This window comes from Spinacia oleracea, chromosome 5 (genome assembly GCF_020520425.1).
Source record: "Spinacia oleracea cultivar Varoflay chromosome 5, BTI_SOV_V1, whole genome shotgun sequence".
Taxonomy (NCBI): domain Eukaryota; kingdom Viridiplantae; phylum Streptophyta; class Magnoliopsida; order Caryophyllales; family Amaranthaceae; genus Spinacia; species Spinacia oleracea.
In genome coordinates, this window is record NC_079491.1 from 66,086,425 (window position 1) to 66,158,513 (window position 72,089).

At 39.3% G+C, this 72,089-nt stretch overlaps 2 long non-coding RNA genes across 4 annotated transcripts; one reads left to right on the forward strand and one right to left on the reverse strand.

Moving 5' to 3' along the window:
• Nucleotides 1–2,426: 2,426 nt before the first annotated feature.
• LOC130460600 (uncharacterized) lies at nt 2,427–8,636 on the forward strand. The gene is made up of 3 exons (XR_008920456.1): nt 2,427–2,666; nt 2,791–2,962; nt 8,348–8,636. It is a non-coding gene; the product is annotated as an uncharacterized lncRNA (long non-coding RNA).
• Nucleotides 8,637–15,010: 6,374 nt separating this feature from the next.
• Nucleotides 15,011–21,505, reverse strand: LOC110775173 (uncharacterized). 3 transcript variants are annotated; one of them, XR_008921384.1, is made up of 4 exons: nt 20,582–21,505; nt 19,640–19,799; nt 19,384–19,556; nt 15,011–15,247 (listed from the first exon to the last, which is right to left on the reverse strand). It is a non-coding gene; the product is annotated as an uncharacterized lncRNA (long non-coding RNA). The 3 variants fall into 3 exon arrangements; XR_008921385.1 differs by having other exon boundaries at nt 19,640–19,796; nt 20,505–21,505; XR_002529670.2 differs by having other exon boundaries at nt 20,505–21,505.
• Between the last annotated feature and the right edge of the window lie 50,584 nt (nt 21,506–72,089).

Sequence of the window (72,089 nt, forward strand, 5' to 3'; positions counted from 1 at the left end):
GTATATATTGTTGAATTTTGTACTTAGTTTATTTTGTTCGTCTGTGTGTGCATCAATTTTGCGGAAAAAATAGGCCATTTTTCAGTTTTCAGTATTTGCCTTGGTCGGAGGTATACCGACTCACCTAAATAGAAAAGAAACATGAAAATACATAACAGGAAATGATGCGCTTTAAGTTTTAGGGTCCACGGTGCTTATCAGAATTTGAGTCAAAGTAAACTTTCTTATTCGAAAATCGAGTTTGAGTACAAAGTTTTTTCGGAATGGAATCCTGGCTGTCCTAGAATAGCTGACTTTATAACATAGTTTATGCAAGATAGGAACTTCAATAAAGCTTGAAAATCGAAATCTACATGACTGGAAGAGTTTGCGCGAACTGTCTTGCCAGCGCTGGAAAATTCCAGCGCTTGACTTGGCAGCGCTGAAATATTACAGCGCTTGAATTTGAGCGTTGGTTTCTTTTTTCAGTGGAATTACCGATTCATATATCCATTTTAGTGAAACCCGAATGCTTTCTTGGCGTGGCCATAAATAGGGAATGCGACGTTCATAGTTTTTTACCCTTGCATGCATTATCTAATTTCTTGAGTATTCTTAATTCTATTGTCTCCCCCCTTTTTGTGTTTCTGCCATGTCGACTCCCGTTCCCCATATGTCTTTGAAACTAGTTGTTAGCAAATGGCTTCGTTCTCTTACCCCAACTGATAAGATGTTACTAAAAGAATATGCTTTAGATGCCTTGTTAGGATTACAGTAAATGAATTTGATTTTAGTTTCATCTATGCTGCCTTGGGTTTTTGGGATTCTGATCACCATGTATTTACTTTTCGTAATAATCAGATTGTTCCCCTGCCTGAGGAATTTGTTGCTATCTTAGGTCATCCTATTACTGCGCTTTCTGCGACCCCAAGTACTGCTGATGAGGGGAAAAGGATGATGGGGGAGTTCCTGGGTTTGTCTGAAAGTAAGGTCAATGAGATGCTGGTCGGGGATGCCGTCGACCTTTCTGTGATCATTAGTTACTTTAGGGTCTCTACCGTCAATATAATTGAACAGAAATGTAGTATTAGGGCCTTGTGTTTTTGCCTGCTAAACTGCTACTTATTCCATAACAATGACAGTATGCTGGGAGACCTGAGACTTATGTCAATTGTCAGTTTGATTGAGAGTCGGTAATCCATGATGCCCATGGTGGTTGCCGAGACTATTCTTTGGGCGGATGCTTTGAAAAAGGATGTGAAGTGTGGAGCTGTCTAGGGTAGCCCCTTGTTGTTGCAGGTAATCAGTCATAAAATCGTTTATTTTTACAATTGTTTTATTTTTTGAATCTGGACTAGAATCGTGTGATTTTTGCTTCGACCAATGGTAGCGCTGGAAATTCCAGCGCTCTAATGTTCAGCGTTGGAATATTCCAGCGCTGGAATTTTCGGTTGCTGCGATTGTTTTGCCTCTTTTTTTTTGTTCGATTCGTTTTTATTTTGATGCGAACTTTGGGCGACTGATTACTTTTTCTCTTTGTTATTCTTTTTGATCTGGCTGATGGAACGACTTAGAATTCTAGAAGCTCCATCTGATCTTAGGACCTATTGTCCTCGGGATCTTGGCAGTAGGAAGTATCTACACCAAGGAGAGAATGAAGCCGAGTGGACTTCGTATCTTACTCATGGTCTCTATTCCGTCAAGTGGGTGATCCCGTGGTGGGGTCTGCAGTCTATGACAGGTGGGACGGGACGCGCTGTTTTTACGTTACTTGCAGGGCTAGTGCGTCCCACCTATTTGTTCCCGTACCTCGTTATGAGGCAGTATGGTCATCGACAGGTTATCCCCTTTACGGATACCACTCCACCTAATATCAGCTCTTTTTCTCGTCAGCGTCTCTTGGGGTGGGCATAAGGTTATGATTGATTTCCCCGTTGGAATGTTACTACAGAGGGAAATATTGCATTATCTGAAAATTACAAGCTTTAGATGAGTTCAGATGATGTTGCAGAGAGAGCCCAAGCTCGTAGTGTTGAACCTGCTGAGATACTACAATCACGGAATATGCCCAAGTATGATCGGGAAGCTGTGTTGAGGCCTCGAGATGCCGCCACTCACTAGTAGAAAAAACCCCTGTTGCAGCCCCCTTGTTGCAGCGTACATGTATAAATACGCTTCAACAACCAGTCGGTCAACGCGGGTCAAACCCTTTAAAGGGTTATCGCAGCGTACATTTTAGTTGTTCGCAGCAAATGTGTTTGTTGCAGCGTACAAAATAAAAGCCCGCAGCAACAACCCTTTTTGTTGCAGCGTACAATTTAAAAGCCCCCTGCAATAACCGGATAAAAAAATTTCAAAACAATTTAAGCCGCATCTCAAAATTTTTTCTCGCTGTCCTTTCTTCTTCACGTGCCTTTCCCTACGTCGTCTCCTAAAGACAAACCCTAAGCCGGTCCTTTCTTCTTCGCGTGCCTTTCCCTGCGTCATCTCAAATTTCGAACACTCTTTCTCTTCGTTCCTCTGCATCGCCGGCCACCACCTCCTTCATGCCGACGCTGCTGGGTGGTTGCGATGGTTATTGCGTTGTTGTGGTTGATGGTGTTGTCCTGCCTCCGTGCTCGGCTTTCCTCTGCTTGTCGCCGCCAATAATGGTGGCCTACCAACACAACATCATTTGTAACTAATTGGTAAATTGATTTCAATTTTTCCCTCAATTGTTTTAATAAGTTCTTGATTTAAAATCCCAAAACCCTAACTAATCGATTCAATGTTCTTTTCCCCCTTGCTTGCGCCGCCCGTTCTGGTTGTTAGGTGACTACTAGCTAGCGCCGTCCAATTAGGGTGGGGGATTAGATCTTGCAAGAAAGGCTTCGTCGGAGATTCCAATTTTATGCCCGCCAGGGAACTCGGGGTCGCCTCTCTCTTCGTTTGAGCCGCCGCTACCGCCTTCTTTGCCGCCCTTAACGCCTCCGGCATCCACAGTGTGAGTTTGTTTATCTCGTTTCTTTCTTTTTGGAGTAAAATGTTGGATTTTTAGGTCAAATTTCATCAATTTGGGAATTCTGAAATTTGTTTTTAGTGAAAAATTGATAGTTTGCCAATTGGGTTTTTGATTTACATTGAGAATGATGATTTGGGTTGATTAATTGAAGGGTTTTAGTTTATTGTTTCAGCTATTTTTAATTTATTCTTATTAATTTTGTATTCAGGTTTAGTATGCTCGTTGATTGTTGTTTTTGGAAGAATTTGAATGCAAAGTTGTGAGATTTTTGTATTTAGTTTGTTGCATTGTCAACTTAGTTCTCATAGCTCAAGTGATCTTAGAAGAACATGGGTTGAATGTAGTCTAGGGGATGACAAGTGACAACCACAATTTAGTATTTGAATAATCAACTAGTCTCTATATCGTGATTTGGGACTCTTGAATCTGATTTTAGTCAACTCACAATTGAAGTACTATCCAACCTGAAAAATTGATGTACTGATAGAATGATAGATATACGTGTTCCTTATAGTTCTATGAATAACAAGAATTATATGGGTCAAGTTCAACGCAAAGTACATTTTTTTCTTCAATTTCTATACAGAAAATGCCTTATTTTTTTTAATGAAGGCTTGTCAATGTATAGCTTTGCTTCTAATTTGTGGTTTGCTTCAATGTATAACTGAACATAAAGGAAGGGGTTTAAATATAATCATACTACTATGGTGCTTTATGTTCAGTTGTATACTATCTGTAGTTCTGTACGGTTTACAGTTCTTTCATTGAGTTAATCTAGTAGCTCGATCATAATAATTGGCAGAGACTATAGTATAATGCTAGGGATATTTGTATTTTGGTATTGATGTTTTATACATTTGCAACATGAGAGGTGACATGAATTCAATAATGATTTTACATGCTGTAAGACATCTAACCCGGTTTTCCCCAAATGATTATTACATGATTCATATGATTATTTTTAACTTTTCAAGACTCAATCCGATCTATTATGCACATTTGAGACTTGTTTGGTCGTTATAGGTCATATTTAGGCTAAAATGAGACATTTTCGCTCCTAAGATTGAACTAAAGAATCTAATGACTCATTTGAAACCTTTTACATGATTAATATGCTTAGTTTTAAGTTTCTAAGACTTATTCTAATCTATTTATGCACATTTAATACTTGTTTTATCGTTGTAGGTCATATTTAGGATAAAATAAGGCATTTTCGCTCCCAACTTTAAAATAAAGAACCTAAGGACTTATTTTAAACTTATTACATGTTTAATATGCTTAGTTTTAAGTTTCTAAGACTTATTCTAACTACTTTTACACATTTAAGGCTTGTTTGGTCGTTATAGGACATATTTAGGCTAAAATAACATTTTCGCTCCAAACTATGAACTAAAGAACCTAAGGACTCATTTTAAACTTACTAAATGTTTTATATGCTTAGTTTTGACTTTCTAGAACTCATTCCAATCCATTTATGCATATTTAAGGCTCATTGTGTCGTTATAGGTCATATTTAGGCTAAAGTGCCATTTTCGCTCCCAACTTTGAACTTAAGAACCTAATGACTCATTTTAAACTTATTATATGATTAATATGTTTAGTTTTAAGTTTCTAAGACTTATTCTAATCTGTTTATGAACATTTAATGCTTGTTTGATAGTTATAGGTCATATTTAGGCTAAAATGAGGCATTTTCGCTCCTAACTTTAAAATAAAGAACCTAAGCACTCATTTTAAACTTAATACATGTTTAATATGCATAATTTTAACTTTATAAGACTCGTTCCAATCCATTTATGCATATTTAAGGCTCATTGTGTCGTTATAGGTCATATTTAGGCTAAAGTGCCATTTTCGCTCCCAACTTTGAACTTAAGAACCTAATGACTCATTTTAAACTTATTATATGATTAATATGCTTAGTTTTAAGTTTCTAAGACTTATTCTAATCTGTTTATGCACATTTAATGCTTGTTTGATAGTTATAGGTCATATTTAGGCTAAAATGAGGCATTTTCGCTCCTAACTTTAAAATAAAGAACCTAAGCACTCATTTTAAACTTAATACATGTTTAATATGCATAATTTTAACTTTATAAGACTCGTTCCAATCCATTTATGCATATTTAAGGCTCATTGTGTCGTTATAGGTCATATTTAGGCTAAAGTGCCATTTTCGCTCCCAACTTTGAACTTAAGAACCTAATGACTCATTTTAAACTTATTATATGATTAATATGTTTAGTTTTAAGTTTCTAAGACTTATTCTAATCTGTTTATGCACATTTAATGCTTGTTTGATAGTTATAGGTCATATTTAGGCTAAAATGAGGCATTTTCGCTCCTAACTTTAAAATAAAGAACCTAAGCACTCATTTTAAACTTAATACATGTTTAATATGCATAATTTTAACTTTATAAGACTCGTTCCAATCTATTTATGCACCTTTAAGGCTCATTAGGTCGTTGTAGGTCATATTTAGGCTAAAATGACATTTTCGCTCCCAACTTTGAACTTAAGAACCTAATGACTCATTTTAAACTTATTATATGATTAATATGCTTAGTTTTAAGTTTCTAAGACTTATTCTAATTTGTTTATGCACATTTAATGCTTGTTTGATAGTTATAGGTCATATTTAGGCTAAAATGAGGCATTTTCGCTCCTAACTTTGAACTAAAGAACCTAAGGACTCATTTTAAACTTATTACATGATTAATATGCTTAGTTTTAAGTTTCTAAGACTTATTCTAATCTATTTATGCACATTTAATGTTTGTTTTATCGTTATAGGTCATATTTAGGCTAAAATGAGGCATTTGCGCTCCTAACTTTGAACTAAAGAACCTAAGGACTCATTTTAAACTTATTACATGATTAATATGCTTAGTTTTAAGTTTCTAAGACTTATTCTAACTACTTATACACATTTAAGGCTTGTTTGGTCGTTATAGGACATATTTAGGCTAAAATAACATTTTCGCTCCAAACTTTGAACTAAAGAACCTAAGGACTCATTTTAAACTTACTAAATGTTTTATATTCTTAGTTTTGACTTTCTAGAACTCATTCCAATCCATTTATGCATATTTAAGGCTCATTGTGTAGTTATAGGTCATATTTAGGCTAAAGTGCCATTTTCGCTCCCAACTTTGAACTTAAGAACCTAATGACTCATTTTAAACTTATTATATGATTAATATGCTTAGTTTTAAGTTTCTAAGACTTATTCTAATCTGTTTATGCACATTTAATGCTTGTTTGATAGTTATAGGTCATATTTAGGCTAAAATGAGGCATTTTCGCTCCTAACTTTAAAATAAAGAACCTAAGCACTCATTTTAAACTTAATACATGTTTAATATGCATAATTATAACTTTATAAGACTCGTTCCAATCTATTTATGCACCTTTAAGGCTCATTAGGTCGTTGTAGGTCATATTTAGGCTAAAATGACATTTTCGCTCCCAACTATGAACCAAAGAACCTAAGGACTCATTTTAAACTTACTAAATGTTTTATATGCTTATTTTTAACTTTCTAGTACTCATTCCAATCCATTTATGCACATTTAAGGCTCATTGTGTCGTTATAGGTCATATTTAGGCTAAAATGACATTTTCGCTACAAATTTGAACTTAAGAACCTAATGACTCATTTTAAACTTATTATATGATAAATATGCTTAGTTTTAAGTTTCTAAGACTTATTCTAATCTGTTTATGCACATTTAATGCTTGTTTGATAGTTATAGGTCATATTTAGGCTAAAATGAGGCATTTTCGCTCCTAACTTTAAAATAAAGAACCTAAGCACTCATTTTAAACTTAATACATGTTTAATATGCATAATTATAACTTTATAAGACTCGTTCCAATCTATTTATGCACCTTTAAGGCTCATTAGGTCGTTGTAGGTCATATTTAGGCTAAAATGACATTTTCGCTCCCAACTATGAACCAAAGAACCTAAGGACTCATTTTAAACTTACTAAATGTTTTATATGCTTATTTTTAACTTTCTAGTACTCATTCCAATCCATTTATGCACATTTAAGGCTCATTGTGTCGTTATAGGTCATATTTAGGCTAAAATGACATTTTCGCTACAAATTTGAACTTAAGAACCTAATGACTCATTTTAAACTTATTATATGATAAATATGCTTAGTTTTAAGTTTCTAAGACTTATTCTAATCTGTTTATGCACATTTAATGCTTGTTTGATAGTTATAGGTCATATTTAGGCTAAAATGAGGCATTTTCGCTCATAACTTTAAAATAAAGAACATAAGCACTCATTTTTAACTTAATACATGTTTAATATGCATAATTATAACTTTATAAGACTCGTTCCAATCTATTTATGCACCTTTAAGGCTCATTAGGTCGTTGTAGGTCATATTTAGGCTAAAATGACATTTTCGCTCCCAACTATGAACCAAAGAACCTAAGGACTCATTTTAAACTTACTAAATGTTTTATATGCTTATTTTTAACTTTCTAGTACTCATTCCAATCCATTTATGCACATTTAAGGCTCATTGTGTCGTTATAGGTCATATTTAGGCTAAAATGACATTTTCGCTCCCAACTTTGAACTTAAGAACCTAATGACTCATTTTAAACTTATTATATGATAAATATGCTTAGTTTAAGTTTCTAAGACTTATTCTAATATGTTTATGCACATTTAATGCTTGTTTGATAGTTATAGGTCATATTTAGGCTAAAATGAGGCATTTTCGCTCCTAACTTTAAAATAAAGAACCTAAGCACGCATTTTAAACTTAATACATGTTTAATATGCATAATTTTAACTTTATAAGACTCGTTCCATTCCATTTATGCATATTTAAGGCTCATTGTGTCGTTTTAGGTCATATTTAGGCTAAAATGACATTTTCGCTCCCAACTTTGAACTTAAGAACCTAAGGACTCATTTTTAAATTATTATATGATTAATAAGCTTAGTTTTGAGTTTCTAGCACTTATTCTAATCTACTTATACCCATTTAATGCTTGTTTGATCGTTATAGGTCATATCTAGGCTAAAATAAGGCATTTTCGCTCCCAACTTTAAAATAAAGAACCTAAGGACTCATTTAAAACTTATTACATGTTTAATATGCATAATTTTAACGATCTAAGACTCGTTCCAATCTATTTATGCACCTATAGACTCATTGGGTCGTTATAGGTCATATTTAGGCTAAAATGACATTTTCGCTCCCAACTTTGAACTAAAGAACCTAAGGACTCATTTTAGACTATTAGGACATTGTCATTAGTTTCTTGAATGTTAAAATGTGATATTTAATTTGTATTTAATCTAATGTTTAATTTAAATTTCTGTTTTTGTAAAGGTCTACACTCCGAGGATTGCGCCTTATGCGAGGAATTTGATGTGGTTCGTGAGCAATGGGCTAAGTTTTTTACCAACAAGTATTTATTATTGGCTTTAGCGCGCTTGATCGAGTTGGTTTAGTTGTTATAGAATAAATTTTATATTAAAATGTATGTTTATGTTGAAATTGGAACATATATTTAAATGTAATATGTGCACTTTGGTTTTGGGATATATAGTATACAAAACTCCAGTTGTTGTTTTTATATTTGTTATACAGGTTGCGTTATTCTATTATTGTTTTGACAGGTTTCTATATTTAGTGCAAGGCACTCTAGGTATCCCTAAACAAAATTAGAATTTTCCCGCCAAAAGTGCTTTTTTGCAGCGTACATATATGTTGTACGCTGCAACAAGGGAAAAAAATTTCGCAAAAATTCAGACTTGTTGCAGCGTACAAATAAATGTACGCTGCAAAAAATTGAGTAATTCAGACTTGTTGCAGCGTACAAATAAATGTACGCTGCAAAAAGTTGGGTCTGTTGCAGCGGGCTTTTATATGTACGCTGCAACAAGTCCAAAATTTTGCCAATTTTTTGGCACTTGTTGCAGCGTACATCTAAAAGCCCGCTGCAACAAATCACTTTTTGCAGCGAACATGTACGCTGCAACAAGTTCAGACTTGTTGCAGGCCCCCCAGTTGCAGCATACGATGTACGCTGCAACAGGGGTCTAAAAGCCCGCTGCAATAAGGGTTTTTTCTACTAGTGACTAGAACCCAGAGGAGGATGTCGGATAGGAAACGCAGGGCCGAGCATCCCTATGTTGATCATCGGTCTAGGCCTAATCTAACTGGGCGTGTTACGACTGCGCCCGTGAAGAATGTTGAAGTGGCCCCTAGTAAGGTTCGTCGTCATGATAAAAGTAAGAAGTCGGCGCGGACCAGGAAAAGATCCACCCCTATAAGTGCAAGAGTTGAAGCCCCCAGTATTATTGCCCCTGTTTCTGTAGATATTCCTGTTGAGGCCGTGATTGATGCAAGTGTTGATAAGGTAAGTGAGGCTTTAGCATCTATGGATGTTGATGTGGGAGCGATGAAGGACTTAGCTATGGTATCCCAAGTGCATGCGGATTTCAAGAAGGCGTTGCTTGATGATTCTGATGAATTTGAGTGAATGCTCTAGGATAGCCCGGGGTGGCTTGTGCTCGTTTTTATTTGCATAATGTCTTTACTTTTTTTTTCCCTTTTGTTGGTGTGTTTGTTTTATTATTTTGGACTCGCGATGCGAGTGTTCGTTATTTCTACATTCAAAAAAGTGTATTTTATTTTAGCAATCTGTATATTCTTGCAAATTATTTGGATCGAATCAGTTTTTAGATTGCTTACGTATCCGCCTCAAGCCAACTTAGTTAACTTAGTTTAGAATCAGGTTGCGCGTAGTTTCTAGTTAAGGGTCAAACGAAATAAATCTGAGTGAGAAAATATTTTGCATTGTGAATCCCTTATATAAGTTAAGTTTGAACGAGAAAATCGGTACGGATTTATGCGTTTAGGTACCCCCAAGTGTTCGGAATATTTTATGTGAATGTGCAGAAATAATTCGAACACTTTGTTTGGAGCGGTGAAAAGTTCCAGCGCTTGGATTTAGAGCGCTAGATTATTCCAGCGTTTTAATTTGGTGCGCTGGAATTTTCCAGCGCTTGAAGGTTTCTGCGCGTACTTTCGTTTTGTTTTCTGTGTATTGTGTGTTTTTTGCAAGATTTGGTCGTGCACTAAAGGGTTCTAAACCATGTTTAAGCATGCTTGGCGACGTTTCGGGGTCTAGTACGTGAAACGCTTAATGATTTAGCATTTTGTTCTGCATTCGTGACTCAAGACGGTTTTTGTGAGTGATGCTCACATGGTCGAAATATAGATATTTATGTGTAAGTGATCGGTGATTGCGTGATCCATATTTCTTCAGGATCATTTGTATTTATTTATTTTTCCGGTTGCCCATTTCTACCAATTGGATGTTTGGTTTATAATTCATTATCTTAAGTCACTTACGGATTCACTGAGTGAGTTTCCATTTATTGGGCCTAGAGTGGGCCCTTATTTTGTTCACAAAGTTCTCTAATTTATCGGACTGATAGTGTAGAGCATTTAACGGTGTCGCTAACTTTATTAAAAAGGAAATTAAAATTCTGAAAACACATTGGGAAAAGTAAAGAGTATGTCTAACTAAAGCTTCCCGAGAAACATCGTCTGCGATTTATTGGAATTAACTTAAACAGTCTAGGTGTTAGCTACTGCAGATTTAAGATTCAGATTGGACCCTGAGGTTCTAGTGCGGTGGCGGGTTTGTTGGCGAAGGATTGTGGTTCTTGTCTGATCGTCATCTCAAAGTTTATTCCCTTGGATCTAGTCCACTTGATAGTCCGGTGCCAGCCCTCTTTGTTTCCTGTTCAGAGTCAGGGTGATCATATCGGGTTCTTCTTTGAACGGCTTTAGCTCGTCGAATAGTGATTGCAAGGCTTGATCTTCTATGGATAGCTCATATTCAGGCCTGTCTAGGGCGAGGTACAGTACCTTGCCCGAGAGGTTGCATTCATGGAAAATCTCTAAGCCAGGTTTCTGGATGCCATTACTAACAAATGGTTCCGGAAAGCTGTAACATGGGTATTCCTCACCTTCTCGTACGAACATACCGTTCAAGGTTAGATGGTACGGTTCCAGAGTGGGCTTCTCTTGGGCACTCCGGTTTTTGGATCGTATCCTTTCTATGTGCATTTGGCTTCTGCATAAGTCAGGCTCTCCCTGTCGTGGTTTGTAGCCTAAACCAAACAATGGGGAGAACATGGGTAAGGGGAGATAAGTCATGTCTCTTCCCCTTATGCCCAGGGGCATCCTTGGAAAGTATCCGTGGGATAGCATCATTTTTGGTATAATTTGTGATGTTCGTGGATCCAAGAATGTTGGATCATATGCCTCAACATATGGATTGCCTAAGAAAAAGTTGAATCTGATTGTTAGGAAAACCACAAACATACACGGGCAATTAAGCGTCGTGATTAAAAGGTGGTAACATAGGATCAAAACCATACGTGATGCATGGGAAATTGTTATTAGTTTCCAAGTTCTCATTCAAAAGATGAACCTCCACATCTCGGTGAACTGGTTGGAGTATTCCAAAAGGGAATCATCATTTTCAATTCTACATTATTGAAATGAATTCATTATTGCCTAAGAAGCAATAAAAAGGAATTGGTTATATTGGGATTTCTTCAATGAACCCGGGTAGATCACTTGTCTGCTATTTGAATTGTTTTCTATTTTAATATATGAGAATCATTCTAAAATACTAGATCATTCTATAAACATATTCATAGATCTTTTCATCTTATATCGAAAAAGCTTTTGATAGAAAAGATGCTAAGAATAGCAAAGTATGATAAACTAAACCCCTGCAACAAATGAGATACAACACTCAAATGCAGAAATGGAATCAAGTTTGATTTCCCTTAATGTTGCAAGTATTGGGTGAAAGGCCCATATCTGTAAGACATTAAATGTTTTAGTTTTTGGTTAGAGGCTCATGAATTGGAAAGCATTTTGTTTAAACATTCATCATTTATGAAATTATATTTCATATTTCATTTAATCATGGTTTGGTATTAAATGATGAAGTCCAAGTGATTTAAAATCATTAAAATGGGATATCAAGAATGGATTACTTGATAAAGAAACGCCCATAAGTGAACTTGAATATTGAATCACAAAAGGTTCCCTAATCAAAGTCATTGAATGGTTGAACGAACAATGACTAATGAAGATTAGATTGCAAGTTGATTTATAGTTCAGTTTCTTGAACTAGATGGGACATGGATGTCAGAAATCATTTGCATAGATACTTATTGGAATTCGTATCGGATTGACCATAAGAACACTTTAAGATATTAAATTCATGTCATAAGTCGTTCTCATTAATGGTGATTAGAACCTATTCCTCAAAACCTGAGTGGTTATGGATGCTTGTTTGAGAATTAGTTCGTTTTGATTCTCGCTAAACGTCGCACCGTAAAAGGAGACTATAAAAGCAGTATTCAGGCTTGCTATGAATCAAATTAAGTTTTTCATAATTTACAAGAAGGGATTGTCCTCCTATCTTTGATAAGATATGATGTTGTTTTTGTAAAAGGCCTCTCGAAGAATTAGATACTGTGAAAATGCATGGTCGTGCTCAGAATGGTTAAGGCTAACCTTCTGTGAAAGTATAACAGTTGAACTCAGTAAGACCTAACAAGGATGGCTTGGATCTTACCTTATGTTCAGTAAGTAACACTTAGAAATAAAGGAATCGGAATGCACACTTGTCTAAAGGACAAGTGGGAGAATGAAGGAAATATGTCTTTCACCTAAGGTGCATTGGTCCAATACCAAGGTTCGGATAAATTTTGAATAATTAAATCAATAAGATCAAGTGATCGGAACAACTAGGTGGAGCAATGTTTCCGATCAGTGAGTTCTAATCACTTTTAGGCTCATAGCTTACTCTTGGTTGAACCTAAAAGGTCACACCAATAACATAAAACAGATGTCTGGATTAAAGGAATCAAAAACATATTTAATGGATTTTCGGGAAATTAGTTCGGAAAACATAAATATACGATAAGACGTTGGAAAAGAATCGTATATTGTATTGAGTATATTCTTAAGCTAGGAGAAACATGTAATCGTATAGTATGACATTTGATTGTCAAGTGTTATATGATAAATAATCGATGTAAGGCATTTGACCCAAATACGAGAAGACAACGTTGTCGGGCCAACGAGCCAAGCGCGCAAGGGCCCGGGTTAATTAGTGATCTTTGGAATCCTCGCTTCAGTTGACAGTAGATAAATTTTGCCAGAAAAAAAAACCAAGCATGATACATACATGGGTTAAGTTAACTCCATTGAATGCATTGATCTTGATATGTTCCAAATACCCCTCAAATCCTAAAGCTTACCAGATTACAACTTTCTATATCCCACCCATTAAGGAAGGAAAAAGCAAACAATCTTCCCCTTGCTGATTTAGTTGAAGAAGATCACAACACCTGCACCATCACAACCATCTTTAAACTTTTTTAGTAGGTACAACCTTAGTCAACATATCATACTAGTTGTCATTAGTAATGAACTTTTTCTAACTCTAACATTTTCCCTTCTTCTAACACATCTCAAATCCAATGGTATTGTACATCAATATGTTTTGATCGAGAGTGGTAGGATGAATTCTTAGATAAATGCGCACTCTGATTATCACATCAAAGAACATTACTTGTGGCCTAACTCTAGTAGAAAAATTTCCATCCATAAGATTTCTTTGCAAGCTTTAGTTGCTGCAATGTATCACTACAAGAAAATTTACATATATATAGAGGCAACACCTTGAGGAATCAATTATTTATAGCCTCTAAATGTGCTTTTTAGCATTACTTGATTATAGTTACCAATAAAAGTCATTTTTAGCATCAATGAAAATTAGGTTGTCCCTAAAAACACTTTTTAGCATTAATGAAATTATGGTTGCCTCTAAAACTTCTTTTTAGCATCAATGAAATCTAGATTGCCCCGAAAAGCACTTTTTTAGCATTAATGAAATAATGGTAGCTTCTAAAAACATCTTTTAGCATTAATGAAATTAAAGTAACCCCTAAAAGTACTTTTTTAGCATTAATGAAACAATGGTTGCCTTTAAAACTCCTTGTTAGCATCAATGAAATTTAGTTTGCCCCTAAAAATACTTTTTAGAATTAATGAAATAATAGTTGTCTCTAAAAGCTTCTTTTTAGCATTAGTAAAATTTGTGTGCCCCTAAAACGTTTCTTTTTTATATCGGTAAAATTATGATTGCCTCTTATTGTTCTTTTTAGCATTACTAAAATTGATGTTGCCCCTAAAATTTTATTGTTAGCATTAGTAATATTATAGTTGCCTCTAAAATATTGTTTTAGCATTTCAGAAATTTAGACTACCCCAAAATGTTTATTTTTTGCATTAGTGAAATTTAGGTAGCCACTAAAAGTCTTTTCAACAATTATTTCAATTTAGACTGCCCTAAAAGTTGTGTTTTGCACTAGTAAAGTATATATTACCATAATAACTATCTTCTAAATATTATGTTGTCAAAAGTCTATATATAAAGTCAAGACTTGAAATTGTTTTGTCCCTCACATTCTAGCTTTAAAACAATTAATAAAACTATTACATCCTATTACATATCATTAAATTATATAAGAGGATAAATATAAATATAAACCAAGTTGTGACCTCTTGTGACCTGTTATACCCAAACGATTTACAACCATTGACCTGTGACCAATTTAAACCGATCCACACTAGAGGAAAAAACTTGATAAGTTGCTCTTAAAAGTGGCTTATAAGTTGCCCTTCGTAAGTGCCACCAATGGGGGGGTCACTTTTGTAAAATTACCAAAAGTTGCCCTTAACAATGGCAACTTATAATCTTATAACGTGCCCTTGTTGCAAACAAGGACACCTTATAAGTTGCACATAAGTTTCTCTTGTTGCAAACAAGGGCAACTTTTGAGTTTTTTTTTTTTTTTTTAAAAAAAAATCTGCAATATAATTCCTAATATTCTGCAATATAATTTCTGATTTTGCAATATAATTTCTGTTTCATCAAACATCGGCTTGACATTCTCAAAAATGATATAAATTTCAAATTTCCAATAATATTACCGAATTAATTCAAATGTAATTAATTAAATCGATAAATAACAAAATAATGTAAGAGTCACGAATAACTACAAGCCTGCTCTATTTATTACACTGAGGGTAGTTCACAATCGTTGAAGTAAATAGCCCACTTGTCTCGAACTTCATCCAACTCCTTTTTGGTAAGGGCCCCTCCCTTGGAGTTTTGAAAACCTTTAGAAGAACAACGTACATGCAAACCAATAAATTAAATTAAGTTTCATATGCGAAAACAAAAATTATATTGGTCGCGAAAACAATTATATTGGCCAAAAATGACATTTTTGAACCCAACTACCACATTCTAACCCTTTTTCATGATTTATATGATTAGTCAGATGATTATAAGACTCATTTCAAGTTCGTTATGCATGTCTATTGGTCATTTGGGTCGATATAGGTCATTTATGGCAAAAAATGGCATTTTCGATCCCAACTACGAACAAACGAACTTATATCCACATTCTAAACCTTTTTTATGATTTAGATGATTAGTTATATGATTATAAAACTCATTTCAAGTTCGTTATGCACGCCTATGGTTCATTTGGGTCGATATAGGTCATTTATGGTCAAAAATGGCATTTTCGATCCCAACTACCAACAAACAAACCTATATCCACATTCTAAACCTTTTTAATGATTCATATGATTAGTTATATGTTTATGAAACTCATTTCAAATTCGTTATGCACGCCTAAGGGTCATTTGGGTCGATATAGGTCCTTTATGGCCAAAAATGGCATTTTCGATCCCAACTACCAACAAACGAACCTATTTCTATATTCTAAACGTTTTTCATGATTCATATGATTAGTTATATGATTATAAGACTCATTTCAAGTTCGTTATGCACGTCTATGGTTCATTTGGGTCGATATAGGTCATTTTTGGTCAAAAATGGCATTTTCGATCCCAATTACCAACAAACAAACCTATATCCAAATTCTAAATGTTTTTCATGATTCTTATGATTAATTATGTTATTATAAGACTCATTTCAACTTCGTTATGCACGCCTAAGGGTCATTTGGGTCGATATAGGTAATTTATGGCCAAAAATGGCATTTTCGATCCCAACTACCAACAAATAAACCTATATCCACATTCTAAACCTTTTTAATGATTCATATGATTAGTTATATGTTTATGAAACTCATTTCAAATTCGTTATGCACGCCTAAGGGTCATTTGGGTCGATATAGGTCCTTTATGGCCAAAAATGGCATTTTCGATCCCAACTACCAACAAACGAACCTATTTCCATATTCTAAACGTTTTTCATGATTCATATGATTAGTTATATGATTATAAGACTCATTTCAAGTTCGTTATGCACGTCTATGGTTCATTTGGGTCGATATAGGTCATTTATGGCCAAAAATGGCATTTTCGATCCCAATTACCAACAAACAAACCTATATCCAAATTCTAAATGTTTTTCATGATTCTTATGATTAATTATGTTATTATAAGACTCATTTCAACTTCGTTATGCACGCCTAAGGGTCATTTGGGTCGATATAGGTAATTTATGGCCAAAAATGGCATTTTCGATCCCAACTACCAACAAATAGACCTATATCCACATTCTAAACCCTTTTAATGATTTATATGATTATTTATATGTTTATGAAACTCATTTCAAATTCGTTATGCACGCCTAAGGGTCATTTGGGTCGATATAGGTCATTTATGGCCAAAAATGGCATTTTTGAACCCAACTACCAACAAACGAACCTCTTTCCACATTCTAACCCTTTTTCATGATTTATATGATTAGTCAGATGATTATAAGACTCATTTCAAGTTCGTTATGCACGCCTATTGGTCATTTGGGTCGATATAGGTCATTTATGGCCAAAAATGGCATTTTCGATCCCAACTACCAACAAACAAACCTATATCCACATTCTAAACCTTTTTAATGATTCATATGATTAGTTATATGTTTATGAAACTCATTTCAAATTCGTTATGCACGCCTAAGGGTCATTTGGGTCGATATAGGTCCTTTATGGCCAAAAATGGCATTTTCGATCCCAACTACCAACAAACGAACCTATTTCTATATTCTAAACGTTTTTCATGATTCATATGATTAGTTATATGATTATAAGACTCATTTCAAGTTCGTTATGCACGTCTATGGTTCATTTGGGTCGATATAGGTCATTTTTGGTCAAAAATGGCATTTTCGATCCCAATTACCAACAAACAAACCTATATCCAAATTCTAAATGTTTTTCATGATTCTTATGATTAATTATGTTATTATAAGACTCATTTCAACTTCGTTATGCACGCCTAAGGGTCATTTGGGTCGATATAGGTAATTTATGGCCAAAAATGGCATTTTCGATCCCAACTACCAACAAATAAACCTATATCCACATTCTAAACCTTTTTAATGATTTATATGATTATTTATATGTTTATGAAACTCATTTCAAATTCGTTATGCACGCCTAAGGGTCATTTGGGTCGATATAGGTCATTTATGGCCAAAAATGGCATTTTTGAACCCAACTACCAACAAACGAACCTCTTTCCACATTCTAACCTTTTTTCATGATTTATATGATTAGTCAGATGATTATAAGACTCATTTCAAGTTCGTTATGCACGCCTATTGGTCATTTGGGTCGATATAGGTCATTTATGGCCAAAAATGGCATTTTCGATCCCAACTACCAACAAACGAACTTATATCCACATTCTAAACCTTTTTCATGATTTAGATGATTAGTTATATGTTTATAAGACTCATTTCAAGTTCGTTATGCATGCCTATGGATCATTTGGGTCGATATAGGTCATTTATGGCCAAAAATGGCATTTTCGATCCCAACTACCAACAAACAAACCTATTTCCATATTCTAAACTTTTTTTATGATTTGTATGATTAGTTATATGATTATAAGACTCATTTCAAGTTCGTTATGCACGCCTATGGGTCATTTGGGTCGATATAGGTCATTTATGGCCAAAAATGACATTTTCGATCCCAACTACCAACAAACGAACCTATTTCCATATTCTAAACGTTTTTCATGATTTATATGATTAGTTATATATTTATTAAACTCATTTCAAGTTATTTATGCAAATCTAAGGCTTATTTGGCTCGATATAGGTCATATTTGGCCAAAAATGGCATTTTCAATTCCAAATATCAACAAATGAACCTAAGGACACTTTCTAAATCTTTTTTATGTTTGATATGATTAGTTAGAGGTTACTAAGATAATAATTTCTACTTGAACTTACAAATGTATTATTGAAGAGGTAACATCCTAGAAAGTTTGCATCCTATTGAGGCAACATAGCCTTTTCCTAATGCCTCAAAAGCTTCATCAGGGAAACTGGAAATCATATACATCTACCAAGCTAAATATTGATTTAAAGCAAACAGACATGAAAGCAAAATACAAGAAAAGGGTTTCACACATTCATATTTTGATCTCCAGAGGTAATAATGTATTCCCTTTGTCTGCATCTAGTAGTAACATGGCTGGTTCAAAATTACACAAGCATAGAAATAGTCCTAAATGATGAACGGTTGAAGTGTAATAACTGTAATGATCAACAGCTGAACATATCAGTTTTTGATGTGTTCAACAGCTGATCTGCTGTTGAGAATATCAGTTTCTGATTTGTTCAACTGCAGATCGGCAGCAGCAGATCAGCTGCTGAACACATCAGTTTCTGATCTGTTCAACTGCTGATCTGCTGCTGCTGATCTGCGGCTGAACAAATCAGAAACTGATGTGTTCAGCAGCGGATCTACTGCTACTGATCTGCAGGTGAAAGATCAGAAACTGATATGTTCAGCAGCTGATCTGCTGCCAGGCTGCCATAAGTCCCTCGACATTAAATTAAACTCAAGATGGTTCCCAGGCTGCACGTCAGACTAAACCAGCAAGACACAATACTGGTGCCAAAGTATTTTGATTCTTTTGTCTCTAAGATTTTAGAAACCTATCAAACAACTACCAATTAATTAGAGCCTAGTCGTGTCCTTATATATAATTTTACATGTTTAAAAAACTAACAACTAGTAAATTAAAAATTTTACGTAACACAAAAAACAGAAAATTTAAACAACTATCACTGAATCTAATAGCCAGAACAATTAGCCAGCAGTTAGTTGCCAAATAGGCAGCCATCTTTACTCAATCTGAACGGGAGAATATACAAAATTATCCCGGTATAACGTGATGGAGAATTTATGTGAAGACTCAAAAGCATCATGACCAAGTAGACAAATCTATTATACATACAACATAAAAACATTATATTGTGGTACCTGACAGCTTCTAATGCAGCCCTGTAAGAAGCTTCTTGTTCTTCCCTCATCATATGTTACTTGGTCCTCCTCTCCTTAGCTTCAACCCTGGCTGAGACAAGTACAGGTGCAGTTTCTTCCAGAACTCTCTGTAATATAGAAAGCATCTCTTCAGGAGATCTTGGGCCCTCAATCTGCAGCAGAGCAAGAAGTTACAAACAATTTAGGATAGGCAAACGAATTCTGAATACCATAGAAACAACATAAAACTTAGTACATGCAGAGGAGGCGCAGCGTGGGGCCTCGTCGCCGGTGAAGATGAAGCAGAGCCTCAAAGAAGAACGGCCGGACGTTGGAGGCGGTGGTGATGGTGCGCGGTGATGGTGGACGGAGGGTTGAGTGTGGACGAGAGAAGAAGGAGACGTGTCACGTGACTGCTGCAAATGAAGGGAAAGATGTGAATTGCGTGAATTGCTTAGGTCTTTGGTTCAAACATAAATGTTGTATTAAAATACCAACTATAATAATCTGTGTGTTTGTAAATGACGGTCATAACTACAATCCACCAAACATCAAGCATATAATAATCTGCTAGTTGTACTAGCTAGGATATTTTTGGATAGCAAGACCAAAAAGCGACTAGAAATATCAGGTAAACCTCAATTTACATAAGCAGAGTTTTTGTCACGAAAATTGTAAGAGTTTTACATGTACCAATACTGTATCATCAAAGCCCTAATCCCCAAGTTACAACAACCTGGTTTTAGTCTACTATAATAAAAAAAATAACTGCTACAAGAAGAAAAAATAACCAGAGTTTTACTCTAATATGTCTGCTTTTTTATTTTTTATCAGATTTCTCTGTATTTCCTGGGAATTGCTAGCTGTATTTATTTTTGTACTAGTGATTTCAGCCATTCTCTTTGATTAAACTAAATTAAGAATTATAATATTCTTCTTTTAATTCTCATTTTCACTTGATTAGCATCAGCAATAGCATAAAGATTTAACAAGTTTAGTTATTAGACCAACGACTCGCAGCATGGCTGTTACTATCAGCAGCAGGACATGAAACAGAAGCTTCATTATTAGCAGTTCTAAAGTTTTCTCCAAGGGAATACATTTCTGCTCCTGGTACTAACCTAACAAATGTTGCATTTTCCTTCAATCTCGGCTGATATAAGAACGAAACACAGCACCTAATGAACATTAAACATACTTTAAACTACATGTGAAGATTCTCATCTTGTCCTTCTCTTCGGGGGGGTGTGATACTCTGATCGCCACATCTATCTCCGGGAGTCCATAAGCATTGTTTGCGGGAATGTGACCAAGTAGGGTTCTACGGTTCTACCAAAAGCATCCTCCCTACCTAATGGTTGCTCACTCAGAAATGCGGTAATATCGTTGTTGTGATCTCCATACCTCTGGAAAGGTCCAAGTCCCCGGCATCCCACAACAAGAAGATAAGGTTGAACCCAGATTCCATATCTCCCTATCTATTGTTTGCTTCGAGCTTTTTTTCAATTTCACTTGGAGACCTTAGTTCCTTCTGCCATCTCCTCTCCAACTTGTCAATCTTTTTCTTCTGGTTGCATTCTTCTTGCTGTTGCGACCTTATTGATCATATAACTTTAAGAAAGCTCTTAATGGCTTCTGATACAACCTAGCAAAAGAGCGCGAATTGGGCAGAATCCAGGAAGGCGGTGGCCAGAACAAATCAGACAAACCCGGATAAGATGATATAGACCGAGAATGATCCTCAAGAACGTACTCAGGTCGGCGTGAGATAACCAGGAGCTCCAACACCAACACTTCGACAGTTCAGAGTACTTCCCAGCTATCAAAAACCAAGAAATTTGAGTCGTCGGTAAATGCAAACCAGTCTAACTACTGGTTCGGGATCTACCCGTCTTTGCCGCGTCGGAACCTAGGGTTTGTCGCTTCCTGCTTTTTGTTTCAGAGATGATAGACAAATTGGGAAGGGTTGGTGAGAGGATACTTTGAATTTTTGGAGGGGGAGAGATAGAAAGGAGTTGGAGTCTCAACAATGGAGATCTGGAAATTAAAGAGACGATGGGAGAAAAAGAGAGGAGAGGCGGAAAGGAAAACTGCTTAGGTTAAGTTGCCCTTGTTTCAAATTGGAGGGAAAGTTATTATTCATTTAAATTTTCTTTTTTTTAATCATTATAAGTTGCTCTTGTTGTATAAGGGCAACTTTTCATGAGCAACTTATAAGGTTTTTTCCTCTAGTGCCATTTACAACCGCTACTCAATTAACCCAACCTGAATTGATTGTAAATTTATTCAAAGATTTTATCTTTGCTAAAACCTCAAACACAAAAGCTTAATCACAATTTAGAACCGATTTTTCCTTAGAAAATAATAATGCGATTTATAGCTTGGATTTTTCTTTTGCCTTTTTGGTACATAAAAAATTTTATTAACCAAAAAACGAAGTAAAGTTTGTACAAGCTCAACCAAACCTAATCACGCAACAAACTGCATTCTAATTGAAATAAAGTTAGCCTAACAAAGTTAAACAAAGAATATATAAAAATAATAATAAACTGATGAGTCGATGTCGGTCGATGGTGTGAAAACACTTCCTGATGTCGAATTCCAAAAACCAGCGACAATTAAATTTAGGTTTCCCCTAAAAGCACCTTTTTAACATTAATGAAATAATGGTAAACTCTAAAAACTTCTTTTATCATTAATGAAATTAAAGTTACCCCTAAAAGTACTTTTTTAGCATTAATGAAACAATGGTTGCCTTTAAAACTCCTTGTTAGCATCAATGAAATTTAGTTTGCCCCTAAAAATACTTTTTAGAATTAATGAAATAATAGTTGCCTCTAAAAGCTTCTTTTTTTCATTAGTAAAATTTGTGTGCCCCTAAAACGTTTCATTTTAATATCGGTAAAATTATGATTGCCTCTAAGTGTTCTTTTAGCATTACTAAAATTGATGTTGCCCCTAAAATTTTATTGTTAGCAATAGTAATATTATAGTTGCCTCTAAAATATTGTTTTAGCATTTCAGAAATTTAGACTACCCCAAAATGTTTATTTTTTGCATTAGTGAAATTTAGGTAGCCACTAAAAGTCTTTTCAACAATTATTTCAATTTAGACTGCCCTAAAAGTTGTGTTTTGCACTAGTAAAGTATATATTACCATAATAACTATCTTCTAAATATTATGTTGTCAAAAGTCTATATATAAAGTCAAGACTTGAAATTGTTTTGTCCCTCACATTCTAGCTTTAAAACAATTAATAAAACTATTACATCCTATATATTACATATCGTTAAATTATAGAAGAGGATAAATATAAATATAAACCAAGTTATGACCTCTTGTGAACTGTTATACTCAAACCATTTACAATCATTGACCTGTGACCAATTTAAACCGATCCATTTACAACCTCTACTCATTAAACCCAACCTGAATTGATTGTAAATTTATTCAAAGATTTTATTTTTGCTAAAATCGAACACAAAAGCTTAACTACAATTTAGAACCAATTTTTCCTCAAAAAATAATATGCGATTTATAGCTTGGATTTTTCTTTTGCGTTTTTGGTACATAAGCAATTTTATTAACCAAAAAACGAAGTAAAGTTTATACAAGCTCAACCAAATCTAATCACGCAACAAACTGCATTCTTATTGAAATAAATTTAGCCTACCCAAGTTAAACAAAGAAAATATAAAAAATAATAATAAACTAGCACTGACAACTAGTATTTGTGAAGTCATCCCACATTGAAAATGGTGAAAGTGGATGGGACAGCAAGCTAAGTGACAATTGCAACACCGACATGCATAAGAACAATTGAAATAAAATAATAAGTTGCTTCTTCAGTTTTGGCTCAATTTCGTTGACAGCTTTGATTTTAGGCAAATTTGCCAAAAAGGACCTTTTATAACTCAAATTTTGCGAGAAAGGACCTTATATAATTTTTTTTGTGAGAACACACCTTAAAGTAATTTTTTTTGCGAGAAAGGACCTAAGGGAAGTTTCCGGCATTGATTTAGCTTTTCCGGCCATTGACTTGCACGTGAGCAGCACGTGTGGCTTACGTTGGCTAAAGACATTGATTTTCCCGAGTCTTGAATTTTCAAGCTTGATTTTATTTCGATTTTTTTTTCAACTTTAGGTTTTAAAGCTTAGAATTTTGGAGGAAAATTGGGTGTGATTAGCAAAATAAAGCCACGCGTGCTTCTCACGTGCAAGTCAATGGCCGAAAAAGCTCAGTCAATGCCGGAAATTTATTTTTGGTTGTCTTTCGCAAAAAAAAAATTACATTAAGGTGTGATTTCACAAAAAAAAATTATATAAGGTCCTTTCTCGCAAAAAAAATTTACATTAAGGTATGTTTTCACAAAAAAAATTATATAAGGTCCTTTCTCGCAAAATTTGGGTTATAAAAGGTCCTTTTTAACAAATTTGCCTTGATTTTAAAGAAATCGGTAGCAAAGAGAGTAGTTATCAAGCAAGCTATGATCAAACAAAATATCGAACTGATAGGTAGAGGATAACACATGGCAGTCAACTCGTGGTTGATGCCGAAGGAGGATATAGACTATAGAGGAAACAACAAAGGCAGCACGGGATGATTCAACATATGAACCAAAAAGATCAGACCCCATTCCCAGCTATATCACCAACATTGTCAGCAATCACCTGAAATAACAGAAGATAATTATGAGAATTAAGCCAATCAGAGTCCTACTTCATGAACAGTGAAGATTCTTACAACTGGGTTTCTTGTCTTCTAGGATGTTCCTTTCAATCTTTCCTACTAGACCAACACCTACATCCGAAGCTTTAGTATCAAAAAACCATCGAAGAACCTCCAAGACCATAACCAGTAATAGCCTAAATCATCGCCTGAACATATTAATGCTAACTTAGAGGACCAATAAGCCATTTTCTGCAGAAGGAAACAAATAACAGCACCAGATCTGAATGCAACAATAAATTCCTTACCAACCCCCTTCCTAGCTTCCAAGGTTGTCCTTGCATTGGCAAAGGTAGCAATTGTGAGGGGGTCAAAAAAGCACGAGGCTAATGCGTGACCTCGTCCCTCATGGGTGTGACGCTTCTTTTTGTCAAATCAAGTGTAATTAGATTTCCTGTGAGTTTACACCCAATTGACTAGTAATATAGGAGTCGCCATTCAGTTTTTAACGACAATGAGAAAAACTGACAAAACCCGGTTATCGTGACATAAAGGGAGTGCAATTATGTTTGACCACGACGGCCGTAGGTTCCCTTGTGATCCCTGGTGGTGGGGATCGCTTAACGTACACCCGCAGGGTAGAGATTGAGGGTTCGGGAGACTGTAACTACCGAGAGGAGTACTCGCTCTTCGATAACTCCAGAGGCAGGATATCCTTACTAGCTCAGCATAAATAATTGAAGGGACATACGTTAGCTATTAAACTAATATGAGTTTATTTTAACAATATACAACATATAAGACTAGATCGAGCGCGATTATCTGATTTATATTGTTTTAAGGGACCTAGCATGATAATCTAATTTCCAAAAAATATCATATTTATTAAGCGTGATGGAACAATCGGATTTAGTTAGTTTAACAGTTCATAAAAGGGCGAGGAAAGCAATTAAACCATCGAAAAGGGACACATTACGACGCACCCTTGAGAGGTGTGTCACCGTTCTCAGAAAACTAACCACTTTGACTTTGCTATTTCTCCTTTTATTTAACGAATCTCAAATTATGGGACAGGATACGTTCTGTTCGATTTATGGATCGATTGCGACAGAACGCGTGATCCGTTTTGCAGCGTGAGGCTTAGGCTTAGGGGTTTGGAGTCAATACTCAGAATATAATTGTGTGTTGTTGTGTTCTTTTCACGTCGAACTTAAGGGTCTATTTGTAGGAAAGAGTTCGTGGAAAGATAGAATTGCAGAACTCTAATCCACGAGGAATTAGGAAAAAACACATACCAGGTATTTTCAGCGCCCAGAGCCAGGCGTTGAAAATAGGGTCTGGGCTGTTTTCCTTAGTCAGATTCGGATTCCTAGAATCCGGAGTATTTGAGATTTAATTGAGTCTTTTAGTGCGTATTAACCTTGTGACGGGATGCGTCTGGGCCCGTTACGAACTCTAGGCTCGTTAGGATTTTAATTAATACGTGACTCTTACTTTCGAATCATATTAGGAATAGGATTCTATCGCAATTTCTATCTCATTTAGGATTTATGTTGGAGTGCAACACCTAATTCTGACAGGTTTCTATCTTTTATGACTTGCCACTTTTAACAACTACCTATTACGGCAGTTACTACTTTTAGCAGGTTTCCATAATTAGCAAGTTTCGGGTGAAATGAAAAGGGGTAATGAGATTCGTTATTTTATAGGAGATGCGTTGTCAAGTGATAACATTTGACTTAAGGGTCATCACTTGGAGTGTCGACATATCCCTCACGTGTCATTGGGATTTGTCAACGGATAGTATAGAAACTTCCTCACTTTGTCATTGGAAGGATCTAAAGAAGTGTAGAAACTCCCTCACTTTGTCATTGGGAGTAGCTACAGATGTTTTCGAAATCAAAGCTATAAAGTGTAATTGGGCTTGGCCGAGCCCAACCACGAGGTAAAAATGTTTTTTTTTAAAGATTCTCATTTTCAAGGCTAGTTAAACGAGAAAACCCCCTTGTTTTTATGGGACGTAAAACGAAGGAAAATCCAGCACATCGTTCTTTTTTGGAAAAACGGAAAACCAATCCTTCAATTTTTGGAAAAAGGGAAAACCGATCCTTTAATTTTTGGAAAAAAGGGAAAACCGATAAAGGTTATCGCTGCAGCGACTAAGGACCTGCGCGGTTACTGACACAGACCCCGCCGGCTAAAGATGGCGAGCCTATCCGCTAAGGGTGGACACCCCGTCCGATAGAAGTGGACGAATCTATTTTGAAATTTGTTTTGTATTTATTTTTTGGAAAATGAAGACCTACGTGGTTTGTGCCGTAGACCCCGCCGGCTGAAGATGGCGAGCCTGTTTCATTTTGAATTTTTGAAAGTTTTGTTTTTTGGAAAACTGAGGACCTGCGCGGCTAGTGACGCAGACCCCGCCCGCTGAAGGTGGGCGAGCCCTGTCCGCTAAGGGTGGACATCCCTGAATTCGTTTTTTCAATTTGGGAACTCGCGTGGTTTGTGACGCGATCTTTCCAACTAGAGATAGGCAAGTTCCTATTTCTTTTGTTCTTTGTGATTCCTTTTGAGGATTTCTTTTTATCCATTCTTGCAAGAGCGAATTCTTTCGAGGGATGCTCGAATTTAGTTGTAACCTGAACGTGGGTTGACAAACGGGTTCAGACGGACCTTTGTCTTGCGACCGTCTGCTTTCGTGGTTTTGAGCTAGTCTTTATGGCTCGATTTTTGCCACCACTTGGTCTTTGATCAGAGGACCATGTACAAGTGTCCGTGACGACCCTTTTCTGCGGTTGAACCTGTTCTTTTGAGATCATCCAAACATGGGATGGCGTATAGCGCAGTCCGGGAATGTGATTTTGATTGCGCGCTTTTTTTTGTTGGAGTATACTTTTCGCGAGCCCCCAAGCACTTGGGCTTTGTTAGTCATTTTTCGTATACTTCATAACGTCTTTTAATCATGTTCGGGGTCGTGCTCGTACGTGCGAGCGACCTTTCATAGTGGTGTGCTATTTTGCCGAAGTCGTGGGGTGCGACTTCAGTCTTCGGGCGACGAGGTTTAATATCATTCGGTTTAGCTTGACCCGGATTAATCTTTTGACAGACAAACATTTTTTATTTGAGAAACCAACGACTTAACAACATTTTTTGGTGTTTCGAAGAATGACCTTGATATTTCGCATTTGTTTTGAAAAGTGTACATATATGTTCCTGGAGACAAGTCTAAGTTTCGACCAAGTTTTACCATTTATTTTTGCTATTTGGGAGCTTAAAGGTGCTTTTGGGCTTGATCTTAATTGTACATAAGGCCTCGTGTCTAGCAACACGGTTTTAAGTCTTTTCCTGCTCCGAGTTTTGTGAAATCTGGGCCTTGGGCTGCATTTTTGGCGCCCAAGGCAGGGCGTTAAATATTTCGGCGCCCAGCTTCGGGCGCTGAAAGTCTTTTCCTGGCGAATTTTAACTTTCGGATTTCTTAACGCGTTTCCGAATGGGATCAGGATGTCACTTGATGCGTTCAGCTATATATAGGGGCTAGATACGTCCCTTATTTTCCATCACTCTCAATTTCCTTCTTTCTTTGCTGTGTTTTAATTACTCCTTGCTTTCGTCATGTCAATTCCCACTTTCTCACTCCAACGGGCTGTTAGGCGTTGGCTACGGGCCCTTAATCCTACAGAAAAGGCTTTATTGAAAGAATACCACTTAGAGCCACTTTTAGGCTTACAACAAAATAACATTGACTATAATTTTTTGCACGCAGCCCTAAGCTTTTGGGATTCCGATCATCATGTTTTTGTCTTTCGGGGCAACGAAATATGTCCTTTGCCAGATGAATTTGCTGCGATCCTTGGTTATCCTACTAATGCTACCCCTGCCACTCCTGGCACTATTGACGAGAGTAAAACAACCATAGGGGCTTTCCTAGGACTAGATGCTAACATGCTTGCTGAAGTTGTTGTAGGTGATGAAGTTAATTTGGCAAAACTTGTAAAACACCACTTTAGGCCTAGTAAGAATATGACCGAACAGAAATTGAATATTGGAGCCCTTGTATTTTGCTTGTTGAATCATTATTTGCTGTCGAATAACAATGGTGAGTTCGGTGACATAAGGTTGATCCCCTGGATTAGCCAGATGGAAAGTTGCTATCCCATTATGCCGTTGGTTGTTGCCGAGACTTTGCTGAGTGCGGATGAGCTGAAGAAGGATGCCAAATCTGAACATTTTAAGGGAAGCCCCCTATTACTGCAGGTAATCGATTTTTCTTGCGCACGTATACACGTTTTTTTTTTTTGCGTACACATTTTTTATTCGTCCTGCCTTGGGGCTGAGTTTCAGCGCCCAGGGCTGAGCGCTGGAATTTTCGGCGCCTGGTCCTGGGCATTGAAATTGCGCCCCAGGAACCGGTTTTTGCAGATTTGGCTCGCGGAACGGCCTAGACTCTTGGAAGCTCCTGCCGATCCTAAACATTATCGCCCTATAGCCTTGGGTAACCGAAAATACTTGCACCAAGACCAGGACGAGGCCGAATGGACCTCCTTTTTTACTTATGGCATTTGTTCTATTAAGTGGGTGGTACCATGGTGGGGTTTGACTACTATGACGGGGGGTCCTGATGTATCGGTTTATGTTTCCTTATTGGGGCTATCTCGTCCCATTTATATTTTCCCTTACCGAGTCATGCGTCAATATGGTTTAAGGCAGACTATCCCCTTTTCTGATACGGTACCACCTAAGGTAGCGGCCTTTTCACAAGCACGGGTTCTAGCGTGGGCTAAGTATTATGATGGTCTCCCGCGTTGGGCCGTAGCTACAAATGGCTTTGTGGGTCTTTCTGAAAACTACAAGTTGTGGATGAGCTCCAATGATAAAGCTGTGAGGACCGAGGCTCGAAATGGGGAGCCGGCTGAGCTTTTGATACCTCGTATTCGTGTTAAGTATGAGGGTCCTGATTTTGCCAAACCTCGTACCTATAGTATTAAGACTGTGAAAGCTCGTCCTGATCGAAAGCGAAAGGAAGTTCCTCCCCGTTCTAGTTTCAGGCCTAAAAAGATGCCTAACATGAAGGGGCCTGCTGTTGTTAAAAGAAATGCAAGCTCTCGCGGAGATCGTCGCCGGAACAATGTATGGGTTAGGAAGGCTTAGCCGCCTGTAGAAACAGTGGCTAGTCTAGTTGATGATAATAATCCTTCTCCCACCATTGTCTGTTCCCTTGAGGCTGAGCGGGCTATAACTGAGAATATTTCTGAAGCCTTGGCATCTTTGGAAGTTAGTGTCCAGGAGCCGGTTCTTATGGAGATTGATATTGGGGCAGCACAGAAGACTGTGGGGGGTGGATCCTGCGAACATTGCCCTCTACAAGACTTTATTTGATGATCCGGAAGAACTAGAGTAGTGTAGTTCTTGCTAGGGTGTAGGTGCCCTTTATTTATTTCAGTTGTGTTTTTTTTTTCATTCCTTAGCACTTTGTTTTCCTTCTTATTCTTTTTCAATAAAGGTGTATTTTATGTTTTCATTTTCATTTTTTGTTTCTCCTTCTTTTTATATTTTTACATGTCCAACAATTTTTGCACAATTTATGTATGTTTGTTTTTTGATTGGACCGAATCCTTGGTAAGGATTGCCTACGTATCTTGTCAGAATCAGGTCGCGCGTAGTTCTGGCTAGAATAAGTTCTAGGATGCCAGATTTTAATAGATATGCCCTGAGGTGGTAGCATATAACTTAATCGGTCAAATGAGTGAAGTATTATCATTATTTTCGTCTGCCGTTTTTTGTTTGCCGTAAGTCGCGTAAAAAAAATGAAATTCGACTACTTTTTGTATGGCTATATTTTTTGGTGAGCCTATTTTTTTAGTGCTTTGATTTTGCTTGTATTTAAAATCGATTTTGAGGCTAATACGGAGGCTTTTTTTACTGTTAGCGTGAGATGCATTTTTGTCCGGATTAATTTTTTCCATCCGTGACTCGAAACGGTTTTGAAAATGGAGTTAGGGTGTAGAAGATATGAAAATCTTTGTGTAGGCTTTTTGGGTGGATTGAGGTGCGCGTTGTTAGTGAAGGGTATGATGGAATTATGTTTTATGAATCTGTTTTTTGGTAACATTTGCATTGTTTTGGATTTTGATTTCCTTTGATTTTTTTGGGTTGCATGGATTGACTCTTGTGATAACACTGGTTGACTTTTTAGGTTTTTGGGGATATGAATGGGATGGTGCGGTTTATTTTGTGGGTTTCGGGAACTGGTTCCCATAGCACTATTTCAAGACCGAATGGGCCTCGTTTGTTGGGCCTTAGAGTGGGGCGCCTCTTTATTTTTGTGTTTTGCAAGTACATTTGGTGTTTACTTAGTGTTAGAATAAAATTTTAGGAGAAATATTACGCCTTTATTAATTTGGAAAGTAAGGAAAACACACTAAAACAAACTTGACCTATATTCTAAGGGGTCTTAGGACCATCTAAAGTCTTTATTATTTTTCTACCAATCTAAAGAACTACTAGGCGCTTTTTACTACGGTGCTCTATGTGGCTCAAGCCTTGGGCTTAGTCTCGTAAAACTTTGGTCCTTCACCGGTACTCATCTTGAATTCTATTCCTTTTGCATTGACCCACTGATATGTCTTCACCCATCCGTTCTCGATCTCTTCTAGTGTTGATGCAGGAGCGATTAACCGGGTTGGATCAAAACCTTCATCTTGTAAAGCTAGGGTAGTCGTCACAGTCCCGTCCTCCATAGGCCTCGATTCGTTAAACAATGTCCATAGAGCCTGGTCGTCCAATATTTCAATTGTTTTAGTCTTGGTGAGGTGGGGTGCCTCATCCAAGGTGTGGCTGTCATGGAAGATTTCAAATCCTGGTTTTAGCAAGCCATCCTGAACGAAGGGTTCAGGGAAATCACAGCATGGGTGTCCTTCTCCTTCCCGAACGAACATCCCGTTAAGGGTTCTTTGATATGGGGAAAGGAGGGTGGTTTGTTTGGCCTTGTTAAGGCGAAGCCTAGACAGGCGTTCAGCAATATCTTCCTCCGTTGGTTCATAGCCTAAGCCAAAGGGAGTAGATTTGTTGGGTAAAGGATGGAATGTGCATTCCTTCTTTCTTATGCCCAATGGGGTTCTAGGGAAATAACCTTGAGCTAACAGCATTCTAGGGATGACTCGGGATGCATGCGGGTCTAGGAATGCTGGATCATAATCTTCGATGAACTGGATTGTTCCTTCCATTTGAAACCCATAAAGGTCGTCTGCAATTTCGGCCGTTCCAACCATAGTACAACTGACGTCGAGAGGAGGGGCGCGGATTTCTAGTATTACCCCGTTATGGTTAAGTTTAACCATTTGGTGCAAGGTAGAAGCCACACCTCCTAAGTCATGGAGCCAAGGTCGCCCCAAGAGCAGGTTGAAAGTGGGCTTGATGTCAATTATTTGAAACTCTATGGTGCGTGCCACACGCCCGGTTTGTATGGTGAGGTTGATTTTTCCCAACACAGGCCTTCGGGAGTTATCATAAGCTCGTACCCCTTGCGTGGAGGTTTGGAAGTCATCATTTCCTAGCCCCAAGCAATGGGCGGTTCGCAATGGGCAAACATTGACCGCCGAACCGTTATCTACGAGCGCTAGGGGGATGTTTTGTCCTTTGCATCCAACCACTAGATAAAGGGCTTTGTTGTGAGCACCCCCCTCCTTGGGCAAGTCTTTGTCAGTGAAAACTATGGCCTTTTCTCCGGCATCTCTCGTGACATGGCTAACCAGTGAGTCAGGTGTGATATCTGTAGGTACTGAGATGAGGTCGAGTGAGCGAATAAGCTTTTCGCGATGTTCCTTTGAAGTACACATGAGATCCCAAATGGTAATTTCGGCTTTGGTTCTTTTTAGTTGTTTCAAGAGAGGATTTTCAATGACTTCCGCGACGGTGGTGTGCCGTCCATTCTCAGGAGTTTGCCTATCAGGGATATTGCCCATAGGAGGTGGCTGAAAATCCGGTTGGTATATCCTTCCGGATCGGGTGAGGTTGTCGACCTCGGGCTCCTGAGGGGTGGTGTCAATGAGAGCATACCCGGGCCAAGTTTCAGTAAAGAGGTCCTGGCCCGACACTTGAGATAGGTAAATATCTTCAGCATCATCATTCCACACACCACATACTTCTCTCTCGATTCGATCCATAGGGACCACAGCGGGTGGTGCACCTCGGGGTGTAATGTACACCGTAGGGTCGAAGTTCTCATTTTCTGGTTGGTCGAGAGAGATGTGACAAGAGCCGAGTGGGCTCTTATTGTTGTTGGGTTTGCCAACGTTAGGGAGAGGTATCACTTCATCCTCTATCATGTCCTGGATCGTATGTTTTAGATTCCAGCAGTTTTCGGTGTCATGCCCATTTCCTTGATGGAATTTGCAGTAAGTACCTTCGACCCAATATTTGTTCTTGACAGGAGGGTCACGGGTGGGGCCTATAGGTCTCAATTTTCCTTGATTGGTTAGCCTTTCAAAGGCTTGTACCAAAGTCGACCCGAGTGGGGCAAACTTTCGGTCTCGGACCAATCTTCCAGGGCTTCTTCGGGCGGGAGTCTCCTCTACGGCATGGACTTCTTGGGCTTGGGATGTGTTGCCCCTGTTGTAGGTATTGCTTTTATATGCGGGTTTACTTTGTATTGTTTTTGCGAGATCATCCTCGATCTTTATTCCCACATCATAAACTCTTTTGAAAGTGTCAAGTCCCAGGTACCTAAGGTGCTGTCTGTAGGCCGGGTCCAAGTTGTCAATGAATTTTTGGACCAATTCTGTTTCGGGAGGCCTATTGATTAGCTGGGCCGCCAGATCCCTCCATCTAGCAAAGTAGGTTGTGAAACCCTCATTTTTCTTTTGGAAGAGAACTTCCAGCTCGCGCATAGTGACTTGAAAATCCATGTTCGACGAGTATTGCTTGATGAAGACATTGACAAAGTCTTCCCAAGTGGGGAAGAGCTTAGGGTCCTGGTGATAGTACCATTTGAACGGCACGGGTTCCAAGGACAAAGGAAAGGCAGGTAAATACATGGACTTGTCCACGCCTTTCAAGTTCATGGCATTCACAAAGCTCAATAGATGATCACGGGGATTGTCCGTGGCTTTAAACTTTGGTAAGTCAGATGAACTAAACTTTTCTGGTAGTTTGCCAGGAAAAGGTTCAGGATCGAGGGAGAAGTACTTGCTCCCCATGGTTTGCTGTAGGACCATTTTTTCAATCCTCTTCTCGTTATCGAGGTCATTTTTGGCTTGTGCAGCCGCTAAGGCTTCGTTTTCCATTTTCAGTTGGCCCATGAGTTGGGTCATTTGAGCCATCTGCTCTTGCAATTCTTCGATGGACATGTTTGACGGTGCGAATCGAGGTTGGGGAAGCGGAGATCCTTGAAATGAGGGATGACAGACGGAGCTTGGAGTCACTAAACCTGGTGTTGGCGATGTATCTTCGAGGCGCACTAACCGTTGATTTCCTGATCGGCACCAAGTGGCAGGACAAGTCCTATGCATAAGATAAGCTGAAGTTTAGGTCCCAAAGTTTCAAGTATTACTTAGTCTAGACTTCGACTCTCTCTATTGGTTTTTCACTCTTTCTTTTGTTGGTACACTTTTTAGTTTTTTTTTCTTTTGGTCATTCTTTGGATTTTCGAAACACTTGTCCGTGTGACATTCATAATTATTAGCATGTTCGGTTTTTAGTGCCGAGCATTGTCGTCGTAGGAGGCCTAACAACGACGCAAAGAGTTATTAATTTTTTACGAGTCGCTTTTGAAATTGAGTGCTTTTCTTACGCCTTCAAAAGCACTCGATCCCTCGATCCGGAACCTTTTCCTGTTAAACTACCAGAAAAGTTCAGTTCATCTGACTTACCAAAGTTCAAGGCCACGGACAACCCCCGTGATCATCTACTGAGCTTTGTGAATGCCATGAACTTGAAAGGCGTGGACAAGTCCATGTATTTACCTGCCTTTCCTTTGTCCTTGGAACCCGTGCCGTTCAAATGGTACTATCACCAGGACCCTAAGCTCTTCCCCACTTGGGAAGACTTTATCAATGTCTTCATCAAGCAATACTCGTCGAACATGGATTTTCAAGTCACTATGCGCGAGCTGGAAGTTCTCTTCCAAAAGAAAAATGAGGGTTTCACAACCTACTTTGCTAGATGGAGGGATCAGGCGGCCCAGCTAATCAATAGGCCTCCCGAAACAGAATTGGTCCAAAAATTCATTGACAACTTGGACCCGGCCTACAGACAGCACCTTAGGTACCTGGGACTTGACACTTTCAAAAGAGTTTATGATGTGGGAATAAAGATCGAGGATGATCTCGCAAAAACAATACAAAGTAAACCCGCATATAAAAGCAATACCTACAACAGGGGCAACACATCCCAAGCCCAAGAAGTCCATGCCGTAGAGGAGACTCCCGCCCGAAGAAGCCCTGGAAGATTGGTCCGAGACCGAAAGTTTGCCCCACTCGGGTCGACTTTGGTACAAGCCTTTAAAAGACTAACCAATCAAGGAAAGTTGAGACCTATAGGCCCCACCCGTGACCCTCCTGTCAAGGGCAAATATTTGGTCGAAGGTACTTACTGCAAATTCCACCAGGGAAATGGGCATGACACTGAAAACTGCTGGAATCTAAAACATACGATCCAGGACATGATAGAGGATGAAGTGATACCTCTCCCTAACGTTGGCAAACCCAACAACAACAAGAGCCCACTCGGCTCTTCTCACATCTCTCTCGACCAACCAGAGAACTTCGACCCCACGGTGTACATCACGCCTCAAGGTGCACCACTCGCCGTGGTCCCTATGGATCGAATCGAGAGAGAACTGTGCGGTGTGTGGGATGATGATGCTGAAGATATTTACCTATTTCAAGTGTCGGGCCAGGACCTCTTCACTGAAACTTGGCCCGGGTATGCTCTCATTGACACCACCCCTCAGGAGCCCGAGGTAGACAACCTCACCCGATCCGGAAGAATATACCAACCGGATATTCACCCACCTCCTACGGACGACATCCCAGTTAGGCAAACTCCTGAGAATGGACGGCACGCCACCGTCGCAGAAGTCATTGAAAATCCTCTCTTGAAACAACTAAAAAGAACCAAGGCCGAGATTACCATCTGGGATCTCATGTGTACTTCTAAGGAACATCGCGAAAAGCTTATTCGCTCACTTGACCTCATCTCACTACCTACAGATATCACACCTGACTCATTGCTTAGCCTTGTCACGAGAGATGCCGGAGAAAAGGCCATAGTTTTCACTGATAAAGACTTACCCAAAGAGGGGGGTGCTCACAATAAAGCCCTTTATCTAGTGGTTGGATGCAAAGGACAAAACATCCCCCTAGCGCTCGTAGATAATGGTTAGGCGGTTAATGTCTGCCCATTGCGAACCGCCCATTGCTTAGGGCTAGGAAACGATGACTTCCAAACCTCCACGCAAGGGGTACGAGCTTATGACAACTCCCATAGGCCTGTATTGGGAAAAATCAACCTCACCATACAAACAGGGCCTGTGGCACGCACCACGGAGTTTCAAATAATCGACATCAAGCCCACTTTCAACCTCCTCTTGGGGCGACCTTGGCTCCATGACTTAGGAGGTGTGGCTTCTACCCTGCACCAAATGGTTAAACTTAACCATAACGGGGTAATACTAGAAATCCGCGCCCCTCCTCTCGACGTCAGTTGTACTATGGTTGGAACGGCCGAAACTGCAGACGACCTTTATGGGTTTCAAATGGAAGAAGCAATCCAGTTCATTAAAGACTATGATCCAGCATTCCTAGACCCGCGTGCATCCCGGGCCATCCCTAGAATGCTGCTAGCTCAAGGTTATTTCCCAGGAACCCCATTGGGCATAAGGAAGAAGGAATGCACATTCCATCCTTTTCCCAACAAATCTACTCCCTTTGGCTTAGGCTATGAACCAACGGAGGAAGATATTGCTGACCGCCTGTCTGGGCTACGCCTTAACAAAGCCAAACAAACCACCCTCTTTCCCCCGTATCAAAGGACCCTTAACGGGATGTTCGTTCGGGAAGGAGAAGAACACCCATGTTGTGATTTCCCTGAACCCTTCGTTCAGGATGGCTTGCTAAAACCCGGATTTGAAATTTTCCGTGACTGCCACAACTTGGATGAGGCACCCCACCTCACCAAGACTAAAATAGCTGAAATATTGGACAACCAGGCTCCATGGACATTGTTTAATGAATCGAGGCCTATGGAGAACGAGACTGTGATGACTACCCTAGCTTTACAAAATGAAGGTTTCGATCCAACCCGGTTAATCTCTCCTGCATCAACACTAGAAGAGATCGAGAACGGATGGGTGAAGACATATCAGTGGGTCAATGCAAAAGGAATAGAATTCAAGATGAGTACCGGTGAAGGACCGAAGTTTTACGAGACTAAACCCCAGGCTTGAGCCACATAGAGCACCATTAGTTAAAAGCGCCTAGTAGTTCTTTAGATTGGTAGAAAAAATATAATAGAGGCTTTAGATGGTCCTAAGGCCCCTTAGAATATAAGGTCAGTTTTATTTCAGTGTGTTTTCCTTTCTTTCCAAATGAATAAAGGCGTAATATTTCTCCTAAAGATTTTATTCTAACACTAAGTAAACACCAAATGTACTTGCAAAATACAAAAATAAAGAGGCGGCCCAATCTAGGCCCAACAAACGAGGCCCATTCGGTCTTGAAATAGTGCCATGGGAACCAGTTCCCGAAACCCACAAAATAAACCGCACCATCCCATTCATATCCCCAAAACCTAAAAAGCCAACCAGTGTCATCATAAGAGTCAATCCATGCGACCCAAAAGAAATCAAAGGAAATCAAAATCCAAAACAATGCAAATGTTACCAAAAAACAGATTCATAAAACATAATTCCATCATACCCTTCACTAACAACACGCACTTAAACCCACCTCAAAAGCCTACATAAAGATCTTCATAACTTCCGCACCCTAACTCCATTTTCAAAACTGTTTCGAGTCATGAATAGAAAAAATTAATCCGGACAAAAATGCATTTCACGCTAACAGCCAAAAAAGCCTCCAAAATAGCCTCAAAATTAACTTTAAATACGAGCAAAAAATCAAGGCACAAAAAAGAAATAAATGCAAGAACATGTGAAGCAAAGCGTCAAAAATTGACCGCCCAAGTCATTTTCAGCGCCCAGGGCTGGGCGCCGAAATCTTTGACGCCCCAGCCTGGGCGTTGAAACTCTCTGCGTGCCAAAAAAATTCTTTTCAGAAGTGCTCGTCATTTTATCCGCACACAACGGAAAAATAACGAACACTTGGGGGGTACAGTACGTATCCAAACAGGCTTACCAAGAATATAGTCATACAAATTAGTCAAATTTCAAATTTCATATTTTACGCGACTTATGCCAAAAAAAACGGCAGATGAAAATAATGATAATACTTCACTCATTTGACCGATTAAGTAATATGCTTCCACCTCAGGGCATATCTACCGAAATCCGGCATATTAGAACTTATTCTAAAGCTAGAACTACGCGCGACCTGATTCTGACAAGATACGTAGGCAATCCTTACCAAGGATTCGGTCCAATAAAAAAAAACACATATTCTTTATGCAAAGTGTTAGACACATAAAAACATAAAAAAGAGGAGTAACAAAAATAAATGAAAATGAAAAATAAAAATACGCCTTTATTGAAAAAATAATAAGAAGGAAAACAAAGTGCTAAGAATAAAAAACAAACACAACTGAAGTAAATAAAGGGCACCTACACCCTAGCAAGAACTACACTACTCTAGTTCTTCCGGATCATCAAATAAAGTCTTGTAGAGGGCAATGTTCGCAGGATCCACCCCCACAGTCTTCTGCGCTGCCCCAATATCAATCTCCATAAGAACCGGCTCCTGGACACTAACTTCCAAAGATGCCAAGGCTTCAAAAACATTCTCAGTTATAGCCCGCTCAGCCTCAAGGGCACAGACAATGGTGGGAGAAGAATTATTATCATCAACTAGACTAGCCACTGTTTCCACAGGCGGCTGAGCCTTCCTAACCCATACATTGTTCCGGCGACGATCTCCGCGAGAGCCTGCACTTCTTTTAACAACTGCAGGCCCCTTCAGGTTAGGCACCTTTTTAGGCCTAGAACTGGAACGGGGAGGAACTTCCTTTCTCTTTCGATCAGGACGAGCTTTCACAGTCTTAATACCATGGGTGCGAGGATTGGCAGAATCACGGCCCTCATATCTGACCCGAATGCGAGGTATCAAAAGCTCAGCCGGCTTCCCATTTCGAGCCTCGGTCCTCACGGCCTTATCATCGGAGCTCATCCACAACTTTTAGTTTTCAAAAAGACCCACAAAGCCATTTGTAGCTACGGCCCAACGCGGGAGACCATCATAATACTTAGCCCACGCTTGAACCCGTGCTTGTGAAAAGGACGCTACTTTAGGTGGTACCGTATCAGAAAAGGGGATAGTCTGCCTTAAACCGTATTGACGCATGACTCGGTAAGGGAAAATATAAATGGGCCGAGATAGCCCCAACAACGAAACATAAACCGATACATCAGAACCCCCCGTCATAGTAGTCAAACCCCACCACGGTACCACTCACTTAATAGAACAGATACCATGAGTAAAAAAGGAGGCCCACTCGGCCTCGTCCTGGCCTCGGTGCAAATATTTTCGGTTACCCAAGCCTATAGGGCGATAATGTTTAGGATCGGCAGGAGTTTCCAAGAGCCTAAGCCGTTCCACGAGCCAAATCTGCAAAAAACGGGTACGATCAAAAAAAATAATAATAAAAAGAAAACGGTTCCTGGGGCGCAGTTTCAACGCCCAGGACCAGGCGCCAAAAATTCCAGCGCCCAGCCCTGGGCGCTGAAACTCAGCCCCAAGGCAGAACGAATAAAAAATATATATGCAAAAAAAACGTATACGTGCGAAAAAAAAATCGATTACCTGCAGTAATAGGGGGCTTCCCTTAAAATATTCAGATTTGGCATCCTTCTTCAGCTGATCCACACTCAGCAAAGTCTCGGCAACAACCAATGACATAATAGAATAACAACTTTCCATCTGGATAATCAAGGGGATCAACCTTATGTCACCGAACTCACCATTGTTATTCGACAGCAAATAATGATTCAACAAACAAAATACAAGGGCTCGAATATTCAATTTCTTCTCGGTCATATTCTTACTAGGCCTAAAGTGATGTTTTACAAGTTTTGCCAAATTAACCTCATCACCTACAACAATTTTAGCAAGCATGTTAGCATCTAGTCCTAGGAAAACCCCTATGGTTGTTTTACTCTCTTCAATAGTGCCAGGAGTGGCAGGGGTAGCATTAGTAGGATAACTAAGGATCGCAGCGAATTCATCTGGCAAAGGACATATTTCGTTGCCCCGAAAGGCAAAAACATGATGATCGGAATCCCAAAAGCTTAGGGCTACGTGCAGAAAATTATAGTTAATGTTAATTTGTTGTAAGCCTAAAAGTGCCTCTAAGTGGTATTCTTTCAACAAAGCCTTTTCTGTAGGAGTAAGGGACCGTAGCCAACGCCTAACAGCCCATTGGAGTGAGAAAGTAGGAATCGACATGACGAAAGCAAGGAGTAACTAAAACACAGCAAAGAAAGAAGGAAATTGAGAGTGATGGAAAATAGGGACGTATCTAGCCCCTATATATAGCTGAACGAATCAAGTGCCATCCTGATCCCATTCGGAAACGCGTTAAGAAATCCGAAAGTCAAAATTCGCCAGGAAAGGACTTTCAGCGCCCGAAGCTGGGCGCCGAAATAATTAACGCCCAGCCTTGGGCGCCGAAAATGCCGCCCAAGGCCCAGATTTCACAAAATGCGGAACAGGAAAAGACTTAAAACCGTGTTGCTAGACACGAGGCCCTATTGCAATTAAGATCAAGCCCAAAAGCACCTTTAAGCTCCCAAATAGCAAAAATGAATGGTAAAACTTGGTCGAAACTTAGACTTGTCTCAAGGAACATATATGTACACTTTTCAAAACAAATATGAAATATCAAGGTCATTCTTCGAAACACCAAAAAATGTTGTTAAGTCGTTGGTTTCTCAAAAAATGTTTGTATGTCAAAGATTAATCCGGGCCAAGCTAAACCGAATGATATTAAACCTCGTCGCCCGAAGACTGAAGTTGCACCCCATGACTTCGCCAAAATAGCACACCACTATGAAAGGTCGCTCGCACATACAAGCACGACCCCAAACATAATTAAAAGACGTAATGAAGTATGCGAAAAATGACCAACAAAGCCCAAGTTCTTGGGGGCTCGCGAAAAGTATACTCCAACAAAGAGTGCGCAATCGAAATCACATTCCCGGACTACGCTATACGCCGTCCCATGTTCGGATGATCTCAAAAGAACAGGTTCAACCTCAGAAAAGGGATCGTCATTGACACATGTACATGGTCCTCTGATCAAAGACCAAGTGGTGGCAGAAATCGAGCCGTAAAGACTAGCTCAAAACCACGAAAGCAAACGGTCGCAAGACAAAAGTCTGTCTAAACCCATTGTCAACCCACGTTCAGGTTACAACTAAATCCGAGCATCCCTCGGAAGAATTCGCTCCTACAAAGAATAAATAAAAAGGAAATATCAAAAGAAATCACAATGAACAAAAAATAGTGACTTGCCCACCTCGATCAGGCAAGATCGTGCCACGAACCACGCGAGTTCCAAATCAAGAAAAAACGAATTCAAGGAAAAACCGAGTTCCACGCGCAAGGAAAAATCGATTATTTGCAGTAATAGGGGGCTTCCCTTAAAATGTTCAGATTTGGCATCCTTCTTCAGCTCATCCGCACTCAGCAAAGTCTCGGCAACAACCAACGGCATAATAAAATAGCAACTTTCCATCTGGCTAATCAAGGGGATCAACCTTATGTCACCGAACTTACCATTGTTATTCGACAGCAAATAATGATTCAACAAGCAAAGTACAAGGGCTCGAATATTCAATTTCTGTTCGGTCATATTCTTACTAGGCCTAAAGTGATGTTTTACAAGTTTTGCCAAGTTAACCTCGTCACCTACAACAATTTCAGCAAACATGTTATCATCTAGTCCTAGGAAAGCCCCTATGGTTGTTTTACCCTCTTCAATAGTGCCAGGAGTAACAGGAGTAGCATTAGTAGGATAACCAAGGATCGCAGCAAATTCATCTGGCAAAGGACATATTTCGTTGCCCCGAAAGGCAAAAACATGATGATCGGAGTCCCAAAAGCTTAGGGCAGCATGCAGTAAGTTATAATCAATATTAATTTGTTGTAAGCCTAAAAGTGCCTCTAAGTGGTATTCTTTTAACAAAACCTTTTCTGTGGGAGTAAGGGCCCGTAGCCAACGCCTAACAGTCCGTTGGAGTGAGAAAGTAGGGATCGACATGGAAAAAGCAATGAGTAATTAAAACACAGCAAAAAAGAGAGAAAGAAATTGAGAGTGGTGGAAAATAGGGACGTATCTAGCCCCTATATATAGCTGGACGCACCCAGTGACATCCTGATCCCATTCGGAAACGTGTTAGGAAATCCGAAAGTCAAATATCACCAGGAAAAGACTTTCACCGCCCACGGTTGGGCGCCGAAATGTTTAACGCCAGGCCTTGGGCGCTGGAAATGCAGCCCAAGGCCCGGATTTCACAAAACGCGGAACAGGAAAGGACTTAAAACCGTGTTGCTAACCACGAGGCCCTATTGCAAGTAGGATCAAGCCCAAAGCGCCTTTAGCTCCCAAATAAGAAAAAAATAAACATTAAAACTTGGTCGAAACTTAGACTTGTCTCAGAAAATGCTTATGTACACTTTTCAAAAAAAAGAGGTTAAATATCATGGTCATTCTTCGAAACACCAAAAATGTGTATAGTTAAGTCGTTGGTTTTCCAAATAAAAAATATTTGTCTGTCAAAGGATTAATCCGGGCCAAGCTAAAACCGGATATCGCCTGAAAACTAGAGTCGCACTCCACGGCTTCGCTAAAGTAGCACACTACTATAAAAGGTCGCTCGCACATACGAGCATGACCCCAAACATGATTACAAGATGCGAAAAACGACCGACGAGCCCCAATGCTTGGGGGCTCGCGAAAAAATATATACTCCAACAAGGAGGGCACGATCAAAATCACATTCCCGGACTACGCAATACACCATCTCATGTTTGGATATCTCAAAAAAAAAACAGGTTCGACCTCAGAGAAAGGTCGTCATTGACACTTGTGCATGGTCCTCTGATCAAAGACCAAGTAGTGGCAAAAATCGAGCCGTAAAAACTAGCTCAAAATCACGAAAGCAGGCGGTCACAAGACAAAGGTCCATCTGAACACGTTGTCAGCCCACGTTCAGGTTACAACTAAATTCGAGCATCCCTCGAAAGAATTCGCTCTTGCAAGAATGAATAAAAAGAAATTCTCAAAAGAAAATCACAAAGAACAAAAGAAATAGGAACTTGCCCATCTTCAGTTGGCAAGATCATGTCACAAACCACGCGAGTTCCCAAATCAAAAAACGAATTCAGGGATGTCCACCCTTAGCGGACAGGGCTCGCCCACCTTCAGCGGGCGGGGTCTGCGTCACTAGCCGCGCAGGTCCTCAGTTTTCGAAAAGTAGAATCTTCAAAAAACAAAATGAAATAGGCTCGCCATCTTCAGCCGGCGGGGTCTACGGCGCAAACCACGTAGGTCCTTATTTTCAAAAAATAAACACAAAACAAATTTCAAAATAGATTCGTCCACTTCTATCGGACAGGTTCGTCCACCCTTAGCGGACAGGTTCGCCATCTTTAGCCGGAGGGGTCTACGTCACAAGCCGCGTAGGTCCTTACTTTCAAATATTCAAAAACAAGATTCGTCCACTTTTTCGGACGGGGCGTCCACCCTTAGCGGACAGGCTCGCCATCTTTAGCCGGCGGGGTCTACGTCACAAGTCGCGTAGATCCTTAGTCGCTGCAGCGATAACTTTTTCAGGTTTTCCCTTTTCCAAAAAAGTAAAAGGATTGGTCTTCCGTTTTTTCCAAAAAGAGCGATGTGCTGGATTTTCCTTCGTTTTACGTCCCATAAGAACAAGGCGGTTTTCTCGTTTAACTAGCCCTGAAAATGAGAATCTTTAAAAACATTTTTACCTCGTGATTGGGCTTGGCCAGGCCCAATTACACTTTATAGCTTTGATTTCGAAAACATCTGTAGCTACTCCCAATGACAAAGTGAGGGAGTTTCTACGCACCTTTAGATCCTTCCAATGACAAAGTGAGGAAGTTTCTATACTATCAGTTGACAAATCCCGATGACACGTGAGGGATATGTCGACATTTCAAGTGATGACCCTTAAATCAAATGTTATCACTCGGGGGCTCGTGAGACCCTCGCCAAAATAGGTCACTATGGCTTGTGCGACGCACTCCGTCTAATACTTTGACCATCGTCTTACTCCAAGACTCAGTCAAAGTGGGGGCTAACTGTAGACACCTACTTTTGTCCCCATTCCCGAAAGGGAAGGTTCGATGATGAAAGCGTAAATCTCCACTTGACAACGCATCTCCTATAAAATAACGAATCTCAATTCCCCTTTTCATTTCACCCAAAACCTGCTATTTATAGAAACCTGCTAAAAATAGTAACTGTCGTAAAAGGTAGCTTCTAAAAGTGGCAAGTCATAAAAGATAGAAGCCTGTCAGAATTAGGTGTTGCACTCCAACATAAATCCAAAATGAGATAGAAAACTGCGAGAATCCTATTCCTAATATGATTCGGAAATAAGAGTTACGTATTAATTAAAATCCTAACGAGCCTAGAGTTCGTAACGGGCCCAGACGCATTCCGTCATGAAATTGATACGCACTAAAAGACTTGATTAAGTCTCAAACACTACGGATTTCAGGAATCCGAATCTGACCAAGAAAACAGCCCAGACCCTATTTTCAACGCCTGGCTCTGGGCGCCGAAATCTTTGGCGCCCAGCCCTGGGCGCTGAAAATACCTGGGTACGTGTTTTTTCCTAATTCTTTGTGGATTAGAACTCTGCAATTCTATCTTTCCACGAACTCTTCCCTATAAATACAGCCCCAAATTCGACGTGAAAAACACACACAATTCATATTCTGAGTATTGACTCCAACCCTTAGCCTAAGCCTCACGCTGCGAAATTGTTCACGCGTTCTGTCGCAATCGATCCATAAATCGAACAGAACGTATTCTGTCCCATAATTTGAGATTCGTTAAATAAAAAGGAGAAATAGCAAAGTCAAAGTGGTTAGTTTTCTGAGAACCGTGACGCACCTCTCAAGGGTGCGTCGTAAGGTGTCCCTTTTCGATGATTTAATTGCTTTCCTCGCCCTTTTTATGAACTGTTAAACTAACTAAATCTGATTGTTCTACCACGCCTAACAAATATAATATTTTTGGGAAATTGGATTATCATGCTAGGTCCCTTAATGCAATCTAAATCAGATAATCGCGATCGATCTAGTATTATATGTTGCATATTGCTAAAATCAACTCAGATTAGTTTAAAAGTTAACGCATGTCCCTTCAATTATTTATGCTGAGCTAGTAAGGATATCCTGCCTCTGGAGTTATCGACGAGCGAGTACTCCTCTCGGTAGTTACAGTCCCCCGAACCCTCAATCTCTACCTTGCGGGTGTATGTTGAGAGATCCCCACACCAGGGATCACAAGGGAACCTACGGCCGTCGTGGTCAAACATAATTGCACTCCCTTTATGTCACGATAACCGGGTTTTGTCAGTTTTTCTCATTGTTGTTAAAAACTGAATGGCGACTCCTATATTACTAGTCAATTGGGTGTAAACTCACAGGAAATCCAATTACACTTGATTGAATAAAAAAGAATCGTCACACCTACGAGGGACGAGGTCACGCATTAGCCTCGCGCTTTTTCGACCCCCTCACACTAATGTCAATACTTACTTGCATTAACCTTTGCATATGAGCATAATTGAACCAAATGTAGACACCTACTTTTGTCCCCATTCCCGCAAGGGAAAGGTTCGATGATGAAAGCATAAAAGCTCCACTTGACATCGCATCTCCTATAAAATAAACGAATCTCGGTTCCCCATTTCATTTCACCCGAAACCAGCTATTTATGGAAACCTGCTAAAAATAGTGATTGCCGTAAAAAAGTAGCTTCTAAAAGTGGCAAAATCATAAAAGATAGAAACCTGTCAGAATTAGGTGTTGCATTCCAACATAAATCCTAAATGAGATAGAAAACTTCGAGAATCCTATTCCTAAAAGGATTCGGAAATAAGAGTTACGTATTAATTAAAATCCTAACGAGCCTAGAGTTCGTAACGGGCCCAGACGCATTCCGTCAGAAATTGATACGCGTTAAAAGACTCAAATTAATCTCAAACTCTACGGATTTCAGAATCCAAATCTGACTAAACAAAAAACTGCCCAGACCCTATTTTCAACGCCTGGCTCTGGGCGGCGAAATCTTCGGCGCCCAGGCCTGGGCGCTGAAAATACCTGGGTACGTTTCTTTTCCTAATTCTTTGTGGATTAGAACTCTGCAATTCTATCTTTCCACGAACTCTTCCCTATAAATAGACCCCTAGTTTCGACGTGAAACAACACACAACAACACATAATATATTCTGAGTATTGACTCTAAACCCCTTAGCCTAAGCCTCTCGCTGCGAAACTGTTCACGCGTTCTGTCGCAATCGATCCATAAATCGAACAGAACGTATCCTGTCCCGTAATCGAGATTCGTTAAATAAAAAGGAGAAATAGCAAAGTCAAAGTGGTTAGTTTTCGATGTGTCCTCTCAAGGGTGCGTCGTAATGTGTCCCTTTTCGATGATTTAACCGCTTTCCTCGCCCTTTTTATGAACTGTTAAACTAACCTAATATGATTGTTCTATCACGCCTAATAAATATAATATTTTTGGGAAATCGGATTATCATGTTAGGTCCCTTAATGATATTTAAATCAGATAATCACGATCGAATTAGTATTATATGCTGCATATTGCTAAAATCAATTCAGATTAGTTTAATAGTTAACGCATGTCCCTTCAATTGTTTATGCTGAGCTAGTAAGGATATCCTGCCTCTGGAGTTATCGACGAGTGAATTACTCCTCTCGGTAGTTACAGTCCCCCGAACCCTCAATCTCTGCCTTGCGGGTGTATATTGAGAGATCCCCATACCAGGGATCACAAGGGAACCTACGGCCGTCGTGGTCAAACATAATTGCACTCCCTTTATGTCACGATAACCGGGTTTTGTCAGTTTTTCTCATTGTCGTTAAAAACTGAATGGCTACTCCTATATTACTAGTCAATTGGGTGTATACTCACAGGAAATCCAATAACACTTGATTGAATAAAAAGAATCGTCACACCCACAAGGGACAGGTCACGCATTAGCCTCGCGCTTTTTCGACCCCCTCACAGTGGCGACTCCACTGGGGATAGTGAAGGAAATACTCGTGCTTGTAGGTAATCAAAATATCCGAAGGGTGAAACGATCCTACCCCGCGTTTATTTCCCCATCAAGTTGGGACGACCTGAAAATCAGCATATTAATGTGAACGGGCAGAACATCATAACGAATCTCGGCTCCCTCGGGAGTTGGGACTAAGGATACCTTTTTTCGCCAATAGGGGGGTGCATACGCCGCGCATGTTTCCCACTCGGTACTTGTGCAGGTAGTACACCTATCCCGAACCCAATCGCTCGCCCATTAGGTCCCTCTCGCCTGCATGCCCCCTTGGCTTGCACTTGCGGGTTGGCCTCTTGAGCGAAATTCGTCTGTTGAAGACACTACCTCGACCGGGGCATGTGTTGGATCTATGATAGAAGCGGTACCAAGCCAGGCGCAAATACTACCCATAGAAGCCTATCATAAACTACGTGACATATTTAATTTTCAAATCCATGTTTGTAATGTAGTTATGTGTAGCGAACTATGTGACTATGTTATGATCGTGTGTACGAATAATGCTAGACAAATAATGCTAGAAAACCAACGACCTTAAAAATTGCCCAAACATTCATAGACTAATTTGCCAAAGAGTTATACCAAAATACGTGTTCCGCAAGCCCGAACGATCGCCACAAAAACAAGCGACGCTCGGGATGGCCTGTAACGAATCCCACAAACGCTGCACAACGCGTAAAGGACGTTATTAGGCAAGCACGCAAAATTAAGTCGCATAAAACAAAAGAATATACGCGAACAGAAAACGAGTACCAGTCAGGGACGCATTTTCGGCGCCCCTGGCTGGGCGCCAATATTTCTCACGCCCACTGCTGGGCGCTGAAGTTGTTGCCTGGCCTTTTGGTCAGGCACAGCAGCCTCGGTGCCCACGCATGAAGAAAATACGTAGCAAAAAAAAACAACTTTTCGTAAAAACAATTGCTACGAGGGCGTATGAAAAAGCACTCGATTCTAAAAGTGACTTGTAAAAAATAAATAACTCTTTGTGTCGTTGTTAGGCCTCTTACGACGACGATGTTCGGCACCAAAGCCGAGCATGCTAATTAAACCTTGAATGTCACATGGGCGAAGTATTCAAAAAAAAATAATGTTCGAATAAAGTCTTCAAGAAAAAAATAAATGTTCAAATAGAAAATAAATAAATTCGAGTCTAGACTAGGCTATGCCGAAGTACAATCTAAATCCTAAGTCTTAGTTGTCTTATCCATAGAATCAGTCCTAATACTTGGTGTTGTTCTGCAAGCTAAAAGGTTAAACCATATTGAGTCTCCCCTCCTAACATTTAAATCAATACGCACCCATATGTAATTGTCATCCCTTGCTAAGAGTCTACGGCCTCAATACTCTCTCACCAATAAAAAGAATATATTATTTGCAAAATGGAAACGGTCACATTCTGAAAATCATTCCCCCATAGTCGCACAACCCCCAAAGTGAACCTAAGGTGTCAACACCATTAGCAAAGAAAAATTTAATGGCCTCAAGGCTTATAATCACATTGGGTCACGACTATCATAGTCCTCTCGAGTCACTGACTCCTTGAAATACTATTAAGTACGACTAAAACATTTTCCATGAATGCAACATGACCAACCATGAAAATACCCAAATCGGCATACCAATAGGGCTACCATTGGGGTAAAGCAATACACACTAAGAGAGAAGCCGCACTAATGATTTTAGTCTTGCAAAAAATAAAAATTCGATCTCCCCAATTAACTACCTTGCCAACATTAAGAAAAATGGCACATGACAAATGAACACCCAAGGGTTAAAATCTAAAGTGTCAACCAACGAAAGTTATGGTCCAATTAGCCTAAGCCTGAGAGTCACTTGGTCAAGTATTATAGGCTTACGCCATGTCATTATTTTGAGTCTAGGCCACCTCCTTGTATTCATACACGGGTTATAATTAGAAAGATTAATGAAAGTTTGAGTCTAAATCATAACTTCCAATTAAATCCCAGAAAATGGAATCTGAAAAGAAGCAAAAAATTATTATTTTCGATGTAATTCTTTCGTTAAAATTTAATAAGGTAAAAACAACATTTTGAATCTACGCTATTTGCATATTTTAAGAAACGACTAAATACGCTTGCAAAGTAAGACAATTTAAAGGTCCACCCTAGGCCTACTAAAATTAAAGGTCCACTATAGGCCTACCAAACGAGGCTCACTCAGCCTCGCCTCGTGACTCAAAGACCACAACCATCAACCTTTTAGCCCAAATTAAAAATTGAAGAATTTATGTTGGGGAGGAATCCCAAGCAAAAAGAAAGAAAAGATAGAAAGAGAAAAGGGAGAGCGAAAAGAGCAAGCCCTGGAATACTTATCCCGTAGTGCAACATTTACCTAAGTAAACGAAGGAAAAGAATTGAGTCAACCAATCCAAATCATAAAATTCTACAATGTCTACCCTTTCCAATCCTTATGCTCTTAGACGCCTTCACTCTGGGGTCCCTGTTCAGCTCACTTAACCCATACATGCTCTCATTGCCATAACCCAAGAAACAATTACCTCAACTCTTGTTTTGAACTTGTTATCAACCGCAAACCACGCACGGCCATTGACACGTACGTCATACCCCTTATTTCCAAAACCTGCTCTTATACCACCATTAGCATAATGACCATATAACTTGTGTGGGTACATCCTGTTGATATACCCTTGAGCCGTCCCCATGCTGCTCACTGGCCTTGGTTGATGTAAACTCGTGACACTAGCACGAAGCTGCAAATTGTGAGCCCTAGTAGATATAATCCTCATGCTTGACCAACACCTATACAAATTCTCCTATCTCATTCAACCCATCTTTCAAGCCGTCTTGAGTCACAAACAAAAAAAAGGAAACAAATGAAAAGTACATTCTACGCTTAACATAAAAAAATATATAAAAAATGTGAATAACAAAAAAGGAACTTTGCAAAGCGCCCCTAAAATTAGTCTAAGAAAAAAAAAATAAGCATTTAGCGCACCAAAAAAGATCCGCCCAGAAATAATTTCAGCGCCCACAGCTGGGCGCCGAAACCTTTAGCGCCCAAGCCTGGGCGCCGAATCTCTCTGCTTGCTGAAAAATTTGTCCAGAAGTGCTCGTCAGTTTATCCGCACATACACGAAAAAATAACGAACACTTGGAGGGGTACATCACGTATTCAGATATACGTACCACCAAAAAAAAAACACATGTACCTCAAAAACAAATATATAAAACAAATTTTTGGCTTACGGCAAGGCAGCAGATTTAAATAATAATAAAGTTCACTTATGCTACCATTTCAAATAATATGTTTCCACCTCGGAACGTACTTGTTTAAAATCGGCATTCTAAGAAACCATTTTCTAGGCTAAGAACTACGCAAGACCTGATTCCAAATTAAATCTATTTAAGGCGGATACGTAGGCAATCCATGATTCGGTCCAACCAATTTGCAAAAATATTAAAGCCTATAGAATAACAAGAATAAGAAAAAGAGTCCCTTATTGAAATTTAATTACTTGCAACCCAAGTCATAAGAAAAATTTAAGTCAAAGAAAGAATCCAAGTCACCAAGATGCCAAAATGAGCACACATCGAAAAATAATAAAGGCACGTATCCTTGCCAAAAGGGGCACTCACACTCCTAGGCACTTAGCCAAGACTCAAAAGATCGCTCTGCCTCAATTGAATGGGGGCTAGCGCAAGCGTCCATGACCTCTAAAGTATTCGACTTGACCCTCCCTAAAGCGAACTAACTCACTTAAAGACTTTCTTTCACCACTAGACACAGTCATGATCGCCAACAAGTAGTAAGGGCAGTAAGCTTGCAATAAAGAGGATTGTTCTACGGCATCGCCCCATCGTTCCTTCGAACTCAGGGCACCCGTTCATTGTAATTCAAATGCTTGCTAATCTCCTTTGAAAAAAAAAAAATCAGACATTGTCAATGGGACTTGGCACTTAACCAAGGCTCACCCTACTCAGACATATGACACGGGCATCTAAAATCGAAATCTAAAAACATCATTAATGTGAAGACATAACAGCAACTGGGGGCTAAAAATGAAATGAAAGAGCTAGGGAAAGAACTAAGTATACCTTGACCTTTTGTACAGACATACACCAAGTAAGTCTAAGTCAATTTGAAAACGGTTTATATTCCCGCCATTCTGGAAAAGACGGCCCTAAAAGCCCAAAACATATGCCAAACAGGCACAAGTAATATCTTGGCGCCTACACCTTGGCTTCCAGCAAATCCTTAGACAGCATTCCAAAAATCATAACAGTATTTCGATTCACTCATGTAATCCTGTACGAACCCTTCTATAAGTCAACCTACTTAGGACACCTCGGATTGTACACAGTAGGACTCGGATTTTAAATGATTTTCAAATGATTTTTAAAAAGACTTCTTCGAACCTAATAAAGTGTCGTTGGTTTAAGCTTAGTGTGCGTCCATCTCAATGTTGCAAGTGAGTCAAAAAGATTTTTAAATATGATTATGGGTAAAGAAAGGAACCTAGCTTTTGGCCAAGGCATACTACAACATGTGACTACCTTGACCATGGCAATGTCGCACAATACGACATTTACAAAAGAAGTAGCAGATCACTACTCGAACGTACCTCGCACTAAACAAGTCTGGTTTAAACTATTCATGATCCATGTCACCATGAATGCATAAAGACGTATGCAAGGCATTATAGCACCAAGCCAATCCCGTAGCTACAATTGGGGGCTTGAGAAAAACACTCTAAAAATACTCGAAATGACGATTTTCGCAAATTCTCGACACTAATTCTATACATACATCATAGGGGCACAATCCTAAGCTTTAAGCATGTAAAACGAACCTTAGAATGGCTGCAACCCCTCCCAAATTCTAAGCATTACTTAGAGTATATAAAGTCGCCCCACTAACAAGGGTAACTGAAAATCGCGAGTCACCAAAACTCCGATCAAACTACTGCACATAACGCTCGCCCTACAAGCGCCCGTTACACAGTTTACCTCGTTCCAAAGCAAAAGCGAAAGAAAAAAAAATCATCAAAATATACCCAGAGATCGATTTCAACGCCCAGAGCTGGGCGCCGATATCTTTAACGCCCCAGCCTGGGCGCTGAATCTTTCTGCTAGCCAAGTTTTGCCCAGATATAAAAATAAGGGAAGAAACACCTATGAATCCTCGCATCGAACGAAGTAATAAGCCGTGCAAACCCACGCAGAAGGTGCTACACTTGTTCGAGCACCTGAACGAGGCATCATGAAGTACTCCAATGCAAAAAATATTAATGTTATATCCCAACACTTGGAGGAATGTTCTAAGATACGCCGTTGGGCCACACAAGCCTACGTCTTACCATAAGATCAAACGTCCCACGGTACAAGTCTAAAAAAGGAGTAAGGCATATTGTACTAATGCAGGCACAACCAAAAGCATGTGTAAAAGAGGCAAAGACTACTTGTCGCCTCAAATTCAGAATGCAAGCCACACTACTTCTACATTAAGGATTGAAGGTAGCAAAATATTACCTACTACGGAAAGAATAGCTCGCACCTACACGAGCGGAACCCCAAGGCACCTTTCTCGAAGGAACCTACAAAATCGTACGCCAAAAGGAAGCGTCCCAACATGCATACTTGGGAGCTCCAAGCTACGAAACAACCATGGCAAAATAAAAAAATCTCGAGGCAAATGTTTGAACAATCGAAAGGGCACGATGTTTGAGCCCACTTCATGAATGGACCTGACCCCTATCAAGCTTCTAAGAAAACTATTCAAAATCAGTCATTGTTCAAAAAAAAAATGATTCAAGCAAACTGATTAATGGACCGCAAACAACGGCCATTTTATGAACGCTCGTTCGCACATACATATCATCATTCTAAGTATCGAACATTCACGAACACGTTCAAAAAATATAAGAGCGATCAAAGTCTTACACCTCAAGGTATGTTCCTCGAGCCATATAGACTCGCCCGACTATTGCAATAACTGTACGCCTTAAGAGCAACAGTTCCTTAAAATAATCGCCCCGAAGCGACAAGCACCGTAGTCCACCAATCGGCTACAACTTCTCAAAGAAAATCATCACGTTCTAAAAACAAAGAAAAAACAAAAAAAGAGAGAATACATAAAACTTCCAAGTGAAATAAGCGAATGAACAAGAGGCCAACTGTGTCATCAAAAGACCAGCCCAAACAACACTTTCAACGCCCCACCTAGGCGTGAATTATTTCAACGCCCAGGCCTGGGCGCCGAAAATGAACCCAGGCTCAAAAGGCCCTAACTTCTGTTGGGCCCTGCCATATTCATTCGGCTTGAAAATTGCCAATTTCTTCACTGAAAGTCGCACCTCACGGCTTCGCTAAAATAGCACACTACTATAGGAGGTCGCTCGCACATACAAGCGTAACCCCAAACATGATTACAAGATGCAAAAAAACAACCGACGAGCCCCAACGCTTGGGGGCTCGCAAAAAAATGGACTCCAACAAGGAGCGCGCAATCAAAATCACATTCCCAGACTGCGCGACGCACCATAACATGTTTGGATATCTCAAAAAAATATATTGTTAAACAAAAATATACACAATGTGGACCCACTTATAGGACACATCTAATCAGGAAATATTACGACCCACCAACAGGTTGTAATCACAAAAGCCCTTCTACATAGGCAAAATAAGAAAATCAAAATGGGCTCGCCCACCCTCAGCGGGCGGGGTCTGCGTCACTAGCCGCGCAGGTCCTCAGTTTTCGAAAGAAATAAAAACTTCAAATTTAAAATAGGCTCGCCACCTTCAGTGGGCGGGGTCTACGGCGCAAACCACGTAGGTCCTTATTTTCAAAAAACAAAACAAAATAAAATTTCAAAAAAGATTCGTCCACTTCAGCGGACGGGGTGTCCACCCTCAGCGGACAAGGTTCGCCACCTTCAGTGGGCGGGGTCTACGTCACAAACCGCGTAGGTCCTTATTTTCAAAAACATCAAACAGATTCGTCCACTTCTATCGGATGGGGGGTCCCCCTCAGAGGACAGGCTCGCCCACCTTCAGCGGGCGGGGTCTGCGTCACTAACAGCGCAGGTCCTTAGTCGCTGCAGCGATAACTTTTACTGGATTTTCCTTCGTTTTACTTCCTATAAAAACAAGGGTACTGGATTTTCCTTCGTTTTACTTCCTATAAAAACAAGGGGGTTTTCTCGTTTAGCCAGCCCTGAAAATGAGAATCTTTAAAAATGTTTTACCTCGTGATTGGGCTTGGCCAGGCCCAATTACACTTTACAGCTTTAATTTCGAAAACATCTGTAGTTACTCCCAATGACAAAGTGAGGGGGTTTCTACGCACCTTTAGATCCTTCCAATGACAAAGTGAGGAAGTTTCTATACTATCAGTTGACAAATCCCAATGACACGTGAGGGATATGTCGACACTTGAAGTGATAACCCTTAAGTCAAATGTTATCACTCAGGGGCTCGTGAGACCCTCGCAAAACAGGTCACATACACCATGGCTTGTGCGACGCACTCCGTCTAATACTTTGACCATCGTCTTACTCCAAGACTCGGTCAAAGTGGGGGCTAACTGTAGACACCTACTTTTGTCCCCATTCCCGCAAGGGAAAGGTTCGATGATGAAAGCATAAAAGCTCCACTTGACAACGCATCTCCTATAAAATAAACGAATCTCGGTTCCCCATTTCATTTCACCCAAAACCAGCTATTTATGGAAACCTGCTAAAAATAGTAACTGCCGTAAAGAAGTAGCTTCTAAAAGTGGCAAAATCATAAAAGATAGAAACCTGTCAGAATTAGGTGTTGCATTCCAACATAAATCCTAAATGAGATAGAAAACTGCGAGAATCCTATTCCTAAAAGGATTCGGAAATAAGAGTTACGTATTAATTAAAATCCTAACGAGCCTAGAGTTCGTAACGGGCCCAAACGCATTCCGTCACAAATTGATACGCGTTAAAAGACTCAAATTAATCTCAAACTCTACGGATTTTAGAATCCGAATCTGACTAAACAAAAAACTGCCCAGACCCTATTTTCAACGCCTGGCTCTGGGCGCCGAAATCTTCGGCGCCCAGGCCTGGGAGCTGAAAATACCTGGGTACGTTTCTTTTCCTAATTCTTTGTGGATTAGAACTCTGCAATTCTATCTTTCCACGAACTCTTCCCTATAAATAGACCCCTAGTTTCGACGTGAAACAACACACAACAACACATAATATATTCTGAGTATTGACTCTAAACCCCTTAGCCTAAGCCTCTCGCTGGGAAACTGTTCACGCGTTCTGTCGCAATCGATCCATAAATCGAACAGAATGTATCCTGTCCCGTAATCGAGATTCGTTTTCTGAGAACCCTGACGCACCTCTCAAGGGTGCGTCGTAATGTGTCCCTTTTCGATGATTTAACCGCTTTCCTCGCCCTTTTTATGAACTGTTAAACTAACCTAATATGATTGTTCTATCACGCCTAATATTTTTGGGAAATCGGATTATCATGTTAGGTCCCTTAATGATATTTAAATCAGATAATCATGATCGAATTAGTATTATATGCTGCATATTGCTAAAATCAATTCAGATTAGTTTAATAGTTAACGCATGTCCCTTCAATTATTTATGCTGAGCTAGTAAGGATATCCTGCCTCTGGAGTTATCGACGAGCGAATTACTCCTCTCGGTAGTTACAGTCCCCCGAACCCTCAATATCGACGAGTGTATATTGAGAGATCCCCACACCAGGGATCACAAGGGAACCTACGGCCGTCGTGGTCAAACATAATTGCACTCCCTTTATGTCACGATAACCGGGTTTTGTCAGTTTTTCTCATTGTCGTTAAAAACTGAATGGCGACTCCTATATTACTAGTCAATTGGGTGTATACTCACAGGAAATCCAATTACACTTGATTGAATAAAAAGAATCGTCACACCCACGAGGGATAGGTCATGCATTAGCCTCGCGCTTTTTCGACCCCCTCACACCAAAACACAAAAAATGTTGATAGATCAAAGTAGGATAGTTAAAAATTAAGACAAACTTCAAAGACATACATTTTAACCCTTTGGATGAGCCATTTTTCACATAGTTGTTTTTGGGTATTTTATTCGAGGATGCAGGCAGGGTGGTGTAAACTTTACAGGTTGCTTGTTGTTGGTATGCTTGCGACAGTATTGCCTTAGTTCACACATTGGTGTTGCAGTCAGAACTTTGGGATGGTTCCTGGTCAAACCAGGTTAATTTGGCGAAGTTGATTTCTTATGTCTCACTCAGGTCTTCCTCGGACCATTAGAGTTGGTCGTGCAATGGTGGTTTTATTGCTTCTATCTGGCTTAAGAGCTGTGAAGATTTTTGGTGAGTCTGCAGCCGGTTCTGACAGTGTACATGACATGATATTGCCTTATTTCTCAACTAACCGAATGCTCTTATAGTTTCCACACCTCTTGTGAACTGATCATACGAGGAAAAAGTTCATTAAAATATCATTATCTAACTTTGTAACAGATTTATGAGCTTTCTTTTCTATAAAAACAACCATAATAACTAGTAACCATAATAACCACAGTTTTATAAAGTCCAAAGTTCCTAATTCATAGTGGAATAAGGTATATCTAAGAAAAGTTCAATCTGCTTGCGGTATACGAGCAGGCAAGCAGTTAAATAGTTGTAAGAAGAATTATATAAAACAGTCGCACTCAATTAATTGTAAAACAAATCTTAGAAAGTTATAGCATGCAAGGAAAATCTAGCACAAAATCGCTTGCAAGTTGCAACACCAAAAATGCATAATGTAATTAAAGTTTATTTGTAATCTTACAACACAAAAACTCTCAAGTCAATTCATTATCTGGTTTACTAGAAAGAAACTAATGATGAAACTTGACTGGAAAAAATTAGTTTTGTGGCATAGTGGAACAGAAAATAAAACTATACTGATGCACTAGGGGGAGCATATTTTATGTTTAGTAGATCTAATGGTGAGAAAATCTCATGGGTCTTGTTTAATTGCTATATAATTCTCAAAAATTACCTGTTTCTCAAGGGAGTAGTAAATCCTAAGGCATCAGAAGTCATAAACCTATCTGTTGGTAGGCCAGTGCCAGCCAATGCACACACATCCAGTGGACAGTAATTCAACCTAGCTCTCCAATCTGTCAGTCGACCAGCATCACGCTCGAGCTACAAACAAAGACTAAGGCAAAATTTTAGATATGAATATTTGTGTATTAAGAGCAAGGAAACACAAATATAGCATGGTTAAATTCAATTTGAGGTTGTAGTCATCATATATGAAAAAAGAAGAAACTTAAATAACATAGAGATACAAATTAGAACGAAATGAAAGGAACGAAGCACAACAAGTGCTACCTGTCTCATGAATACTCTATAGATGCATAAAATTCAAAATTCAATGTAATCATGTTCAACATATGCTAAAAGAAGATGATACAATAAAACAGGTTGTGCCCTCTGCAAATGTATGTAGCCAGGGACAATCAAGCCTCCATTCTTCAGGCCCCAGAATGACCATGAAAGAAAGTATAGGGTCTTTTTGCACCATGCATTTGTTTATTTTTAGTTGTATCATTTTCACCATGTAAAGCAGATACAATCAAAAAATTGAAAGAAAAAAATCTTAATGAAGCATGATTATTAGTTGCCGAAGCTTTCACATTTCTTAAACCTAAATAAGATAAACTTTTCTTATTAGCACAAGCAGTCAACACTTTTACAAAAGTAAGCGGGAATTTCTAGGGACAAATCATAAGACCTATATTTAGGGAAGAATCTGAAAATCCACCATCAACCAAGGATCCTAACATGCGAGATTGATGCACAATTAAACTAAAAAACATAACGCAATTTTATGCATGATTCACCAAGATGGGGAAACTACTTCTACAGGAAGCTCAATTTTATGCAAGAATAATTGAATATCAACCAGTACTGATATCAACAATACTCATATGTAAGTTCATCTTTCCAATTGAAGACTGACGAAATTTAGAATGACGAATTCGTATTTCTTTGTTAAGAGAAAGAGAATTGTGAGTTCCACTAAGAGAAACCCTATGTTTGATCTTTCAGACGAATTTGGAATGAATTCAAGGTTAGGGTTTTTTATTTAAAAATGGGATATATGGCAAATAAGCCCATTACTAAGGTCTTGTGTGCACTTTAACCCCCCTACTTTAATGGTAGCAAATCAGCCCCACATCTTTATAAATTGTGCAATTTAATTACTAGGTAATATTCCCCGGTCATTTTTAATCTGAATACGTAAAATTCAACCGGAAAACCAGCCTTAATATATGTACGGTAATTTTAATACGTGATTAAATTTAATTTATATAACTGACATATGTAAACTTTCACTTTTGGTATTCTTCCTGTTAGGTTATGATACATATGACAATTCATAAATCATGCGGAAACAACCATTAAGCCAGGAATACATATTATTTACACATAATCATTTAGCATAGTTTAGATGCATACTCTTTGTTGCGTGCCTTCCCTAGCTGCGCCCGAACCGAACAAGAACAAGTCTTTAGGACTCCAAGTGTCGTCCCTCCGTAGATAGTCCACAGCACGTCCGGATCCGCCTTAAGATTGACCAACTAGAATCGCCCTTAAGGTACTATTATTTTCGGCACTTTTAGGCAAATGTGTGACTGAATTTTTCTCTCAAAAACTCACTTTGAATACTTGAAAACTCGTTGTAAATATGTGACCCTAGGCACTTATTTATAGAGTGTATGGAAAGGAATTATAATCCTATTAGAATACAAATCTATTTAATTATAACCCTACTAGGATTCTAATTAAACAAAGTTTATCTATTAGGATTAGATTTAATCATATTACGAATCCCGGTAGCCTTAGGATTCCGAGTAACACACACGAGTGGCGCACAAGCACCGCACGCCCGCACGCAGGCCTTGCGGCCCACGCCGAGCGAACAGCGCAAGGCCCACTGTCGCAGCCTTGTCCGCGCGCGCGCCCAAGCTTCGGCTGGGCCTGGCTTTTGCGCTGGGCCTGGTCGTATGCTTGGCGTGTAGTTGTTGCGCTTGGCTTGCTGGGCGATGGCCCGGCTTCATGCTGGGCCTTCGTCTGGCAGGCCTCGTCCGACGCAAATTCGTACGATACGCTTCCGATTAAATTCTCGATTCCGGAATTCATTTCCGATACGAACAATATTTTATATTTCCGATTCCGGAATTAATTTCCGTTTCGAACAAATATTTAATATTTCCGTTTCCGGAATTATTTTCCGATTCCGATAATATTTCCGATTCTGACAATATTTCCGTTTCCGGCAATATTTCCGATTCCGGCAATATTTCCATTTCCGATAATATTTTCCGATACGTACCATGTTTCCGTTTCCGGCAACATCTACGACTTGGATAATATTTATATTTCCGATACGATCCATATTTCCGTTTCCGGCAATATCATCGTTTCCGGAGTATTCTTTTCTTGCCTGTGACGATCTCAGCTCCCACTGAAACCAAGATCCGTCGATTCCGAATATCCATAGATGGAGTATTTAATGCCATTAAATACTTGATCCGTTTACGTACTATTTGTGTGACCCTACGGGTTCAGTCAAGAGTAAGCTGTGGATTAATATCATTAATTCCACTTGAACTGAAGCGGCCTCTAGCTAGGCATTCAGCTCACTTGATCTCACTGAATTATTAACTTGTTAATTAATACTGAACCGCATTTATTAGACTTAACATTGAATGCATACTTGGACCAAGGGCATTATTTCCTTCAGTCTCCCACTTGTCCTTAGGGACAAGTGTGCATTTCCTAATTCCTTTGTCGCTCGATGCTTGCTCTTGAACATAAGGTAAGAGTTGTCATCCTTATTATGTCCAGAGGTGTTTCTCGGTTTCAGAGTTCAACTGATCAAATAAACAGATAATCATAGCCTATGATTCATCCGAGCACGGACATGCATTTCACAGTTTCTAGCTCTCCGAGTGGCCTTGTACAACTTTTAAGCATCTCATCCCGATTTATGGGAGGACAATCCCAATCTTGCGATCTTGAGATTAGACTTCGTTTGATAGGTGATTACCTAAGCGTTGCCTTTATAGCCTCCTTTTACGGTGCGACGGTTGGTCAACGTCAAAGCAACCAGTTCTCAAACAAGTAATCTCAAATCACTCAGGTATTGAGGATTTAGTGTCTAATAATTTTAACGAAATTTACTTATGACAGATTTTCATCTCTTACAGTAAAGTTTCATAGGTCTTGTCCGATACTAGTCTTCCCAAAGTAAGTATCTATGCAAATGATTATGACATTGCCATGTCCACATAGTTCAAGAAACAGAACTACTAGTCATCTTGCATTCTAGTCGTCTAACGTTTTCTATGCGTCCAATTTTATAGAAAACTCCGACTAGGGACCATTTTCAACCTTTGACATTCAAGTTCACTTGATAGACATTTCTTAGTCACAGGACTGGTCCTGACAGTCTATCTTGAATATATCGTCAAATTGAAGGGACTCGTCATTTAATAAACCACAAATTAAATGGAAAAATGAATTCTTTTCATTTATTGTGAATGATTAACCGATAATGTTTTACAAAGATTTAAACTCTAAAACTTTAAAACATTAAACAGGGACATCAAAGCCATTCTCCAATATGCTTGATTCCCATAGCTGCAGTGTGCGAGTTGTGCTTCGCCTGCGGCAGAGGTTTAGTCAATGGATCTGATATGTTGTCATCAGTTCCAATTTTGCTTATCTCGACTTCTTTTCTTTCAACGAACTCTCGTAGAAGGTGAAATCTACGAAGTACATGCTTGACTCTCTGGTGGTGTCTAGGCTCCTTTGCCTGTGCAATAGCTCCGTTATTATCACAATACAGGGCTATTGGTCCTTTAATGGAGGGGACTACACCAAGTTCACCTATGAACTTCCTTAGCCATATAGCTTCCTTTGCTGCTTCATGTGCAGCAATGTACTCCGCTTCAGTTGTAGAATCCGCAATGGTGCTTTGCTTAGCACTTTTCCAGCTTACTGCACCTCCGTTGAGGCAGAAGACAAACCCAGACTGTGATCTGAAATCATCTTTGTCGGTTTGGAAACTTGCGTCCGTATAGCCTTTAACAATTAATTCATCATCTCCACCATAGACCAGGAAGTCATCTTTGTGCCTTTTCAGGTACTTCAGAATATTCTTGGCAGCAGTCCAATGCGCCTCTCCTGGGTCTGACTGGTATCTGCTCGTAGCACTGAGTGCATACGCAACATCCGGGCGTGTACATATCATAGCATACATTATTGAACCAATCAATGATGCATATGGAATCCCATTCATTCGTCTACGCTCATCAAGTGTTTTTTGGGAACTGATTCTTGCTTAGAGTCATTCCATGAGACATGGGTAGGTAGCCTCGCTTGGAGTCCGCCATCTTGAACCTATCAAGCACCTTATTGATATAAGTGCTTTGACTAAGTCCAATCATCCTTTTAGATCTATCTCTGTAAATCTTGATGCCCAATATGTACTGTGCTTCTCCTAGATCTTTCATCGAAAAACATTTCCCAAGCCAAATCTTGACAGAGTTCAACATAGGAATGTCATTTCCGATAAGTAATTTGTCGTCGACATATAATACTAGGAAAGCAATTTTGCTCCCACTGACCTTCTTGTATACACAAGATTCGTCTGCGTTCTTGATGAAACCAAAGTCACTGACTGCTTCATCAAAACGTATATTCCAGCTCCTGGATGTCTGCTTCAATCCGTAGATTGACTTCTTTAGCTTGCATACCTTTTTAGCATTCTTTGGATCCTCAAAACCTTCAGGCTGTGTCATAAACACAGTTTCTGTTAAAATGCCGTTTAAGAAAGCAGTTTTGACATCCATCTGCCATATTTCGTAATCGTAATATGCAGCGATTGCTAACATTATCCAAATAGATTTTAGCATTGCAACTGGTGAAAAGGTTTCATCGTAATCCACACCGTGGACTTGCCTGTAACCTTTTGCAACCAATCTAGCTTTGAAAACTTCAAGTTTCCCATCCTTGTCCTTTTTCAGTTTGAAAACCCATTTGCTTTCAATGGCTTGGTAGCCATCTGGCAAATCGACCAAATCCCATACTTGGTTTTCAGACATGGAGTCTAATTCAGATTGCATGGCTTCTTGCCATTGCTTGGAGCTAGGGCTCGTCATAGCTTGTTTGTAAGTCGCAGATTCATCACTTTCAAGTAATAGAACGTCATAGCTCTCGTTCGTCAAAATACCTAAGTACCTTTCCGGTTGAGATCTATATCTTTGCGATCTACGCGGGGTAATATTTCTAGATTCACCATGATTCTCACCAGATTCTTCTAAAGATCTCTGAGTTTCATCCTGAATGTCATCTTGAGCATTCTCTAGAGTTTGTTGTTCGACTCGAATTTCTTCGAGGTCTACTTTTCTCCCACTTGTCATTTTGGAAATGTGATCTTTCTCCAAAAAGACACCATCTCGAGCAACAAACACCTTGTTCTCAGATGTATTGTAGAAGTAATACCCCTTTGTTTCCTTTGGATAGCCCACAAGGATACATTTGTCAGATTTTGGATGAAGTTTGTCTGAAATTAATCGTTTGACGTATACTTCACATCCCCAAATCTTAAGAAAAGACACATTTGGAGGCTTTCCAAACCATAATTCGTATGGAGTCTTTTTGACAGCTTTAGACGGAGCTCTATTTATAGTGAGTGCAGCTGTATTTAGTGCATGTCCCCAAAATTCTAATGGAAGTTTGGCCTGACCCATCATTGACCTGACCATGTCTAGCAAGGTTCTGTTCCTCCGTTCCGACACACCGTTTCATTGTGGTGTTCCAGAAGGAGTCAATTCTGATAGAATTCCACATTCTTTCAGATGGTCATCAAATTCATAGCTCAGATAATCACCGCCTCTATCAGACCGCAGTGCCTTAATCTTCTTGCCTAATTGATTCTCTACTTCACTCTGAAATTCCTTGAATTTGTCAAAGGATTCAGACTTATGCTTCATTAGGTAGACATAACCATATCTACTGAAGTCATCAGTGAAAGTGATAAAGTAGCTGAAACCACCTCTAGCATTTGTACTCATTGGTCCACATACATCTGTATGGATTAAACCCAATAGTTCATTTGCTCTTTCTCCAACTTTAGAGAAAGGTTGCTTTGTCATTTTGCCAAGTAAACATGATTCGCATTTACCATAATCCTCTAAGTCAAATGGTTCTAGAATTCCTTCCTTTTGAAGTCTTTCTAAGCGTTTCAAGTTTATATGGCCTAATCGACAATGCCACAGATAGGTGAGATATGAATCATCCTTTTTGGCCTTTTTGGTATTTATGTTATATACTTGTTTGTCGTGATCTAATAAATAAAGTCCATTGACTAATCTAGCAGATCCATAAAACATCTCTTTAAAATAAAACGAACAACTATTGTCTTTTATTAAAAAGGAAAATCCCTTAGCATCTAAGCAAGAAACTGAAATGATGTTTTTAGTAAGACTTGGAACATGGAAACATTCTTCCAGTTCCAAAACTAGCCCGGAGGGCAACGACAAATAGTAAGTTCCTACAGCTAATGCAGCAATCCGTGCTCCATTTCCCACTCGTAGGTGGACTTCACCCTTGCTTAACTTTCTACTTCTTCTTAGTCCCTGTGGATTGGAACATAAGTGTGAGCCACAACCTGTATCTAATACCCAAGAAGTTGAATTAGCAAGTATACAGTCTATAACGAAAATACCTGAAGATGGAACGACTGTTCCGTTCTTCTGATCTTCCTTTAGCTTCAAGCAATCTCTCTTCCAATGCCCCTTCTTCTTGCTGTAGAAGCATTCGGATTCAGAAGTGGGTTGACTGACCTTCCTCTTTACAGATTTGGCGCCAGTTTGCTTAGTTGGGCTGGCCTTGTTGCCACCTTTCTTAGCATTCCTCTTCTTTCCAGATTTCTTGAACTTGCCCCCACGCACCATAAGCACATCCTGCTTATCACTTTTGAGCGTCTTTTCAGCGGTCTTCAGCATACCGTGAAGCTCAGTGAGTGTTTTGTCCAGACTATTCATACTGTAGTTCAGTTTGAACTGATCATACCCGCTATGAAGAGAATGGAGGATGGTGTCTATAGCCATTTCCTGAGAAAATTGCTGATCCAGCCGACTCATATTCTCAATGAGTCCAATCATTTTGAGAACATGTGGACTTACGGGCTCGCCTTTCTTAAGCTTGGTCTCAAGAATTTGCCTATGAGTCTCGAATCTTTCGACTCGAGCCAGATCTTGGAACATGTTCTTCAACTCACTGATGATTGTGAAAGCATCTGAGTTGATGAACGTTTTCTGCAGATCTGCACTCATGGTGGCGAGCATTAGACATTTCACATCCTTGTTGGCATCAATCCAACGATTGAGGGCTACCTGAGTGACCCCGTCGCCTGCGGCTTCGGGCATCGCCTCTTCTAGGACATACTCCTTTTCTTCCTGCATAAGAACTATTTGCAAGTTCCTTTGCCAGTCAAGGAAGTTTTTCCCGTTCAACTTCTCCTTTTCGAGAATTGATCGAATGTTGAATGAATTGTTGTTTGCCATATTAAAAACTACAATTGAAAAGAATAAACAAATAAATAACCATTCACAGTTTCTCTTAATAAACTTAAATTCTAGCATACATGCATAATTCAATGTTTATTAAGCATTTTATTCAAGTTATGTGTTCCGGCAGGTGTGAATAAAATGATTCCAAGATCCTAAAATCATTGAAGAACTAAGCACAGTTTGTCGACTTAATCCTAAAACATCTTAGGTAAGCAAAAGCCTTTTGCTAATAGTCTAGAAACTATTCTTGGTTGATAGGTACGTCTAAGAACTTATTAGGTAAACCTATCGATTTTGCCACGACATAAAAGGACTCCTTACTTATATCGTTGAGTTTCACCAAAACTAACATGTACTCACAATTATTTGTGTACCTTGCCCCTTTAGGACCAATAAGTAACACCTCGCTGAGCGAAAACTATTACTAGATTGATGTAAAGGATATCCAAGCAAGTGTATATTTTGGCATGGCACCTTTTAACTCAATTTTTAAGTTTGGAACTTAAGCCTCTTACTATGTTGGTTAGATTTTAAGTGAACTAAAATCCTTAATCATGCAACATAATCAAGCTTTTGATCTCATGCATTTTAAGACATATTTAAAAGCAATAAATAACTTAAAACATGCATAAGATAAATGTGATCTAGTATGGCCCGACTTCATCTTGAAGCTTTAACTTCAAAGTCCGTCTTGAAAATCTCCGTGGGAGGCACCATTTTCTTCAAATAGGATAAGCTATAATTAAAACTAATTACAACTATTTGATGGTACGCAGACCATATTTGAATTGAAAAACAACTTTGGTACTTTAGACCAATTACATTCAAATTAATGGTACGCAGACCATATTTTCTATCCTATTTGGGCCATACTAGTCACTTCATAACCTGCAAAACAGTACATATACAATATATACCATTCACCCATTCATTATCATGAATGGCCCACATAGCTGGTTAGTAAAACACATTATGCATCACGTAAACATTTGCAGCAATTAATCAAGGGCACCAATAATCTACCAATTATGAAGGAAATAATGCCCTTGGTCCAAGTATGCATTCTATGTTAAGTCTAATAAATGCGGTTCAGTATTAATTAACAAGTTAATAATTCAGTGAGATCAAGTGAGCTGAATGCCTAGCTAGAGGCCGCTTCAGTTCAAGTGGAATTAATGATATTAATCCACAGCTTACTCTTGACTGAACCCGTAGGGTCACACAAATAGTACGTAAACGGATCAAGTATTTAATGGCATTAAATACTCTATCTATGGATATTCGGAATCGACGGATCTTGCTTTCAGTGGGAGCTGAGATCGTCACAGGCAAGAAATGAATACTCCGGAAACGATGATATTACCGGAAACGGAAATATGGATCGTATCGGAAATATAAATATTATCCAAGTCGTAGATGTTGCCGGAAACGGAAACATGGTACGTATCGGAAAATATTATCGGAAATGGAAATATTACCAGAATCGGAAATATTGCCGGAAACGGAAATATTGTCAGAATCGGAAATATTACCGGAATCGGAAAATAATTCCGGAAACGGAAATATTAAATATTTGTTCGAAACGGAAATTAATTCCGGAATCGGAAATGTTAAATATTGTTCGTATCGGAAATGAATTCCGGAATCGGAAATTTAATCGGAAGCGTATCGTACGAATAAGCATCGGACGAGGCCTGCCGGACGAGGGCCCAGCACGAAGCCAGTGAAGGAAATAATGCCCTTGGTCCAAGTATGCATTCTATGATAAGTCTAATAAATGCGGTTCAGTATTAATTAACAAGTTAATAATTCAGTGAGATCAAGTGAGCTGAATGCCTAGCTAGAGGCCGCTTCAGTTCAAGTGGAATTAATGATATTAATCCACAGCTTACTCTTGACTGAACCCGTAGGGTCACACAAATAGTACGTAAACGGATCAAGTATTTAATAGCATTAAATACTCCATCTATGAATATTCGGAACCGTCGGATCTTGGTTTCAGTGGGAGCTAAGATCGTCACAGGCAAGGAATGAATACTCCGGAAACGATGATATTGCCGGAAACGGAAATATGGATCGTATCGGAAATATAAATATTATCCAAGTCGTAGATGTTGCCGGAAACGGAAACATGGTACGTGTCGGAAAATATTATCGGAAATGGAAATATTGCCAGAATCGGAAATATTGCCGGAAACGGAAATATTGTCAGAATCGGAAATATTACCGGAATCGGAAAATAATTCCGGAAACGGAAATATTAAATATTTGTTCGAAACGGAAATTAATTCCGGAATCGGAAATATTAAATATTGTTCGTATCGGAAATGAATTCCGGAATCAGGAAATTTAATCGGAAGCGCATCGTACGAATAAGCATCGGACGAGGCCTGCCGGACGAGGCCCAGCACGAAGCCAGGCCATCGCCCAGCAAGCCAAGCGCGCCGCACAAACAGCCACGCCAGGCCCAGCAGGCTGCGCGCAGCGCGCACATCGCGCACAGCACGCGCAGCGCGCAGCGCGCGCGGGCGCTGAGTGGGCTGCTGCTCGCGCGCACGCATGGGGCCCATCGTGGCTGCCGTGCGTGTGTGTGCAAGTGTTTGTGTTCGTGCACGTTTCCTAAAACATGCAGAGTTCGGTTAATGATTAAATTCCTAATTCTATTTGATAAATTAATTAAATTAGAGTTCTTGTAGGATTCTAGGTTTAATTAATTTGTATCTGAATAGGATTTCGATTCCCTTTCCATACCGCTATAAATATGAGGCTAGGGCTCACAATTTATAACACAAGTTTCAAAGTATTCAAAGTGAGTTTTTGAGAGAAAAATTCAGTCACACATTTGCCTATAAAGTGCCGAAAATAATAGTACCTTAAGGGCGATTCTAGTTGGTCAATCTTAAGGCGGATCCGGACGTGCTGTGGACTATCTACGGAGGGACGACACTTGGAGTCCTAAAGACTTGTTCTTGTTCGGTTCGGGCGCAGCTAGGGAAGGCACGCAACAAAGAGTATGCATCTAATCTATGCTAAATGATTATGTGTAAATAATATGTTTTCCTGGGTTTATGGTTTTTCCGCATGATTTATGAATTGTCATATGTATCATAACATAACAGTGGTATCACGAGCCCCTTATTATTTTCATAATCTAAATTGCATGAACATGGTTAAATATTACAAATTTGCAAGAATTAAAAGGGGTGATTAATTTTCGTAATTGTTAATTAATTGCAAATTGCGTTTATTTAATTATACGTACGCAGTTTTTCGGCAGTTTCTTCGTTACTCATCCGAATTGAGTGATTTTTGTGTCAATTCCGCATGTAAAAGGCATTCTAAAATTTTGACAAAAATAATATTTTTCTGCCGAACCCAGAATTCTCAAATTCGAAGCCTAACTATGACTTTTCGAAGGTTTTAGTTTTTCGAATGCAAAATTTCGTAAATTTAAGATGTTAAATTAAATATTTGCGATTCTTGTTGATAAATCTTGAATTTTTGATTGACCTACTGCATATGTTTAACAAGTTTGAATGCCTAGTCTTGTTAATTATGCAATCTAATTATTAATTATGATTAATTTGTTGAAAATTAGAATAATTTAGAATTAATTTGATGTTCATAATTAATTGTAATTTAATTAGAAACCTATGATTAAAAACCACCATAAAAATTGTAAATTTACGATAAATTTTAAATTTTTATGACCTAGACTTGAATCCATAACAATCGGAAATCAATTGGATAATAAATTTTCGATTTTTCGCCCTAAAATTATGAAATTAATATTATTTATTAATTTGTCATTAATTTTAAATATAAATTTTAAATTTTTATGCGATTCGTTCATATAACTTGCACGCACGAAGCAATGGACGCTTCGTGTTACCCTTAAGGGGTGTTGTATAATGCGGGCATGCGACGACGAGCAAGGGAGCTCGTCGCCCGTGCGGCACGAATGCAATGAGCAAGGGCGTAGTGCACGAGCACAAGGCAGCAGCCCTGCCTTGTGTCGTGTGCTACGACCAATGGACGAATGGGCATGGGCGTAGGGCGAGCCAAGGCAGTCGCGTGTGGGCAGCAAGCGAGCTGCGCCACAACGCGCGCTGCCTCGCACAAGAGCGCGCAGCCTCGCGCGCAGCGAGCGCAAGCTCGCGTGCCACGAGCGCTGCGCCTAGCATTGCTCGCGCGCACAGCGAGCGATGTCGCCCGCCCAGCGAGCGATGTCGCGCGCCCAGCGAGCGATGGCTCGCCCGCCCAGCGAGCGATGTCACGCGCCCAGCGAGCGATGGCTCGCGCGCCCAGCGAGCGATGGCTCGCGCGCCCAGCGAGCGATGTCGCGCGCGCACTGCGAGCGATAGCCCGCGTGCGATGAGCGCTGGCGCGCGAAGCGAGCACCAATGCGTGCGGAGGCTTGCGATAGGGATGCAGCAGCTATGCGACGAGCGCATGGGCTGCGCGCGCATGGCCAGCGATGGCTGTGTGCGTGCGGCCCATGGGCGTGCTACGCGTAGGGTGTTTGCGTTACGATTAGATCGTTTTGAATGTTTAATTTGAAAATTTCAGTTCACGTAATTTTAATTAATTTTAAAATTAATAATTTAAATTATTTTCTTGGATTTTAATTTTGAATATTATAATTATAATAAATGTTATTTATTCTAATTATTTTACTAAAATTAAAATCATGAATTAATTTAAATGCGACTGAAATTAAATTAAACTTTTTGGATTCAATTATAAATTTATATGAGCTTTAAATTTTAATTAAATTTGTATGTTTCCGGTTAGACTAGAAATACATTTTTATGTTTAAAATTGGTAAAGCATATGAATTTATTGGTTTAAGTGGGAGCGCTTTTTAGTCATAAACTCTTGATTAGGTCTACAAATCCTTAAGGTTAAAACAACTTGATTAGAATTAATAAGGACTGAATAATTGGTAGATTATTGGTGCCCTTGATTAATTGCTGCAAATGTTTACGTGATGCATAATGTGTTTTACTAACCAGCTATGTGGGCCATTCATGATAATGAATGGGTGAATGGTATATATTGTATATGTACTGTTTTGCAGGTTATGAAGTGACTAGTATGGCCCAAATAGGATAGAAAATATGGTCTGCGTACCATTAATTTGAATGTAATTGGTCTAAAGTACCAAAGTTATTTTTCAATTCAAATATGGTCTGCGAACCATCAAATAGTTGTAATTAGTTATAGCTTATCCTATTTGAAGAAAATGGTGCCTCCCACGGAGATTTTCAAGACGGACTTTGAAGTCAAAGCTTCAAGATGAAGTCGGGCCATACTAGATCACAAATATCTTATGCATGTTTTAAGTTATTTATTGTTTTAAATATGTCTTAAAATGCATGAGATCAAAAGCTTGATTATGTTGCATGATTAAGGATTTTAGTTCACTTAAAATCTAACCAACATAGTAAGAGCCTTAAGTTCCAAACTTAAAAATTGAGTTAAAAGGTGCCATGCCAAAATATACACTTGCTTGGATATCCTTTACATCAATCTAGTAATAGTTTTCGCTCAGCGAGGTGTTACTTATTGGTCCTAAAGGGGCAAGGTACACAAATAATTGTGAGTACATGTTAGTTTTGGTGAAACTCAACGATATAAGTAAGGAGTCCTTTTATGTCGTGGCAAATTCGATAGGTTTACCTAATAAGTTCTTAGACGTACCTATCAACCAAGAATAGTTTCTAGACTATTAGCAAAAAGGCTTTTGCTTACCTAAGATGTTCTAGGATTAAGTCGACAAACTGTGCTTAGTTCTTCAATGATTTTAGGATCTTGGAATCATTTTATTCACACCTGCCGGAACACATAATTTGAATAAAATGCTTAATAAACATTGAATTATGCATGTATGCTAGAATTTAAGTTTATTAAAAGAAACTGTGAATGGTTATTTATTTGTTTATTCTTTTCAATTGTAGTTTTTAATATGGCAAACAACAATTCATTCAACATTCGATCAATTCTCGAAAAGGAGAAGTTGAACGGGAAAAACTTCCTTGACTGGCAAAGGAACTTGCAAATAGAACTTATGCAGGAAGAAAAGGAGTATGTCCTAGATGAGGCGATACCCGAAGCTGCAGGCGACGGGGTCACTCAGGCAGCCCTCAATCGTTGGATTGATGCCAACAAGGATGTGAAATGTCTAATGCTCGCCACCATGAGTGCGGATCTGCAGAAAACGTTCATCAACTCAGATGCTTTCACAATCATTAGTGAGTTGAAGAACATGTTCCAAGATCTGGCTCGAGTCGAAAGATTCGAGACTCATAGGCAAATTCTTGAGACCAAGCTTAAGAAAGGCGAGCCCGTAAGTCCACATGTTCTCAAAATGATTGGACTCATTGAGAATATGAGTCGGCTGGATCAGCAATTTTCTCAGGAAATGGCTATAGACACCATCCTCCATTCTCTTCATAGCGGGTATGATCAGTTCAAACTGAACTACAGTATGAATAGTCTGGACAAAACGCTCACTGAGCTTCACGGTATGCTGAAGACCGCTGAAAAGACGCTCAAAAGTGATAAGCAGGATGTGCTTATGGTGCGTGGGGGCAAGTTCAAGAAATCTGGAAAGAAGAGGAATGCTAAGAAAGGTGGCAACAAAGCCAGCCCAACTAAGCAAACTGGCGCCAAATCTGCAAAGAGAAAGGTCAGTCAACCCACTTCTGAATCCGAATGCTTCTACTGCAAGAAGAAGGGGCATTGGAAGAGAGATTGCTTGAAGCTAAAGGAAGATCAGAAGAACGGAACAGTCGTTCCATCTTCAGGTATTTTCGTTATAGACTGTATACTTGCTAATTCAACTTCTTGGGTATTAGATACAGGTTGTGGCTCACACTTATGTTCCAATCCACAGGGACTAAGAAGAAGTAGAAAGTTAAGCAAGGGTGAAGTCGACCTACGAGTGGGAAATGGAGCACGGATTGCTGCATTAGTTGTAGGAACTTACTATTTGTCGTTGCCCTCCGGGCTAGTTTTGGAACTGGAAGAATGTTTCCATGTTCCAAGTCTTACTAAAAACATCATTTCAGTTTCTTGCTTAGATGCTAAGGGATTTTCCTTTATAATAAAAGACAATAGTTGTTCGTTTTATTTTAAAGAGATGTTTTATGGATCTGCTAGATTAGTCAATGGACTTTATTTATTAGATCACGACAAAAAAAGTATATAACATAAATACCAAAAAGGCCAAAAAGGATGATTCAGATCTCACCTATCTGTGGCATTGTCGATTAGGCCATATAAACTTGAAACGCTTAGAAAGACTTCAAAGAGAAGGAATTCTAGAACCATTTGACTTAGAGGATTATGGTAAATGCGAATCATGTTTACTTGGCAAAATGACAAAGCAACCTTTCTCTAAAGTTGGAGAAAGAGCAAATGAACTATTGGGTTTAATCCATACTGATGTATGTGGACCAATGAGTACAAATGCTAGAGGTGGTTTCAGCTACTTTATCACTTTCACTGATGACTTCAGTAGGTATGGTTATGTCTACCTAATGAAGCATAAGTCTGAATCCTTTGACAAATTCAAGGAATTTCAGAGTGAAGTAGAGAATCAATTAGGCAAGAAGATTAAGGCACTGCGGTCTGATAGAGGCGGTGAATATCTGAGCTATGAATTTGATGACCATCTGAAAGAATGTGGAATTCTATCAGAATTGACTCCTCCTGGAACACCACAATGGAACGGTGTGTCAGAACGGAGGAACAGAACCTTGCTAGACATGGTCAGGTCAATGATGGGTCAGGCCGAACTTCCATTAGAATTTTGGGGACATGCACTAAATACAGCTGCACTCACTATAAATAGAGCTCCGTCTAAAGCTGTCGAAAAGACTCCATACGAATTATGGTTTGGAAAGCCTCC